This window comes from Melopsittacus undulatus, chromosome 3 (genome assembly GCF_012275295.1).
Source record: "Melopsittacus undulatus isolate bMelUnd1 chromosome 3, bMelUnd1.mat.Z, whole genome shotgun sequence".
Lineage (NCBI taxonomy): Eukaryota > Metazoa > Chordata > Aves > Psittaciformes > Psittaculidae > Melopsittacus > Melopsittacus undulatus.
Window position 1 is genome coordinate 91,141,166 of NC_047529.1, and position 60,948 is coordinate 91,202,113.

Here is a 60,948-nt window from a genome sequence, read left to right on the forward strand (position 1 = left end):
ATCACCATTCAAGTCCATAATTAGTGCTGCTAAACTTGTCATTCAAACCTGTTAACCTCTTGCTTTGGCAACTCATCTAATTGCTGATCCAGATGCCTCTTCCTCTGAGTCATCCAAACTGTCATGATTCTTCCTCAACTTTGATCTTCTCCTGTTGTCTTCAGTACTGATTTCTTGTCCTTTCTTCAAACACTTTCACAGTCTAGCTCTACCCTAGCAAAAGGGTAGATTTTCTACTTCTCTTCTTGCACTTTCACAGTGCCTCCTATATTACCTCTGAAAAACCTTCCTCTTGCAAGTCACTACAGAGGGTTTAGTACAGAGGGTACACTACGCAGAGTTCCTCTTGAAAAGCATGCCCTTCCCTAATGCAGTCTGGTAACTCTAGCAGGATAACAGAGGTAAGCAGTGAGGTCTATGTACTAAATTTTTACCTAACTGTTTATGTTCATTTACCCCAGAATCAGCCTGCTTTTTGGGCTCTCCTACCTAGCACATACCTTGTTTCAGCCTGTAACCCTCCATGGATGGGGCTGCCATTTTTCTGAATGCTTTAGTTTTCTCTCACATGCATATACACATGGGATGGAATTTAAATCAAACCAAATCAGCAAAAGCTCCTCATTGCCTTAAGTCTGATAACCTTTTTATAGGCAGCAAATACTTGCTGACAAAGCATTTTCCCAATCTTTGCTTTAGAGAAGGGTTGTGAAGAGTTCCACTTGTTTAAAAATGCAAGTGAGCTCAGAATTTCCATCATCTGCTCCTCCTTCATCTCTATGAATCTGGCTTTATCCCTCATTTAAGATATCTTAATGAACAGCTCACACACAGGAGTAAAAAGTCTCACAGTGTGGTGTGAGGAACTCGGTGACTTACTGAGTGGGCAACAGAGCTGTAACCCGCTATTGTCACCACCAGTGAAGCAGTAAATATGTTGATACCTACATGGCCTTTCTCCTCATCCATCTCCCCACATTAGACCCAGGCTGTATGTGCCCCAGCTCTGTCAAATGACAATTCTGTAGATGTTCTGATAATAACGGCCTAAAGCTGATCCTAACAGCAAAACCACAAGGTGAGAAGCTATTGTCTCCTCGATTTTAAAGCAAAAAAAGTGAGCAAGCCATAATATCTTTCAGTCATAAAACTGCCAGCAGAAAAGGTTTGAACATAAAGCCTTGTGTTCAAGCTTGGAATACAGGATGTTCTGTGCTCCCTTCTATGCTTGATTTACACAAGAACTAAGACATGTAATATTTCTGAAATCACCAGTTATTTCTTCTCAGGCCTGTTAAAGTTCTGCCATGCACTGCTTGCAATTCTGCAGACTATTTAAGCAGAATGTGCACCCACAGAAGCAAAGCAGAGACATCAGACAGAGCTCTCTGCCAACCCCCAGCAAGTGCTACAAAACTTTAACCAACTCCATGACGCCCTGACCTCTCACTCTAACAGGCACTAGCCACCAAACCTCTCACCTTTCCTGCTCTCTAACAACCTCTGCTCAGTAGCTGCCAAACACTCTTTTAAATGCAGACTGGCTGCTTCTAATCTACAGTGAAGTATGTTACTTCTATTTCACACCTGTGCTTAAAACAAATCCCCCCCAGATGTTTGCTGTAATAAATCACAGTTTCGCACTAATCTGACTTCTTTCAAACACCAGGGATGTCAGCAATTTTATTTCTGTATCAGATCACTCTGTTCATTGAGTTCTTCAGCCACAAGCAGCATCAAAGACAACTTGTTGGAGTTGTACAAAAGCAGTCAGCTGCCAGAGAGACTTTGAAGAGAGCAGGCATCTGGGGCAAGCTTCCTGATGTTAGACTAGGGAGAAAGAGCTGATGGTTGCTGGGTAGGTGAAAACCTGCAGGTGTTGGGGCTGTGTAAGTCTGATGGTGCATTGATGCTCATTTTGTAAGAAGGTAGAAAAGGTAATTCAAAGTGCTGTCAGCAAGTCTGGGTGCAGTGTTGAAGCGGCAGTGTTCCCACAGGGACTAGCTGAGGATAAGCTTTCATGGATGCCTCTTAGGAAGAAAGAAAGAGACTGTGGTATCAGCACTGGGCTGTTTGCTACTTGATGCTTCAGATATTTTATCTAGTGGTAATGGGACTGATTAATAACAGGATCTACGATATCCTATTTGTGTTTCCTATATCAAAGAATGCAGAGTCGATATTGTAAGAGTTTTCTCAGTAAAAATACTCTTGAGCTTGAGGCTTTAAATTTACTCCACTGTTTACATTGATCTCAGCTTTTCATGTGGTTCATTGGACACACTGGATAAAGCAGGACTACATCTACAGGGTTTTCTCATTAGATCTTGCACTGTTAGTGCAAGATCTCTCAATATCTTCTGCTTTTATGTGTACAACCTATGTGTTTTAACACATATACTTCCAGGCAGAAGGTCACTCCTCAAGTTTTCTGTGCACAGCCTAAAGCTCTGGTAAAATATGAGTCTTTTCATAAGAGAGAATGAGACCCAGCTGCAAAGTTTCGAATTTCAGCCCCTCTTCACTTCCTAAAATCCACTTTCCTCTTTGGATGCTGTAAAAACTCAGCTGGTTTGTTCTTGGGAAAAGCTCTGCTTTGTTCTCAGCAGTTCATATTAGATGCCTATTTAAGACCTATGGGCTTCAAAGCAGTGACCTTGTCTTCCACTTAGCTATTGAAGAGTGAATGATTGTCAAAAAATGAAGTGAAAGGAATTGAAATGCGCTGCTAACAGGTGACATCCCTTTGTGTTAGGAGACAGCTCCAGCGAGCAGGATGTAAACTCTGTATCAGCTGCCTGCTCTGGAAAAAAAATATCCATTTTAGAGAAGGGGATGAATTTCAGATTTGCAGTTCTTCAGAGTTTTACTGTCTTTTGATGAATGTTTATTCCCAACTGAGAGGCATGCAGGCTTCAGAAATACCTACCACTGTTCTGAGGTTTAGTACCTCTAACAACATACAACAGCCCTGTATTAATATGGTTGAGATTTGTTCATTATCTTTCAAGTTGGCTTTATTCTGCTAAGAAAAGAATCTGTGCTATCAGCTGAGAGCCTCCACAACTCATCCATCATGCTGTGCTTGCCAACATAAAATCAGTTACTCAACATCCTGTTTGCAGCATACAAGCAAGCAGAACTCAGAAAAAAGTAATACCTTATTTATAAAAAACAACAAAAAAAGGGCAAAACAAGAAAGCCTTAACAAATGTTTGTTTGTAGAAACAACATCCAAACCAAACACTGAATTGTCTTTCACATTTCTTACACTGCATTCTCCAGTTGAATGTGTGAACTTTGACGCAAATATTAGGGAAAACCCATGTTACGAATACCATCAGTACTTTACTTGCAAAGTTGTTCTTCAGCACTGCACTCAAGTAATTAATGCTTTTAAATCAGAGCAGAACCCCCCCTCCTCCCCAAACAACCAACTTGCAACCAAAGAAAAACCCATACATGTCTAGGAACCAACAAGTTTCAAATGCATTACTGAATTCTACACATCAGACTGCTCCTAAACTGACTGATCATACTGGTTGGAAAATAACTTCAAATTATAAATACACTGGTGCTGTTTGCAAACTGGTAATAGATGATTTGACAAAAGCTGACTTTTAATTTCCTGAGTTTATGAATCACTGCTACAAGTAAGTTTTTGGTCTGTGATCACAGAAAGATCTTCAGTGAGAAGACTCAATATATTGCCCACCGTAAGCTTTTGGATAAACCCCAGAGAATGGATCAGCACATGATTGCAATCAGATTATTTCTGATCTTGTGCCACTAGATGGTGTCCAGTTACATGAGCTGTAACCACACCTGCATTAATCAAAACACAGCCTTCTGAATTGCTGAATGCTCACTCTTACAGCTTTTGCTGATATTTTGGGAAAGCTATTTTCCAGGGAGATTTGGCTTTTTAAGTCTTACTTTTGATCTCTGTATAGTCCTTTAAATGGGGAATGATAAAGTCTTTGATGTGGATTCTTGCATAAACAGAAGCAATGAACTACAGAGCACCTAACTGCAACCAAAGAAATGTGAGCCAGAGTTGAAGTAATGCAAAATATTCTCTCTAAAAGTAGGAGGGAGGGTGGAGGGAACAGAAAAGAGAAATGGAAAGGGGGGTCCAGAGAGCAAACACTAATACCACTGTCCGACTGAGCAAGAAAAAGAGATTATAAACGCCAGTCTGAAAACAAACTAAACCCTTCCTGTGTGTTGTGGAGCTTGGTATGTGGTCTTTCACTTCTCATTTGAGAGCTGCCATAAAACCATACTGTAATGAGGCAAACTGCAAGAGAAAGTAAGGCTACGACAACAGTAAAGAAATAGGGGATCCAGATACGAATGTGTACTGGAAGCACATTTTCTCCTTTGCCTTTATTCTGCTTTTACCCCTATAACTAAACACAAGGACAAACAGAAACCTTAGTTACTGCCAATATTTCACTCTGTTCCCAGCTTTTATAATAAATAAGGCACCAGGGGGCCTCAGTAATTCACTAGCAAGAAACCCAGGGCACATTAACTCTTTACTTGCTGAATTAGTACACTTAAGTTTTCATTTAGCAAGACTGAAAACAGCTTCTGCAAGGCAAAAGAGGAAGCAGCAATAGAAAAGGAACATTAAAGCGCATTTATCCAGAGATTTTCAGTGAAATGACTAGAAAATGTGGCTTGAACTCACTTTTACTGTTTGCATAGCAAGTCTCTGAGAGCATGGTTTCATAGTGGAAAAGCAACAAACCCCCTTACCAACATCACAGTGGGGGACATGGTGATTTAAAACTAAGTAAAAAAATTTATTTGAGACATTTTGATCAGCTCTAGTGATTGGCAATGAGAGGCATTTAGAGCTACCTGTGCTGTTTATGGAAAAAGCCAAGCCAGTGACAGAACTAATGAATTCAGGGCTGTTTAGCTGTAATTTAAGAGTTCTCTTTTTCAGCTTTTCCTTGAAGTGATACCTGCACATACAATCAGACTCTTACTCTATAAGAGTGTTAGAAACCAGTGTGTCCACCACAGGCAGACATCACTGGTGTCAGTCAGGTTACATGGAGTCGTTGTAACTCCTAGCTTACTCTAAACCATTTAATTCCCATTTTCTATGGAATTACCTTCATTTTACTTTTTTCCCCCACCCTTTTCCCCTCCCAAAACCCACTACAATTGCAGCCATCTGAGTTGCTGTAAGGGGACTGCACAGCAAAATAATAAGGCTCTGGCTTCCAGACAACTACAAGAAACCTAAAAAAAAGTCTCTGACGCTCAATCTATTTTCCATGTGAAGCAGCTGCAGCTGGATGCATCTTGGAGCACCAGGCAGCACACAGATCCAAGATACAAAGAACAAAAGATCATTCTCTTGCACAACTTTGGGAAACCTCTCATGGAAATAGACAAGTGCCTACCAAAACTATCTGTGAAGCCTCTTCCTTTGGAATTAGTGATTTACCTAACCACCTGAAATGCTGAATTGGAAATTACTGTAACTTAAGTGATACTGAGCAATTTTGTATTACGATAATGATACCTGATCCATATGCAATGCTATGGTTAACTTTAAAATGGTAAACTGTGCAGTTAGGTGGCTAAACATTGGCAGTTAGATGGTTTAAAACACTGTTATGCAACTTATTGGTATACCCTGACATCAAGTATTAAATTCTGTGACTTGCCTGAAAGTATATTGTACAGTATTTGCTGCTGAATATTTTGGTATTTTGTGACTGGATGGACTAACTGTCTTTTAAATATCTCACGAGCTCATGACAGCACTGGCAACTCAGAGTGGGGCAAACGCAGAACCTGAAATACAGACAGATTCAGAAAATAAGAGATCTCATAGCTTTCTGTGACACACAACTAGTTTCACATTCTCCAAGCCCATTACTGTATTTCAGACTGTTATATTAGAACCATTATTTTGTTTGTATTATGCTTTGTTAGTAACTGAAGTAGTAAAATCTTTAATTAAAACATGTTCCAGAAGGCTCCCTTTCCTATGACAGCATCTATCATGACTTCAGTATAATAGAAATGAGTTAAATGAATCCTTCTTGCCCTACTGATCTTTTGAGATAATACTTAGCCTCCTCTCACACTCATACACCTCCTCCCACCCATTTGCAGCACATGTATCTTTGCAGATAAGTCTGAGGGCTGTGCTCCTGAACTGCATGGTTTAAGACTATGGTCTGATAGGCAGGAATCATGTCAGCAGCTCTGCTATGTTAATAATCTTTCTTTTACCCACCTAAAGTTTGGAAATTTTCACATCCCACTAGTGAGTTTGAACCTGTTGGTATCACTTCAGGGCAAATACTTATAAGCAAACAGTAATTTGTCACAGAAAACCCCTTGACACTGGAACACCATCAGTAGCCACCACTGATCAGTGAATCACATGAAAGGAATGAGGAGCAGACCCAGAAGGGATCATACTCATCATCACAGGTGCAGCACTGAGGTCCTCACACCCTCTTCTGCACACTCAGTCACTGTAAGATCAGAACTTTAGCTGGTGCATACCCTGCTCTGTAGCTTGAACCTGCCCAGTGCCTAGGCCCCAGCAGAACTTTAAATGAGACATTTCTTTGCCTCATGCCACCCTTCCCAGTGAAGCTCCCTCCAAGCACTCCTGCCCTTCTATACCCAAAACCCTTTGGGCTGCATTTTGACAGAAGCCTTCTGTGTTTACACCAGTCCTTCTAAAACTGCAGCTTGGTGGATTAACTTCTCTCAGACATGGAGAACATATAAAGCACTCCCATTTTCCAGGACTTCTGTCAGTTCCAGAGGCTTTCAGTGAAGAGGGGCAGTGGCTCAGGCCCTTGTCCTGGTTTCAGGTGGGGTAGATTTAATTGTTTTTCTTAGCAGCTGGTACAATGCTGTGTTTTGATTTTAGTTTTAGTTATTGCCAAGTAGTGCTTCTGAAGTCAAAGACTTTTCAGTTTCCCATACTCTGCCAGTGAGCAGCTTCACAAGGAGCTATGAAGGAGCACAGCCAGGATAGCTGACCCAAAGTAGCCAAAGGGATATTCCATACCATGGAATGTCATGCTCCTTATAGAAATTGGAAGGAGATGGCTGCGAGCCATCAATTGCTGCTCAGGGATTGGCTGGACATGAGCAGCTGGTGAGCAATTCTGTTGTGCTTAGTGTATAGTTTTCTTTGGTTTTATTCCTCCCTCTGTCTCTCTCCTTTTCATTATTATAATTAGTATTGCTAATATATTTTACTTTGTTTTGTTTCAATTCTTAAACCATTCTTATCTCAACCCACAAGTTTTACGTTTTCCCAATTCTCTCCCCCATCCTGGGGGTAGCTGTGGGGTACTTAGTTGCTAGCAGGATTTAAACCATGACATCCCTCCATGTTAGCTCTAAGAAATGAAAACAGAAGCAACAAATGGCTAAATACCTATTCTGTGTGCTGGAATAAGGCTCCTACAAGACAGAAATGCAAAGAGCCATGAAGACTAACCTGCTTTCAGAATGACCAGGGGAAAAGCCTGACATCAATTCTCCCCCCTCAAAGGTAAGCTTAGTGTAAGAAACCAGAGTCTCTACAGACAGTTCTTCTTAAGAACTGCATTTGCTATTGACACCCTAAGCATGAAAGTTGAAGCCCTGGTCAGGTACCAAGACAATTGCATCCATCTACTCTGGACTCACAAGACGATGTCTGGAGTACACACTTGTCATGCCTGCACTCAAGGGCAGGAAAGATATTCACAAACTGGAGAAGGTCCACTGAAGACCACTGGGGTGGTCTGAGTGCTAAACTATGTGACATATGAGGAAAGGATGAAACAACTGATGTCTTTTGTTGCTTAAAGACTTAATGCCAAACCCTCCACAAAGGTATACAGGGAAGGGACAAGAAGCAATGTCCACTAATTGCATCAAAGGGAATTCTCATTGTACTTGAGGACTTCCAATACCAAAATGGTTTAGTACTGAGAGGGAGGTTGCAGCACCTCCATGTTTGGAGTTTTCAAAGGTTGAGCAGACAAGGTCCCGAGCAATCTGCTCTTATGTGGAAGTTGTCCCAGCTTTGAGCAGGGCATTGGGCTTGACACATTCCAGAGGTTCCTTCCAATCTAAATTTCTCTATGAATTTTCTAAGAAGGCAGATAGTTAAGATAGTTAAAATTAATTTGGGAAAAAATAGCATCACGTCATTAGCTTTTTTATTTGCTTTTTTTCAGTCAGGGCTATTTGGGGTCATGCATAAGCGCTGAGGCTCTGGGAGAAAAAACTTTTGATAAGAATCTGTGAACATATTCATAGCATGTATTCCTTAGCTGTTGTACATTTGTTTCTCATTAAAACAATGTCTTATGGAGTTGGGGTTTTTTATATAAGAAAACACTCATCCTCCCTTTGTGATTCTTCATTCAAGTAAAAAGAAATTCAAGTTGAAATTGAAAAATAAAAAAAAAATATTGCATAATCACAGGGACACAAACGTGTCACAGAACTAGAGAACAAAAATGAAACTGCAGTTTCTTGCCCCACTAGTAATCAAACACTGTATCAGAACAAAAGTGTAATTTGCAGAGGTTTTCAGACTTTAATGTCATTTCTCAAAGGGAGCCAATCTAACAGACAAACTAGGAAACAATTAGACAAATACGAGTAGTACCAAGTGGTACTCAAAAAGTCTGGATTCCAGGGAACACCCAGAGAGGACTGAGCTTTCACAGGTAGCACATAAATCTGTGGCAACATATCTCCTGAGAGAAATAATTCCCTCCTCTCTGTCTTAATCAATGGGTAACATAAACATCTTTACTGGTAAAGTCCAGGCACTCAAGCTCATAAAATTAATCAGTAAGACCTACCAGATAAAGGAATACAAGCCACAGACAGGTGGGGTAAAGCACACAAAGCCCACAGCCATCTCACACTGCTGGAAGTTGCTCCTGCCATGACAGAGCACGGACACATCTATCTGAAGATACGTCATGCCTATTTCTTTAGAGTCAGGACATTTTATTTAATTGATACAGAAGCCACATCAGACTTCATACTCTGCCCTACTAGTTGAGTGTAAAAGCACAGGATCTAGCAGACATGTCAGGATTTAGGCTGAAACAAATATAAAGCAAAATTCTATGTTGTGCAAGTCAAGGTCAACAAAAAATGTCAGTGTGGCACATCAGCATGAGTATATTTGAGTTACAAAGCATATAAGCACAAAAGCCAGTTATCACCACATCAGACTTTTACTGTTGTGAAGAGATCAGTGTCAGGGTTGCACTGTCACTCGGGAGCCAAGATCCTAGAAGGTTACTCTGCCTGGAAGAGAATGAAATTAGCTGTGTGGTTTGCCATTTCCCATATGTGTATGTCTGAAAGTACAACAGGCTTCTAAGATAAATTATTAATTGCAGTGTAATCACTTAAAAATACATGAGATACATCTGCTCAAAGGTTAATAACCAGTAAGATACCCTGTAATACAATGCAAGGAGGAAAAAAAAGCTTGTGCTTACAAATGTGTCAACAGGGACCTTTGGATTCAAGCTGCTGAATTAGGTTTAGCAGCTTGTTAGCAGACTAGTTTTTTGTCCTTTTTTATTATTAAAGAGCCCTGTGACACACTTTGAACACCATTAATGTGCACAGCAAGTCATAGCTAGAGTATCTGGTCCTGGAAGAGGTGGTGTAAGTGGGGATTAGAAACTATTTGGGGAGTACCAACGTGGAAGAGCAGCTGCACCATGAAGTGCCAGCAGTGGTTCACCAGAGTATTCTGGGGCAGGGTCAGAAATAAGAGAAGCCATGCTTGGCAGCATGCCCTCCCTCTGGTAGGAAGCTGAATGGACTGTATTTTTACTCTCTTCTGGCTTATCTGCTTGGGTTTCTCATCTGCATAAAGTAGGGAAGAGAGGTAGTAAGAACTTGTGCTCTTGGGTTTTGTCCTTAAACAGGATTGGATCTGGGATTCCACAGTTTATCTCACAATGCCTAAAGGCATTGCTGTCATCAGTGCAATACTATGGTAGTACTGTGAAGAGACTGGAAAGGTTTCCAAAACCCACTGTAGCTTAACAACTCTGCATCTTGGTCTCCTTCACCCCTTCCCTGTATCATACTGCTGAACTAACTGAAGGCCACAAAAGCGCAGTATCACCACCATCATGCTAATTATTTCCTCCACCTCCCAAACTTCACACATATCTGCAACCACTGCATAAGATCTTGCCCTTCAGTTGCCTTCCATCACATTTCCCTTTCTCCATAATACTACACAGCTCCTGGAAAGATTTCCACTGTCATCCCCAGTGCTTCTGTGCAAGTTACTGGGTCAGATCCACAGCTGCCACTTGGCATGCCCCACAAACATCTGTACACCACCCCATTTTCCTCAAATTGAAGGCCCTACACTAAGCAGCTCCTCTATGTGCTTCCTGGGTGTTCCAGACATCCTGCTGGGTAAGAAACACTTCCTGCCCAGAGCAAGCAACACCACCACAAACTGAATGGACTCTGGTGAATATTTCAGACAAAGAAGCTAAAGGCTCAAATATACCATCCTGATTACTTGCAGGAATAGCAAGTAATAGCATCAACTCCAGAATTCTGGAAAAAGAAGGACATTAAGTTACTGCAGTCCCATCTGCTTTGCCACAAAGCAGCAGGGAAGCCCACACACTGCATTGAACTGGCAGCTGAGGCTTTTATCAGCAAACCAAAGCTCCGGAGTCAACACCATGGATATCTGTAGGATACAATATACTGACCTGTCACCTATAGTGTTGGCATGCTGTCCTAAGCTTGTCCTATGATACAGGACAGATTTCAAGTGGAGTAGAACTTAAACAAAGGAGGTGATTCAACCACATTATGCCCAGGCTGCTGCCAGATCCCCAGCTAGGGACTCAGATAGGAACTGGACTTTCTGGAGGTAATATTTAGTTCTTGCAGACTGGCCAAGCAGGGGGCTTCTCACAACTGTATTCTGCATAGCCAATGTGTCGGTCACATCCTGCCTTTTTTTTTATTAATCCCCAGCAAGATGTCCAAGCAATACACTATGAAATACTACCCAGAAAGGTTTGCATATAACCATAGGTTCAACTGATGCATTGTGACACTACCATTGAAAGGCCATTATCCTCTAGTATTCATCTGTCATTCTTGATTATATGCCTCCAATTTAAAAATCTAATATGTTGTGACAAAACTGTGCAATTGAAGAACTGCAGAGTAAGCAGTTTTCCAACTTGGAACAACACTGGACGGGATGCTGTGTTTCAGAAAGCCACACTGAATTTCCACCATGAGGAAAGAATTCTTTACAGGTTAAAAAGTGAATAAAGTAGGGGTTTTCAAACACCCTTTGGATGGAAAGGCAGCTGAACACCCCATTAAGTCACCAGGAAGCCAGTGCTACTTTAAGTAATTTCACTGTTTGCAACTTATGACATCATTGTTAAACATCACTAATGGTCTTACTGTCAAATATTTCCATGTGTACTGGATGATCTGAATGGAAGCATTTAAGAAAACACTTGGCTTACCTCTGGAATAAATCTAAGATGTCTTTTGTTTAACCATTGAAGCAACTGTTCTCCTTTCCTGGAAAACCTGGAAATCTACTAGTTTTTGTAGGAAAACAAATGAACTGTAGTCACACCGGATCTTTTCTTGAACCAGAGACTGATACAATTACCAGTCCCAGCCTATTATAATACTAAAAAAAAATATGAACAATGAAAGAAAACACAACCCAATTTCCATTACCCTTTTAGCCCAAAATGCAATGTAAGGATATAACTGAAATGTACTTGCTCCCAAACAAAAGGACAACAGTCAGACACTAATAAGCAAGTCAAGAAAACAAGAGGGTAGATGAATTAGACACATCAGCGTGAGAAAACTCTGTATTATAAAAAGATGCCATTAACTCTTTAGGGGTGAAAGAAGGAACCAGAAAATTCACATTTGCAGCATTCAAAACACTTCTAAACATTTAACTGAAAAAATATGATAGGCATAGGACAGATATTCTGGAATGACTGATGCCAAATCTCAGCAAAGGATGAGATTCTTGCCCAAGCTGTGATAAAAATAAGGAACTCAACACCACAGATCATTTTGGAGAACAAAGATTGAGCAAGATTCAATGAGAAAGCAAATTTATATAGGAATAAAGAACTCCAGAGTGTCAAGACCTGGAGCACACTCTGACAACTAGCAGCTTAGTCGACTATACAAGGCCATCAGAAGGTATGAAGAAAACTTGAAGGAACTTCATCAGAGGCTCACACTCAAACAGTTTGTTGGGAGGCCTCAATAAGGGCAACGCTCTTTTGCTTAAAGGCTGCTATAAAGCTAAAGCTCTCACCCTGGCTCTTACCTGAGTTGTGCTATGGCCATGCACCCGATTTTGTCCAGATCCAGTCCATCTTCCCAGCTTTGACTACAGGCCTGTCTCACCACTATAGACTTGTCTGGAAACCACTGATCCTGGTCACTCTGTCCAGACCTGATTGTGATCCTGACTCAATTTCCCAACTTGACTTTGAACCCTCTCACTATAGAACTGCCTGATGTTCTGGCCCCTGGGCTGAACCAACTACCTTCACAGCATTGTCTGCCTCACTTGGGGTACAGTGGGATTAGTTCCTTGCAAGGTGAAGCCACTGCTTTTGTTGGTCTCCTTTCCCTGAAGGAACAGTTTAGCCCTGGCTGTACTCTGACACAGAGCTACAACAGCTAAAGTGCTCAACAAGTATTTGCTGAGAAATAAAACCTGTTGAAGCCTTTAAATAAGTTCCTTATTTTGAGGGACCAGAATGCTGAAGGTTGGTTCCAAGTTGTGTAAACTTCCACATCTACACTGCTGACACAGATCTGCTGAAGTTTCCCCTAATCTAGGTGTTACCTACTGGCAGATGTGATACCAGAATTAAGAGTCACCCAGTTTAAAAACTGAGTTCTCCTTGTCCTATAGACTACATAGGAGCTCACATATTAACGCTAGAAGTTCTGCTGAAGTGTATTTTCTTTGACATCTGTCATTGTTCACTGATAAGCACAGAATTAGCTGACTGGGATTTAGTAAATTAGCAATTGCCATAATGCACAAAGAGAAGTATTGTGTTGGTCCATATACAAAGCAGGCAATCGTCAATTTGGAAGAATCAAAATAAATAAAAAAATAAATAAAAAAATCAAAGCACAGAGTGAATAATAAGACTAAAGACCCAACTTCCTCCAATATCATGTGTAGTCCCCACTATGGATCAACACCAATCTCCTCCTGTAATTCCGCACACCACCCTTAAGATCTCAATAGCTCTCTTTCCTGACTCACTGTCCACCGTTCCAACAGCTCACTTGGCAGGCATGCTCCAGCTATGTATCTACACAGTACTACAGAGCCTTTTTCCACCCTCCCTGACACACTGACAGGCTGTAGCCATAAAAGTTGAGTTTCAATCTCAGCATCACCACCTCCAGCAAACCACACTTCAGTAAGCTTGCAACCAGTACACACACTTAATCTAGTCCTTGCCCTATATTTCCACTAACATGTAAGTCTGAAGTATGATGCAACTGAATTATGCTTATTTGAAAGTTCAACAACCATTAACAGTCAGTGTCCTATGTCAGAGCAGGGGGAACTGTCTGTTTAAGCACTCTCACATACTCGTTTTGAATAGAAGTATCCTATGGGTTTCAACATACAAAATCCCCAACAGCAGTTTTTCCCCTATAGAGTCGCATCTTACAAGAGAAATATCATCAGTAGATAAAAGAGTTAGCTAAAGCCCAGAACTCAACAGGAAAAGAGAGCTGAAACACCACATATCACTTCCTTCTGCAGACATAATTTTCTTTTTTACAGAAAATAAAACCCAAACATTTTTATTGACTGTACTGTAGATACCTGTACAGAGTGTAAACTTTAATGTTTCACCAGATACGCAAATAATTCTGGAGAGTTATAAAGCACCTTCATTTCAACACATTTTTGATATTTACAGTAAAACATACCTGATTAAGTGTATGAATAAAATGAATTAAAAGTTATAAAAAGTTATCAAAAAATCTTTAAAATGTTTATATGCTTTGTTATTTTATGATAAATATACAATTAAAGAGGAAGTCGACACAGTTAAGACTCACTTGGCTCTATTTAAAACTGTTACTGCTGTATCTGAAGAGGGAGTGAGGAAATGGGGATGTTAGCTTACTACTCTGATCATGACATTGTGAAATGTGCTCTGGCAGAAGCTTCACAAGCCCCATTGTTCTGCTGCAGGCTGGCTTGTGGGTAAGCTTCCTTCCCAACACACAGTGTGGAAGCCAAACTTCACTCCCAGATTTGTACTGTTAATTCGACATAAGAATATGCATTTTGATTTTCCCTACCTGCTCCAAACTCAATGATTACATCAACTTTGCTTTGATTTTCAGCACACTTTTTGCTGTTACTAAACACTAGCACACAAATATGGGATTACTATCTTTTTTTCTTTTAAGCACCAAGACACAGGTGACCTTTCTGGAAATCAGATTTTTAACTGCCATGGTTTCTCATGGTCTACAAAAAGGCATAGCACCGCTTGCTAAAGGAGGAAGACTTCTAGGCTAGAATTTAAAGACCACTTTCAGGCTAATAGAATCAAGCACAGAAATGTTATTTTAAAAGCTCTCAGGAAACAAATGTGACTGTGTGTTGCTAAAACCAAATGAATCAACATCTATTCTTTGATGAACTCTCAGCAACTGAGATCTATATCTGAAGTTTGTTTAGTGGATTTTAGGAAACTGCTCAGGAATTCACCTCAAGAAAAATAAACCCTTAAAATCTAACAAAACTTCAAATACACCCACTAAGCAGTGTTGATCACCTATAAAGAATCACTTGTGTGAAAGGATCACATGAGCTACTCTCTCGATATTTACCTTTAAAAGCAAGTAGATAATATTACAAGGAACAAGATACAGTTGGACCAAACCTGGGCAGCTCTGTCTTTCTCAACTGCTACAAAACAGTTATTGCCTGTGTGTGTGCTTGCATATGTGCATCATGGCTTGCTCTCAGCAGCAGGGAGCACTCATCTTTGGGGCCTGATTGGGTTGATAGGAGTGAATTGTTTACAGCACATTTCCAAAAAGTGTCTGCTGCTCTAATATATTTTAATGCTCAGTTTCTTTCTATACAATCCACTCCCACTGTGTTGTCAGGGCAGCGGCAAGAACGGCCTCCTGGGGTAGCCAAGCAGAGGTGAGTACAGCCACCATTATTCACTGTACAGTAGTTATGTCCTGGAAAAGAACAGAGATATAAAATGTTAAAGAAAAAAAAACAGCAAAACTCAATAAAACCAATCCACTTAAAGAAAATAAGTGCAGATTGCATGACTACACTAGGAAAACAGGCCATAGTAAGATTGAGAGTGAAATGAAAATATGCTTTAGGGAGAGGAGAATCATCATACCCCTGTGTCAGCTTCTGATATTCACCCCAAAGAAAGACCATAATATAAGGACAGAGCAGGAGAGGCAACATGAAGAAAATGGGCTGTTCCTGAAATGCCTTTCATGAATTGGCAAAGTGGCCACAGACATGAGAATGAAGACACAGTGAGTGAGGAAATAAAAGTGCAACACATGGGGACAAAATCCAAAATACTACATGACATCACCCCTGGATACCACCCACTACAAAAACATGGAGGGGTGACCCACAAAACCAAAAAACATTAAGGGGGGGGAGCAGGAGCACATTAATGTTGAAGGGTAAAATGAAAGAGAAGCCAGTGCCAGAAGTAAAGGATCTGAGGGGTAAAGCATCTGTTCCAGAAAAACACTTGAAATGCATATATGATGAGAAAGAAATAATACCAAGGTTCTGAATATTATAAACATAAGCATTTACTCAGAGCACAGTGTTGTTTTGTCTGACACTGCCTAACAAAATGGAACAGCGAATTAACTAGTAAAAACAATGTAACTGATTTCTTAATTATGACATTTATGTGTGGCTTTTAAGCTGTGAACAAAGCTTTAAAGTAAGTTTTTCACTATATATATTGAATCATTTGAAGAGAAATTATCTTAGTTGGTTTTACTCCTAAAGTAGAAACACCACAACTCCTGTATTTCCAGCCATGTTGTAATAATAAAAAAAGTGAACTCTTCTGTGATTTCCTAAGAACAACATAACTGAACAGTGACTGCTTCCCAAGGACAAATTGTTATTCCAAGGGTATCAACTTCCTCTTCCCAAGTTTCACAAGGGGCTTTTCAATAAAGTATATGAAAAATTTAACATTCAACAGAGCAGAAAGACCAGAGCTGCCACTCTACCACTTGCTGTGTTCTCAACGTTCCCTTTTTAAAAACACTGGATCTCATTAAGACCATCTGGAAGACCATGATATTTCTGTAGTTTAAAGTTAAAAATCATAGAATCACAGAAACCCTTCCAATGGGTTGGAAGGGACCTTAAAGATCATCTAATTCCAACCCCCCTAGCACAGACAGGGACACCTTCCACCAGATCTGGTTGCTCAAAGTCCTGTCCAACCTGGCTTTGAGCACTGCCAGGATGTGGCATAATAATAAATAAGTAAATAAGGCCCTAACCATGAAAACAGCATTCAATTTAGACAACGACCTGATAGCAGCTTTTGCCATGACAAATCCTTCTATTGATCATACATTTGCTATTTCAAAAAGGACAGACCAGGTCCCTTCTTCCCTTTCTGTTCTAGTTTCATATGGAAACCATAACTACTGCTTTTATGGGGAAAAAAAATAGGGAAAAAATAGGAAAAAAATTAGGTGGCTTTTAATTTCTGAGTAAACAGAAATCTAAGCACTGATCAGCTCTTCACTAGCTACCTAGATCAGTTGGCTGCTAGTCAATGGGAGCTACTACTACATACATTTATCTGCCAAGGTGCTGCATAGCTGTAAAAACTTGAGAATCATCTGGATTACCTCCTGGGCACTGAGCAAAGGCAGTAGTGATTCCATACAGACGGGAGCGCTTGTGAGGCTGGAAGTTATCATTTTCTGTTGAAATTGTGCGATCCACTGCTACAACAGCATCTCTGCCATATACAGAACAGAACATACAGAAGTGAGCTGAAGGTGGAAGTACAGGGGAGAACAACACAAAATAAACAAAAAGAAAGGAAGACTTTTGAAGCTACTTGTTTTTTTACAATTAGAAAGCGATGCCAGAGGCAAAATCTTCTAAGACATCATATTTCCTTAACAACTCAAATAAGTCATAACCTTATTCTAGGCAGCTAAGAAATTTTAGACAGCCACCTTACTAAGTTTGAAGGTAATTCCAACACTGGACAGTGTCCCTTTACAGGAATGCATTCAACACATTCTCTGTTTTCTGCCTCTCTGAAGTTTTCTGTGGTAGAACAGACATTGCAGCTATTATACATAATGATCATGGACAATGTTGTATTTCAGGTGGTGCTTTATATCTGGAAGGAATACAGCTGGTCATAAAAAAATCTTCCTGAAAATAAAAGGGCAGTCTACTGACAGACCTCTAACACAGTTTCCCATTTCACAAGCCTATTTTAGAATAGCATTTCCCAGCTGTTAGGTTCTAGCTTGGAAATCCTTACGCATATTAATAGCTCTTCCTGGTGCAATTGATGAAGTCATTTGTGTAAGAGTTGGCAGATAGAGCCCACACAACCATTTACATCAGGGAGAAATAAATATTTTCTTTTTTTCTGTAAGATACAGTAAACTCTAAAGTCGTGATCATCTGTCAATGGTTTACAGAATGTGCCACAAAAATGTCAGCAAAACAGCAAAAAAGTTTTCTTTTTTTTCTTATTGCTGGTTGAACATTCAGATAATATAGGTCATAGGAAGCCATGAGTGACACATTTCCACCCTCTATGACACAGCAAGCACAGCCATAAGGGAAACATGTTAGCTCCCACTCCTTTCCCAAAAAACATTCACTGTTAAAAGTATTTTCTTAGGGGACAAATCACTATTGTGAAAATGAAAACTCAGTTAACTGGCAACATCAATAGGTCAGCTTTACAGATCCACCCCACTCTGAATCATCTTTCACTAGGAAAGCAACAAAACAGGAACAGGTGAGAAGTCAGACACGAGAAATGTAGTATCTACTTCAGTTTCTATCAGGCAGAAGAACAGATTAAAGCAATCCATAATTTCTTTAGCAGATAACATACCTTCTCCAGTCTGTGTAGTATAAATTCTTCCCGTAGCTTGTAACACTAAAAGGATACTGAATTCCTTCAACAATCTTTCGTCGACCAAGCTGATTAGGGTTCATGCATTCCAGCCTTTTGGTACCTGGGTGTAGTGAAACAATTAAGCCTTTGAACCAGAGCAAGAGAGCTCTCATGAGGTATTGAGGATATGCGTAAGCATGCAAGCATGAACTGAGTAAAGTCTCCTGGAAGTCCTTCAGCATGCTGCTTAGTCAAAGCATTCCCCCATGCCACATCTCTGCATGTGCCAAAGACTGGATGGTAAAGCACTTTGGTGCTAATGCTAATCAGCACACCATTTGACTTACAGGAATCCTGATGTCCAGTAAAACCATGGCCATCGTTCACAAGCTGAAATTCCTGCTACAGATATCAGTATCCTCAGGCTGAAGTGGAAGCTGACTCTATTCAGGAGGGATACTTCAGCCACTAAACAGTTCTACCTCCTCTGGAAGGCATTTTTGCAAAGTTAGTTTGGTGAGAGTGTTCCCAAAATGCTTGCTGGTTTAGGCCATAAAGGAAAAACTGCAGAAAGGACATCTAACTTGTAGATGTGAATAGGGTGTAAAAAGGTCTACCTGCAAGGCTACTACACACACTGAGAACACTGCTAGTGAATATAAACACCTGTAAGTTTCTCTTTAGTTTCAAACTCGGGGGAAAGAAAAAAAGAAAAAAGAAAGAAAATATGAGAATGAGAGGAAGAGAGAAAAAGAAAAGAAAATAGCACCAGGAGATACATTTAAAGGTGGGAGAAAATGAAAAAGAGAACTTGATCTTTTTAGTTTATCAAAAACTTGAAAGGTGACTTGATGTGTAAAAGCACCTCCACAAGAAGAGGTCTCTGGCAGAGTCTGCAGAGTGAAAGACAGCAAGATAAAAAAAGAAAAAAGTTTAAATGAGAATTAAAGCACTTTGTTGTTGTTTTTGACTGGCAGGACACTGGCACACAACTAATAATGGGTTGGTGGCAGAACCTTTGTCTCTTGATCTTTAAATCTAGTGTGACCTGCTTTTTCAATACTTGATTCAGTCAATTATAAACTGACTTTTGCCTAAGGTTACAGGTCTTGCAACAGTGCCTCTATGACATTCTGTAGGGCCAGATTAAATGAATCACTGTGTTTTCCTGGTCTTAAGATCACAACTTTTTTTACAAAGGCCTAAGCACTACCTAAAGACATAGTGACACACAACACACATATACAAACCTGTTGCATTTCTTGAAAGTTTTGTGATCAGAATTGGAATCTTTCAGCTTTCACACAGTCTGATGTAAATACTACAGTGGCAGTAACAATTAATAAATTGAGAGAATATTAAAGCCAAAAAGAAAGGCATGAAGTCTGAGATACAGCCCAAAGAGCTATTAATTGGCTGTGGATAATTTAGGATTGGATATACTTATTCTATTACAGTTATGAAGAAAGACTTTAGCAGCTCTTCACCTGCATCAACCCAGCACAGCATTGAGGAATAAGGATCAAATGTCAGCCCATTTGGTAACCCAAGATCATCTTTAACAAGAATTCTTCTGTTTGTGCCATCCATGTATGAGGTTTCAATTTTAGGAGCTTCTCTGTTCCAGTCAGTCCAGTACAAGTTTCTTAAGAGGAAAAAAAAAGGTAAGAATTAAGACAGACACTGATCTCAGAATATTGTTGTAATTAAGAAAAAAGATAAGGACATAAAAGTAACATGTTCACACCTTAAATCATTTAAATAAATAAGGATGACATTGTACACAAAGAAGGATTGTCATGATGGAAATGAAAATATTGATATTTAAATCTAGTATTTAAACCAGCACCCTTGGAAAAGAATATTCTTTTAGGTAAGGGCAACACTTGTCATCCTGCAAACAATGTACCTACACTGAGGTACAAATAAGTATTTGACAAACCACCCAACAAGATGTCACGGTATTACCTAGCAGGTGTTTTACAAGTTTTACTTCCAGAGTACCACTCAGACAGAGGACACACGTACCATTTCTGTTTGTTAGTTATTTAGGAAAAGCCAATGCTATTATTGTCTACAGACAGTGTAAAAACATATGCCATAATTAAACAAATAAAAATCAAACTCTGCACACTTCTCTTGACAACATATCCATACCCTCTCATAGGATCCACAACAATTGCTCTGGGGTTCACCAGGCCAGTGTCAAAAAGGATGCGACGCTGGCGCCCATCCAGCCTGGCCACTTCTATTCTATCCAGTTGAGAGTCAGTCCAGAAGATGTTGCGACCCAGATGGTCTACAGCTATCCCTTCAGGGCTTCCCAAGTCTGCAGGAAAACAGATTAAGACATGCCTATTTATCCCTAATACATAATGTCAGTCTCGTAAGTGTACCTGTTAACTAGAGATAGATTTTCTTCTGCTTTCTGGCTGTGGTCCAACAAAAGCTACTTCATGTCAGTTGGAAGACAAATATGCAATTTGCCTTATGAAGTTTAAATGCACAAAATTTTCATAAGTACATAGTATAGCATATTCTATGAGGAAGCAGCTGATCGTGGACGTGAGCTTTCCTTGGGGGTGGGCACAGAAAAAAGTTGATAGTAGAGAAATAAATAGAGATTATCAGAATCTTTTTCTATTCTCCTTAGCAGGCCAAGATCTATAATGGATGTTATAATCCTTAATGTTTCCTTAATGTACTGTCATATGCGCTCTCTGAAAACTGGATTTATGCTAAATTTAGCCAATGCAATCCTTCAAGATAATCAAGCTCCAAAACACTAGGGATAATGATATTAGTATTTAGCTCCAGTTCTTTGTTTTTGCAGAGCAATTATTTTCTGGAACATATTTTCGTACTGTATGTGCACAGTTTTTCTTGGGCAGTTAGTTGTTCCAAAAGCAACAGGAAATAGCAGATAATGACATTACTAATGTTAAAGCAGTAAGTTCTAGCACAGATGAAGGATGCAGGGTAAATATGTAGCTGTAAGGTTTAATTTAGCCACTATGAAAAACAAGATTAAGACATTCACTGAAAAAGAGCAGGCAGGCTGTGTGGGTTATAGTGAAGTCAAAGAAAGGTACAAAGCAAATTCTGTCTGATTTCTGTTCCAAAAGAGCATTGTACGGAATAACTCCCAAAGGAAGGTGAAGTGACACTTCATACCAGCCAGCTGTTGAAAAGAGCCACCTTTCAAATGCAGATCCACACATCATATAACTATCCAAGAATGACACAATGTGACCCCGTAGCATGCTATTGATTTTCAAGTTTGTTTACTGACAGTCATTAAACAGTATGTGACACAAACAACCTTTATGGAGAAAAGGCACGTGGTCCCAAACACTGGGCAGAGCTGGCTAAAACTTGCTACTGTGACTTCACTGTGAATAATAGTTCCAACAATAGCTTCAAAATCAACAGAGAGAACCTCTGTTCTCTCTCACCGGTAGGTTACACTTACCACACTTAACCTGGATACCTGACATTTTGGATGTATATTCATTGCTGAAGAGGCAGAAAAGGACAAATAAGATATATCTCACTGCTTCTGACTCACAACTCATACGGACTGGGTGCCCAAGAAAGTGAATCAGTTATGTCTCTAGTCCTCCAAAGGGCACTTGGCATCCTTTAACTTAGTTACTTACTTCACATTATTACTTGCACTTCTCCAACTGCCCCTGTGGAGCTAAACCTGTCATTGCAAGAAACCACCCTCACCATATATTTCAGACCCTCAAATGTTCCTACTTTTTTCCTGCTTGTGGCAGTGGGCTCCTTTAAGGTGCCGTTGGTGATAATCCCCAGTCTCTGAGACCACCGACTGGTGGCAGTGGAGCTCCCAGCCTCTTTTAGGAACAGAAGAAAGCAGCAGGCAAATATCTGCCTGGTTTCCTAGCTTCATTTTTCTTGTTTCAGCTACATGCCAGGAGATTTAAAGAAGTCTAACATAAATATATTTGCTGTCCACCTGACAATGAGCCAGAAAAAACTATCCCCCACAGAGGGATAAATGAATACACAGGCTTCATGTATTACCAGTCTTTCCTGAGGCACAAATATGTTCCTGCTATACTGTCATCAGGCCTGATAGTCACAGGCTGTGTCCCTGGGGACATGCTTGTATAGTCATGTATGGCTGATAAGACTTAAGCTACTAGTACAAAGAGGAAAGCTCTCCTTCCCAACCTGCCTCCACAGCTGCAAAGCTCAGAAAGCCTCCACAGGCTATACAGCTGCAGTGATGGCTGAGAACTGGATGGGGCTCCACAATAGAACATGTTCTTGCAAAGTAACACAACTTGGATCACAAGAGGTTTCACACACATAAAAAAAGGAGTGCATTCCACAAAAATACATGAGAACTGAAGAAAGCAGCTGCAGCTCACAGGAGGAGGATGCAAAGGTCAAAACAAGTGATTCTCATGAGTTTTCTAAGAGGTAGGCATTCTCTTATTTCCTGACATTTTAAAGATTCAGTTTTGGGCAGCATTAAGACATCCATTCAAATACTGAATATTCAACCTTCTTTTATTCTGATTCCTTACCGAAGAGCCCGTTAACATATAGAAATTAAAGTGCCACAGTGTTTAACATCTCTTCAGGAATGGCATTCACTTTGTATGCAGACAACAGAACAGAAATCATAAGATGTCTGTGTACGTACAATGTTATTTGTAGCAGATAAAACCTGTGACACTTCCATGTGGCATTGAAGCACCTTGAATTACCTAAACCGATCAAATTTAGTTGAAAGCCTTCACAAATATTCTAAAAATATTTTATACATTGCAAGATTATTAACATGTGCTCACATTCATTCGACTAATTCATATCCACATCCAATTTTTAGCAATAGTAATATCCCTCCCTTTTTAAAGTGCAGAATCTGAGAAAATAATAGTGGTAAATCAGAAATCCCTTACCCACAGAAATTGAGAATTTGTGAATGCACAGGCACAGGCTTACACTACAGGTTAGAGTCCCTTTCAGATTAAATATGTTGGGATGAAAAAGACATCTTTCAAATATTTCAAGCTGAACAGAAATATGAAGCTCTGTAATTGCTGGAATGGTTAGGGATGGCCTTAAGCTCTCCATTTGCAGGACAATAGTAGGATCCAAGCTGCTCCCGTTTTCCACTGCCCCTAAGAGCCTGAACGGAGTCCCAGCAAGCTGGCTATTTTGAAGTACAAACTCCCCGCAGAGATACTCAACCCATCCAAAGAAAATGAAAGCAAGTTTGTTGTACAGGTTTAAAACTGGTTGGTCATTTTTTCTAAAATAATTTCCTAAGTTTTTGTGACAAAGGATGTGCCAAGGATCAAAGCACAGGCAACTTCCTTAGGGGAAGGAGTGTAAGAATAGGACATAAACCATAAAAACACTAACTTCACAATAGCCTCTAGTCCAATTCCCAAATCCTTGAGCAACTCCAAGGGCAAAAACTGGACAAGGTGGCTTTACTCACTTTTATTTTACAGCTTGACTGGGAGGCATGGAACGTCACAGCTGAAACAGTTTCTAACCACCTCTACAACTGTTTGACCCCAAGCCCAGGAACAGAGAGCAGGGGTTCTTCTCTTCAACCTCTGCTCAACAGTCATTTTTCAGCAGAGCAGACAGCTGATGGGCAGAGAACAGGAGAGAAACTGACAGCCAAATCTCAGCTAGCCAGCATCTGCCTTGCTTGCCAGATGAAAAAAAGAAGTGACACCCACAGGTGATATTCCACAGAACATGCAAATGCAACTCTACTCAGCCTGAGTTTTGACTGCATTTAATACCCATTCAACAGCAAACGGACAATCTGTCATCCCCCTTTCAGATCATAAGTACACTGAACAATGATGGGTCTGCTCCAGTACATGACCTAGGTTTTAATAACCTTCCTTCTTCACATAGTTACGTCTTGTAGCCATTGCATGTAAGCAAGAATAATGTCTGTCTACAGCAGTATGAGTTTAGCCTACCTATGCATTCCATTCTTCATGGCCAGAAGCATGGAACCTTTCCAGCATGGTTGACAAGACATGACTACAAAAGAGGTGGGCTACACAAAGACTTCCATGATGAGCACAACATAGCACAGGCACTCCTCAACGTGGGAAAGTGAGGCCTTCGGTTGCATTAAAAATCCAGGATGTCATGACTTGGGGATTTGCGCTGAGAGTACTAGCTGTGCTGCCCCACTTTAGTGGGGGCCCTTAAATCCCACCACATGTAGAGAGAAGTAAAGGCTTCAAAAGCCTACCTCAGAATTCCTCCCTAGAAATGACAAAGCATCCAAAGGAGGAAGAGTTTAGGTTTTGCTTTATTTGTTTGATTTTTGTTGTTTTTTCTTTTAACTTTCCTAAACACAGCAAGAACATAAGCAATACCTAAGACTGTAATTAGGTACAGATATCCTCTAACCATTCCTGTGAGGAGCTGAGACACTGTCCAAGGCCCAGACTATGAGGCTCTGAACCCTGCACACGAGTGCCTTGAGATATGCTTTAAAACCACCAGAGCAGCTTGATTCATCTTTCAAAACTCTCAGCCTTTTATTAAAACATTACCAGTGATGTTCATAAGGTACTCACCGGTTTGACAGATACAGTATTCTGTGACTGCAGATAAAGACAGAAACATCTCACTGACATGCTGCTCCACTTCCAGCCTTAAAATTAGTTTATTTAAAGAGAGCTGTCTTCTTGCCTTTCTTAGCAGTAGAAAGGCAATGAAGGGCTATTGCACAGGGAGATCTTTTTTCAGTTTATGTTATCCAGGCTTTTTGGCTATTGTTTATCCAAATAACACCAACATGTAATGCTATACCTCAGGCAATAGCTGAGAAGTACCTATTACAAAATTCATGTCTAATGCCATTCTTAGGGAGCAGCAAGAGGAAGAATTTTGTGTTGTTACCTGTTTTGATGATGGTTGTTGGCTCCCCACCATTCAGGCTAGCCCTGCTGATTGAAGGGCCACTGATGTCTGTCCAATAAACCATCTTGTCTGTGCAATCATAAGCAACTCCAATAACAACTTTGTCCTGTTGGTCAACAAACAAGTTACATCACCTTATGCTAACTACTTATTTTCCCAGCAGCACTAGCTTATGGATCTAAGTCTCAAGCCTGAAAAAAACCCAATAGATTCTTGAGAAAAGGTGGGAGATGGGGAAGACAGGTAGTGAAGAAGATTGGGTGACAGTCATTGTACTTTCTATTACAAGTCCCTTGTAACTAGCAGATACCATTTACAATTATTTCATTTCAAAGAAGCATTGCAGGTATCACTACTGAACAGCTGGTCTGACTTCTACAACTTCACCTGCATATCAATTTAAAGAAAGTTCATGTTGCTATTTTACTGTTATTCCTCATGTAGTTTTTTTCTCTCATCCTTTCCCTTCAACAAAGAATAAGGACTTTTATAAAATCTGACTTGGGATATTCATCAACACATGCATTATGGCTACATTTCAATAGTGCTACACACATAGCATCATTTGGCTCAAAAAAGTTCCAGCAAAGTTAGTTATAAAAATAAAAAATAACTTAAATACTCCATAAATCATTCTGCTGAAAAGAATATGCTAAGGGACAAGCAGCATATAGATATGTATGTATCTGCAATTTTCCAGGCAGAAGATAGAGTTTGAGTTTACAGTTAAAACTCTTTCCTCCAGGCAAATGAAAGGGACTTTCAGGGTAAAACAATAATTTCACATGGATTCTCAGGTCTGTCACCTTTGCTGCTTTTGTAACTCACAACTTCTTAGAAAGATGATCAAAAAGCATTAAACCAAATGCTCTTACTCAGTGAACATTAATGCCATAGGTTACAAAATCTAAACACCTCTATGGTGCAAAACACTGTCACTTTGCAAATACACAATGCTGAGACAACACAGAGACAACACTGTTAGAGACGGAAAGTTTCATTTTAATTGAAAATTCTAAGGAAGATTTAGTTGCACCTTATCTCTTGAAAGCCCTTTCCTGAAGATACTTCAGCTAGATCAAGCAAATAATGAGACTATCTGATAGGATTCAGAATCATGTCTCTATGATGTGCCTAACTCACACATTTTGCACTCTATTTTACTTCATTTTTATATTACTGCAACAGCACTTTAGTCAAGAGACAAAAGCTTGATTTTATCTTTACATCACAGCACAGTTTGTGGTGCCATTTACTGAACTAAATCTGTGTAATTTAGTTAGTATTAGGATTATTAAATATTCACAAGCAATGTCAAAAGCAGCCAGCATAGTACCTGGTATTGCTATCTATTAGAAATACAGTACCACTGGAACAAAAACAGAAATCCCAGACTTTCGGCAAAACAAATTAATGCGATGAAACTGGAAGCGAGAAGAGTTGGCTTGTGTCACAGGTGATGGGAAAGATAGGTTCTCAGAAGAAGGGATTTATTCTCAAGGAAAAGGATTCTTAGGACAGTAGTAAGAAGTGTGGGAAAAAGATTTGCCACCCACTGGGCCTGCACATGGAGAAGAAAGCAAAAACCAAACAATAATAATCTATATATATAACTGTAGCCAAGAAGTGCAGAGAACTGACTGAAAACCACGAAGAGATCAAGACTTAGGAAGAAAGCTGGAACAACTGAGAAAGAAAGATAGGGCCTCTCCACATACTGGTATTATAAGTATCCTAGACTTTGATATCAGAGTCAGAAAGCAAATGGAAGTGAGAGTTTATGTGATGAACTGTTGGAAGCACAAATATTAGATTTTTGTCTTATGAGCTATTCTTTAAAGGCAAAGCATTTTTCTATAGCTCTGTTTTAGGCTTTTGGCTATTCAGGTCAGGAATTTTCACTGGCAAAGTGATGGGATACTGAAATTTTTATCAAAGGTAAAAATTAAATTTGGAACTTAAATTATTAAGTTATATAGATAAAACACTCATCTTTGTCACACATCTTAAAATACATAGATTTAGTATAGTAGGTTACATACTGGAATATGCAGGAGTGCTTTTGCACCATTTTTCTTCATATTGTTCCCCTCTAGTGGAACATGTTCGATTTTACCACTTTGTGCAAAAAGCAAGTGTGTTCCTGGCGGCAGAGGTACTGTATCTGGTCGAACAGAGGGCCCAATAACAACAGGAGGGGCAGCTGTGCTCAGACCTTGTCAATAGAGAAGGAAACAGATAGGGATAAAATTAGCTTGTACAGCATAAAAAACGTTGTTATTTGCAGAGACACAATTACAGTCAGACTTCATAGAAGGAAACAATCCTATAAACAGACACTAATAGCTATAATTAGATGCAGAAAGCTTCTGATTTTTTCCCCTTGGCTGACAGAGAAGGACCAATTGACATAATAGGTCTTTTCATGTTCAGCTCTGTAGTTGCTCTTTCCTTCAACTCTTTAGAAGGACCTATCTTGTTTCACAGGAGGATACATTTCACAGCTGAAGTGAGGAAGATGTAGGAAGGAGCATTCTTCATTTCCTGAGGCAAGTCTGTTACCACTCATTCAGATTTGCCACATCTCCCAGAGGGCAGAAACTACAGGACCCCTCACAGTTTCAAGGCAAAAAAGAAGTTAGAAAACCAAATTTTTATCCAGAGGCTCACCACAGTGGTTCAGGTGCCCCAGTAGAAGGAACACCATGTGCTGGAGTTACGGAATGGCTGCAGCATGAGCCATATTATTACTGGGACAGCAAAGATCTGCACTGTTCCAAGCCAGTGCTCTATTTCACAGGGGCATGACTAAGACACATTTGGGGGACAGTACACCTGGGTCAAAAAGACACCTACAAGGAACAAGTGCTTCAGCCACTTACATGGTGGTCGAACTCCCGGGCCACTTCTGGTGCCATCAATCTCATTTCCGTCCCTATCCACACACCAGCAATATCCACTGCTAGAGTGGCACTGGGTGGGGAGGTAATTCCCATGCTCATCACACTGGGGAATGAAGTGACGAATTCCCATCTCCCTTGGGAAGAATGCGCCTCCACTTCCAAGAGCTACTTCTCGCTCGTGTTGGCATTTGGTCTTTTCCACTTCTGTGAGGAAGGAAAAACCGAAACAGAAAAAGATCAGTGACTATTTCCATTATCACTATCTTCCATAAACAGTTAATGTATACTGATCACTTATGATGCAACTGTTCTTACTGCTGGAGGAGCATGGCGGTGTTACAAACCTTGAAGGCATACGCCTTCAGTGCACCATCAGGAAGTCTGCCCTGTGTAAATATGACTCATTTGCCCTAAACTTACGTCACTTTATTTTTTGCTGTCTAGTTTAAAACAGAACAAACAGCCCCCCTGTAGCTTCCTACACTGAAGGGTCATAAACAGAAGCTGGAAAACCCAGTCTTTCTCCCTGAGGCACGTTAGCAAGAACATTCTGTCCGGCTTGTGAACCCTACATCTACTCACTTGACGATTATCCATGGGCCTCAAAATATAACTAATCAGCCAGGCATACAGTGGATAAAGGATTTTTTTGTAATGCTAAAAGTCAAGTTTCCCTTCAGAGCCAAACCGCAAATGAGACAGATGCTGAGTCCTCTACAGAACCTAGGAAGTTAAACTCCTCATTGCTTTGATGTATATTAGAGTTTTTAGAGCTCAATTATCAAGTTTGAGCATTCATTTGATACTTTCGAACTTCAGAAGGAACTGCAAAGGACAGATTACTCATAAGAGCATAACTAAGGCTATGTAGAAAAAAGGAATACTACTGTGTATGCAGAGAAACAGATGCAAACCAGCTACACCACATGCATATGTATTGTTGTAGAGATTACAGAGGAAGGACTAACTTCCCAGATTATGAGGAGATTCAGGGATTCAGTTATTTTCGTTTCAATTTTACAAAACAGTCTGGACTGAAAGATACATATTGTATTATCTGTTATGCGACAGGGAATGCCATCTGGATCAATATACCCTTCTAGATACAAAACAACATAAAGAAATTAAAAGAATACAATAAAAATGACATATTTCCTTCTCTGTCAAAGAAACCTGGCTTAGTTTTACCTTACACTTGAGACTTTGAAGAGTTCCATGCACTGGGAGAGAAAGAACTCTAATTATTTTCTTTTTCTTGTCAACGATTTCTGCAGACAGAAATACTTACCACAAACTGCCTGCTGAAGAGGCTTTAACGTTACACTTTCATTTATTCCTTCCTTGTTTTTACATAGCTAATGCTGTCCACCAGGCACTGTGTGGTTCAGACTAGACCCAGCCCAGCTGAGCAAAGATAATCCCCCACACCCACAGGCTGTTGTTGTGTAAAGCACACAAATAATAGAAAACTATCCTTCTATTTTGTATTAAGCTAGTTATGCAAGAAAAAGCTTTGGACAAGTTTCATGCACCTGGACACAATTAGTGAAATATAAATGTCTGGAGAACAGCTCACTCTAAACAACTGAAATATTTGGCACCAGCTTTAATGTGGGTGGTGGAGAGCATTGAATCAACCTACCAAAGCCAGAGGCTGAAGGAAAGCCTCTATCTCAAATTTTCTTTTAATGTATCCAATGCACTGTGCATATACAGGTAAAAAATGTTGATTCTAGCAACCAGATATTTTTGTGATAGGTTTTGGGTTGGTTTTTTGTTGTTGATTTTTAAGCTCTAATTCTATGCATTTCTCACAAGAGAAAGCAGGAGGAATATAGAATATTGATAAACTGACCCACCCTGTGTTTATTTATTGTAGAACAAAATCTTGACTGTATTCATGTCATCTTTGAGAGGCACTATTAGCTCCATCTCAGTGGGATATAAAAACAAATGTAGAAGCTGGTTGGTTTTCCTTCCCATATGAAACTCCTAGGATTAGGGAATACCCAACAGCTTGCGATTTTTTAATTGACAGACTAAATCAACCTTACAAAAATGAGTTAGCAAATCTGAATTACACAAAGGAGTGTGTATAGACCCAGACAAGACCCAGGTATAATATGTAACTTGAAATACCAGTGTGCATTCCAATTTCAAGACAATATTCATATTTATATTATTCTCATTTATATCTGCAGATTTTATACAGGAATACTGACAGAATTTTTGAAGAGTACTGATCTCGTAATGATGAAGATGAAGCTCACAACTGGCCTGCTTGTGCAATTAGCCCCACTGAAATCAAGAGACCAGTCAAGCAAAATGATTTTCAAAATTAGTACTCAGCTTCTAGAAGGCAGAAATAGGATTTGTTCTTTCTAAAAAAAAAAAAAAAAATCTCATCAACACTGATTTTTCAGTTGCATAAAGAGACATCAAATACCCTATTGCCTCTCACTTTTAGGGATAATTTCTGTGTTTTACTGCTTCTGTGCTCCTGAAAGTGTCTTATATTTGCTATAACTTTAACAGTATAAAGTGTGATAAATAATCCATGCTAAAGAAATATTCTGGAAATGAACATGGTAGTACTGCTATTATTTATCTGTGTCAACGCCATCATTTTAACCTGTCTTTCAACATTAAACTCCTTTCAAATAACATGAATTTAGCCAATATTAAAATATATAAATCAACTCCCAAAACTAGTTATAACAGTCCAAACCAGGCACTTGGAATCTACCCTGTGTATTTTTTCTCTCCTAATCTCTGAATCATGAGCAGAATTACTGTGCTTACAGTTTAGAGACACCTAAAGAAAAGCAAGCTGAACCCCAGTCCAGTGTTGTAGCCTATGCAGCAATAAAGGCGCAATAATCTGAGATACCAGTGACATCCAGTTGGGATAAATAGTCTGCTTATACAGTTAATACATTTTACTTGGTGTGCTTAAGAGAAGATGCTCCAGTTCTGTAAGTTTTAAATTCCATTGATTAACTGTCTGAGATGAGGCTAGCTATGACAGAGATGGAAAGATGAGATTGACACAGTAAATAAAGCACATTCCCTGCCTTGATGAGCTAACAAACACAAGTTAAAATAGCTAACAAGAACTGGCACTTATTTAGGTAGTACAAGGGCAAGGCTACTTTGTAAGCCAGCTTCCTAGACACAACCTTTTTAGTAACTTTCCTTTCCTTCAATACAGTAGCCTAAATGAGATTTCTTGGTGCTCTTCCTTTAATATAAATACAGTAATATTTCATCTAGTCAAGACTTCAAAGATACAGAACAATTAATATTAGAGAAGTTCTCTGATCCCTTGATCGGCATAAAAAAAATAATTTCCATCAACAACAGCAGGTAGAGCTAAAACCAAATTGCACTTACTGGGTGTAATGGTGCTGTTAGATCTGCTACTTTACCTGATTGTAACAAATGGAAACCAAGTAATGCCTATTTCAAGACTCCTTATCTATGGGTTACCAGCCCTGATTTTCAGAGGTTGTCTTGAAACCCACATTGGAAAGTCAAGCCAAATGATCATGTCAATAATAAGAAAAATGATATACACTAGGGTTAGTTCATACTGCCAGAGATGAAACAAAAAGAGCAAGACCTGGGTTGTCTTCAGTAATGCAGTAAGGTAGTGTTGGCAACAGCCTTTTACAAACAGCAGGACCAAGTTTCAATATTTTTCAGTATCTATGTTTCAATATTACTGATTAGCAGTTGTTAAAAAAGTGAGTAAAAAATCAATTCTCACTTTCTTTCAATGCAGTTGATGCTTGGCTGATGAGGGTAACACGCTGATCCAATAGCCTGCGTTTTCCTATGGCACTCTACTTACACCCACAGGACAGTATCATTTTCAAGACAAAGCGTCATGGTGCGTGCTACCTTAATTTGATACGCAATTAAAAACTGACAAATCACCTAAGACAGTGGAGAGATGTCATGAAGTAGTGATATTATTAGTAAGATTCCATATTACCTTAGCCTTGGTTTTAAATTTCCTTATCAAGAAATTTGATACTCTCATCAGGACTGCATGATTTCTGGAAGACAAACAGGCCATAAACATGACAGCAGGACCTCATTACTAGGTAAATTGAGCTTATGAAAATCAACCAGTAGATTCACACAGCCTAATGGAAAGTTACACTTCTTAGAATACTTGTGTAGTCCACCCTCTAAAGACAGACTCCTCTTGGAAACCACAACCAAAAAGAGCTATCAGCAGATAAATGCAAACAGATAAGCTGTCAACACCCAGGTCAGTGCTATAGGCATTGTGAGGGGATATAAATGAGAACTCAGCATATACACAGGTATAGAAAAGCAATGTGGGATTTGGGAGATGATTCTCTGGTACCCACAGTTCAAAAAGACAATGAAAAACTGAACCAGTGTACAGAAAAGAGCTCTTAAGAGAGAAACTAGAGCATGGAACAGAGATTAAAGGCTTGAGGAAGAATTTATGTTCTATAGGTACCACAGTACACACAAGTCAGATTAGAGATGTAGGACGGTGCATACACTTGCTTCATAAGCTACTAGTAGCAATCTGAAATTTAAGAGTCATGGAAATATATCATGGAGCTTGAAAAAAAATGAAATGGAAATAGAACAGATATGCAAAGCAAGATGAAAACCAAACATTTACACACTTCTCAGGTAAGTAAAGAAACAGAATGGGGAAAAAGAACCCAACCTAAAGCCTGTAAAAGTACTCAAAAATCTTAAAGGAAAGCTCTTGCAACAGCACTGCAGAAAATGATTTATGGACTTTGCAGAAAATTATTTATGGACTTTTCCAAAAACAAGGGAGGCTAAGGAAACAGGATGAGAACAGAGATATATGGGGCGCCTTCCATTTCACAGGGGATTTTAGTCTGAAAGCCTAAACCAAATGAAATTAAATTCTGCAATGGCATCTAGAAATTTTAAAGATCTGACATAGATACTCAAACAGGTTTTCATCCATTCACAAGCTAAAGACAGAAGTCATTTAAAACCGTGTCCAGAATCAGTATGTAGCCAGAGAGTACTTTTTAATTTCCTATGTGGATTACTTTATTCCCCACATATCACAATGAGTTATATTGGACATATTTAATTACTGTTCCCAGACTTTGTGTCATCCTTCCCCCCCCATCCCACCCTCCCCAAAAAAAGGAAGAGAGGAGTATAAAACTCAAAATCAACAGACTTGCTTTTGTCCCTTCATTTTTCCTTTGTAATCTTTCACTTACAGCATTGCCTTGGTAAGTGCATTTCTCATGTGAAGTGGATTGTATACAGAAGACCAGCAAAAGACACGAAACAATCAGACCCCTAGTTCCAAGAATCTAGATTTGTTTCTGTTTACTAAACAGTGTCTGGGGTCTGCAGGGGTAGAAACGCTCAGACATCTGGTTTTTTGAAATGGAAAAATGAAGCGTGAGGAAATAATGAAGTACAGACTTTCTTAATAGCTGTGAGCAGTGGGACATTCCAGTGTCATTAACTCTTTTCTTAACTTACTGGCTCACTCCTACAGGCTTCTCTTGTGCATGATTTAAATCCGTTTTACTTGTTAATCTATTTGTTTCAAGAGTTACTGTTCAGCAGTGGTATGATACAATAGTAGATTTTGTATAATAATAAAGACACCAAATAAGCAAGGAATTGTGCGCATGGATTGGAAAAGGGTACTGCAGAAAGAGCTGAGTATTTAGATGAATGAAACTTTCCATGCCATTAACAACCAGGAAAGACTTAAATGACTTGACTGAGGCTAATTAGATCAAAGCTTTAGTAGCTAAAAAGAGGAAGAAAGGGTCTCTAATTACAGCTGAATACAGTACAGCCTCATCTGAAGTCTCCATTCTGAAGCAACTTACTTTACAAATTGGGTGCTAAAGTAAACTAAGATGCTTTTTGCTAGGCTTCAGAAAGTGTATTTTGATTCTGTCTCCTGGCAATGATTAACTGTTGGATATATCCATTTAAGTACTAAAGCTTTAGCAACAGATGACATCCCAAGGGCAGCTATTGTTCTATTAACTCTCTAAGAAGGGAGCAGTAGCTAAGTTTGTTGTAAGCACTGCCATTGCTGCAGACTAGCAGAGCAATACAGCTACTCTCAACTTCAGTCAGGATTCAGCAAAAGTACAACTTTTTAATTGACACAGATTTTTTTTCTGCTCAATGCCTTTCATGAGGAGAACCAAATTATACAAGTGATTCTAAAGCATGTCTTCTACTAGTGATACAAGAGTGCTAAAAAATTAAAGTAATCAGAGAGGCATACATGAACACTACCAAAACCTAGTGGATCCCACCCACTAAAACAGTAGATACAACAAACCTCTCCAACGTATTTTAGTACTACCATTAAAGCTGTGTCATGAAAAAAAAAAACCAAAACCAAACAAACATCCCCCCCAAAACCCCAAAAACATTTGAGATACAATTGCTTTGCTTTGCTTGTAGAATATGATAAAGCATACAGAATAAGGACAAAAAAAATAACACAAAGCTACTACAAAATAGTACACTGTGCTTAGCAGCTTAGTAGACACAATAACCACTGCATATGAAAAGGTGGTGTTCTTAACAACAAAACCAAACAAAAACCCCCACTAAAGTATGCTATCACATACACTCAGAAAAAATTGTGTGCTGGTAATAAAGTAAATCAGTTGAATTCAAGTATCAACCCATCAAACCACCTGTTTCAGCTACAAAGGGGATGTACCAGCCATGAAGGCACTATTTCTGCCTCTACAATTCCAGAAGAACTGGAAGCTTTAAGGTTTGATATTGCTTCAAGTTATTCACATCAAGTTTCTCCTCTAGGAGAAATAATCCTGCTTTTATCAGCTGGTTAGTTAGCTAAATATTTTGACACAGGTCAGAAATACTAGGTAGTTCTTCATTCATCTGGCATTAAAATGAAAATACACATGGACATTCATGCATGAAAAGCTAGTTAAACATAATACTGAAGGACTGACAAAGTGGAAAAAGCTAGAGCTTCAGAATTAAATACTGCAAAGCAGCAATGCAAGCATTTGACATTCTGCAAAACCTGAGTGCTGTCCCATGGGTTTGCCATGCTTTCTAATTAAAGCAACCTGAATGATGCTACTTTGTGCTTTGATATTCCTTGCTTTCTTTTTTTAAGCATACCTTCAAGATCAGAAGTTTTATACTTCAAGGCCCAAAGTACAACACAAAAACAGAAGTGTGGGAGGGTGAAGAACTTTCTGCTAAATACGGAACAAGCTGGGTAAATAGAAAAACAGCTAAGTATCATTATTTTTGGACTCTGGCTGGCTATGCATGGCATGGTGGCATCTCGATCCCACTGCAGACAACAGTAGTTTGATCTCATCCTTTACTTCTGAAATTGTTGCTTTTCATTTACAGTGCCAGTAATTCCAGATATTTTATGATAAGTAACTACTGGGTATGCAAACCAAATCAACCTGTGATCAAACTTTTACTCAAGGCAACTTCAAAAGACATTATCAGCTTAGGGCTGAGAACTGCTGAGCGTAGAACAAACACATGAAATGGCACACTGAACAGGGTATAATGGAAAAGCGATAATAGTCAAGATACAGATTTTGACACAAGCTTGGTGAAGTTCAAAAACTGAAACACTTGAGAATGAATAAAGACCTCAATAAGACAATACACAACTTGTTCCATAGAAGAACAAATTAACATAGATCTTTCAATTCCCAAATTGTATTTCCCATCCAGCTTTCAAGAACTGTAAAATTTTACCTCCTAACACACACCGGAAACCATCCCCACGATAACCTGCCTTACACTGGCAGCTGAAGGACCCAGGAGTGTTGTAGCAGAAAGCATCTGGATGACAGCGGCCTTGTTGACATTCGTCTATGTCTGTAAAAGAAAAGAGCAATCTTAGGTAACTGTTCCTTACGATGGACAAATGAGAGCCACAAACTAAAATGCAATCCTGCCATATTATTTTCAGGCTTCTATTTTAGGATATCTAGTTAAGAGACAGTTCTGTGAAAGAAAGTCTATACAGAAATGCAAAGGAGGAAGAGAAAAAAAAAAGCAGGCATGCATTTTAGGTTCTGCCTCTCAGCAAATCTGTGCACTCTGCTGTTCTGAAGAATAACTAGCATTAACTGACATAGTACTTTAGAAATACATGCCCATGTTCCTCAAGGAAAAGAACACAGCAAGATAAGTGGAATTTGGCCAGCAACATTTCCAACACATAGTTAGGTAAAGCTGCTCCTCTACTGCACTCCAATTGACATGAAACAGAATATATTTTTACATAGCTTGAGCATCATGTGTCACTGCCTCATTCATATACACCAATATAGTGCAAAGGGTTGCACCAAGTGAATAACTAGTTTGCTAACTGCAATAGTACAATGTCTACATTTAACTCATTTTGGACCTTCTTTAGCTGAAATACTGAAGTGTGAACTCAAAAGTGAGGGGAGGAAAGGACAAAAGCTTAATGCAGTGCCTACCTGAAAGATTCAAACTACAAAATGTCTTACTTTAAGTCCCAGGTAACAATAGGGCACTGCAATAACCAGCCAAGCTGTGAAATAACCGTATCCTGGGCTGCATCAAAAGGAGCTTGACCTGCTAGTCACAGGAGGTGATCCTGCCACTCTACTCTGCTCTTGTGAGACCTCACTTGGAGTATTGTGTGCAGTTCTGGTGTCCTCAACATAAAAAGGACATGGAACTGTTAGAACAAGTCCAGAGGAGGGCCATGAGGATGATCAGGGGACTGGAGCACCTCCCATATGAAGACAGGATGAGAAAGTTGGGGCTGTTCAGCCTGGAGAAGAGAAGGCTGCATGGAGACCTCATAGCAGCCTTCCAGTATCTGAAGGGGGCCTACAGGGATGCTGGAGAGGGACTCTTCATTAGGGACTGTAGTGATAGGACAAGGGGTAATGGTTTAAAACTTAAACAGGGGAAGTTTAGATTGGATATAAGGAAGAAATTCTTTACTGTTAGGGTGGTGAGGTATTGGAATGGGTTGCCCAGGGAGGTTATGAATGCTCCATCCCTGGCAGTGTTCAAGGCCAGGTTGGACAAAGCCTTGTGTGGCATGGTTTAGTGTGAGGTGTCCCTGCCCATGGCAGGGGGGCTGGAACTAGATGATCTTAAGGTGCTTTCCAACCCTAACTATTCTATGATTCTAAAGAGTATAACCCCCCCCAACAAATGGTGCTACCCACCCTCACAGGCTCGTCCATCTCCAGAGAAGCCAGGGAGGCATGTGCAGACGTAGGCAGACCCTCCGGTGTACACACACTGGGCACGCTGAGGAATGTCACAGTTGTGTGTGCCTGTCTGGCAGTGGTTTATGGCATACTCAACAGCTGCAGGTTAGATATAAAGAGAGGAGATGAAAATTTGAATTTCCCTCCATGAAGTCTAAAGGGAGAGAAGACTAGCTGTGAAAGCATACAGAAAATAAAGGAAACATGGGAAAATAAGTGGGCTGGTTTGGGGATCAGGATTTTTTTTTTCTTTTTTTTTTGGTCAAGATCTCCCTTTTCACTGGTGTTAAATCCTCTTATGAATGTTTTACAAGGAACCTAATGTCCTCAGCATCTCCTAGATTTTTTTTAATATTGAACAGTGCAGAAAGGCTACCACAATGACAGATCCTAATATCCATGACAGTTTTGTTTAGAATAAGGGGTCCTGAATAAAGATATGTAAGGCATCTCACAGACATACCTCACATGTCAGCTAGAGTGGCCAGTTCCCTTCACTGTGAATTACTAGATATCCCACTATGCTCATCTAGCACTGACCAAGGGCTGTCATCACTTGGCAACAGATAGGACTGTGACTCACTCAATAGCAGATAAACACATTTGTCAACTGCTGGGGAGATTTTTGACCAACAGTGGAAGCTGGGACCAGTCCTGCAGCTTTTCAGAACTTTCTCACTGTTGACAGCAGTAACTTTGAAGGTATTGCACTGCTTTACACACAAATTATTTCAGGTGGTCACTGGAGCCCTATCCATGCTTACCTGTTATGTCAAAGAAGAGGAAAGGAAACCGTAGTATTTAAAACAGGAGGAGGCAAAATACTATGAAAAGTTGGGCCCAGAAATAGGTGAGTTTGTAATGTTTACATTTAGGAGCAGACTTCCAGGTGCTGTGACAGAGAATCCACTAAGGCTTTCTTTACACATTTCTTACAAGGGATCCAAGACAAGACTCTACAATGCTCCTTTCATCACAGTACGCATATGTGGACTAATACACTATCAGCAGGGAAATAACAAAAATCTGCCAGAGCCAGATCTGAAAACAGCCGTGTTTTCCATTTCTCTGGAGGAGATTACATCATTGCTAGAATCATTTATATCTCTGTTTGAAAAAGCTTTATATTACAAAATAACTTATTCAGAACTGCACAATAAATGCATAAGACTGAGAGCTGGAGTTCAAAGGGAGGACCCAAATCTTCCTGTTCCTCATCCTACAAAAAGGACAACAGGATTTATTTACAACTCTCTTCTAAAGATATCCAGCAAGTCTCACAGCTGGTATGAAAAAGCTGCAGTACCAGAAAAGCTGAATCAGAATTGGTGTCCCACTGCAACCTGCAAAAGCACAAAGATGTTAACTGTTGCCCCTTCTGGGGTTCAAGTTGTCTGTGGGTTATAAAATCCTCCCCTGAGGAAAGGGGAAAAAGATTACCATGGTATTTATTTTCAGTCCATTGGGAAACTAGAGCTCATCTTGGTTCTCTTCAGTCTTACAGATGCAAAATTTGGTTTTGATTGAAGGAAGGGATCAAACTGAAGTCCTTCAAGCTGGGCAAGCAATTACTTAGTACTTGTCAGGAATGTAGCACATTAACTTCACAAAAAAGTGGTAGAGTGAAGCCAGCATGGTCATGGCTGGAGGGAGGAATGCTCCCTTTCAGGTCCAAGTGATAGAAGTGCAGTGGTGGACATAATGGAAAGAACATCAAGTTGCCTTTACACTTCTCACCCTATCCCTTTCAACACTGTGGCAGAAGAAGTTGCTCTTTCCAACTGTTCTGCAACAAGGGGGAAACTTGGGTGCACTGTGAACAGATGTGAATGGTAATTGTTACTGAAGTAGAGAATTGGGGCTTGTGATGGAATGCAATATATGGCATGTAAAGCCACGCTTTCAGGGAAGCAATGCAACTTTCTGCTGAAAGATGAAGGCTTCTCAGTCTTAACTGAAGAACATTCATGGCTATGAGGAAAGACCTGAACACATTAGCTTATCAGAGAGTAACTAAACTTCTACCACAAAGCAGTCACAACAGAAGCAAATGTAATCCTCAGCTATCATCAGTTATTTCCAAATAAAACAGGAACTGGTCCAGTGGTACTGGAAGAGTGTGTATAGGTTTTGTCAGTACAGAATTACTGTCAGGTTGCAAATAGACAAGAATTCCAACAAGAAAAAAAACTAATCTATATCCTATCCTGACAGTTGCAACTCTAGTGGGAGAGTCATTACCCCTCTTCTGGCTGCCATTTGTAGATCATTTTTTATTTAGCTTTTGATGTTTGCAATATAAATGACACCAGAAAGAATCAGATTAATATTCCAGGGTGTAAAGTTTATGGGTTTTCTTTCTGTATGGAGAATTCACTTTCAATATACACCACACACAATTGTCTTGCAATTCTGCCAGATACCAAATGGAATTTCTACAACTTCAGTGAAAAACAGAGCAAACAGGAAAAAAAATCCCTTGCTAGGACAGCCTTAGTCCAGCAAGTACTGATTAACTCAGGCTCCCTCCAGAAAATAATGGTTTTTAATCAAATAACTAATTCAGTGACAACTACTGCAGTTTTAATGGCTCATCAGCAGACCAGCCAGCTTTCCTCCAAATCACAAAATTTTTAACAGTGAAATGATCTGTAGTTGTTCTTTCTTTCCAGCATGATTAACTATCACTTCAGAATAAGCCTGCAATAGCCAAGACACACTCACACTCATTTAGACCTGTGTATTGCCATGTCAAGGGTTGAATCTGTAACTAAAACCTAATCTGTTACATCTAATTTTGGATTAGATAAGGAAAACCAAAATGAAATGAAACAAAAAAAAAACCCCCAAAACAAATAATAAACACCCACCCCCCAAAAAAAAACCACACAAAAAAACCTACCCTCCCAAAACCAAACAAAAAACCCCACAAAGCCTGCAAAAGCCAAAGTGCAGCACTGCAGAAAATGCAGAAAAAGCCCTACATCATCCTAAATGTGAGATGCAAAGTAGTAACTGCTCATTTAAATTTTCTAGCTTTTACAAATTTGGATTTTACTTCCATGTGAAACCTATAGCTAATGGTACAGAAAGGACAGAAGAATTCAATAATTTCCACTTTCTATTTGGAAACATTCAGAATGGGGAATTTTTATAAGATGAAACCAAAGTACTTCAGGAAGCTTCTTCAGTTACTGTTACCTGATGGATTGTACCACTCACTACCTGCAGCATGAGCTCCTGAGTTCAACTTATGTTAGAAGTCACTACAGATCCCTAAAGTTGTTTTCTGTCCCTGTGAGGTGAAGGACAGCTCAAAAGCCTAGTGGGCAGTGCTTTGAAGAAACGTGAAACTTACCAACACAAGTCCGCCCATCGGCTGCAAACTGGTATCCTTCAACACACTCACAGCGGTAGGTTCCTGGCTGGTTGTTGCAGACCGCATTGCTGCCACATAGAGCTGGTTGCTCTGAACATTCATCAACATCTAGAATAAGAAATCCAGTTATTACAAGGATACATTTAATGATACCAGAAAAACAGAAACTGTGCAACTGTTAAATAATAGCAGACCTGCATATTTAAACCACATCTTTGATAGACCATACCTCTTAAGAGGTATTAGTAAGCTGAAAATAAGTTTTCAGAAAACTGCCTTCAGCTAATCTGCACAAAAAAAAACCCAAACAAACCCAAGAGGAGCCATGCAACAAAACCACAAAACTGAAGCAAAACCACAGAAGAGGTCAGGAAATCAGACAGGAAGAAGGAACCACTGAGAAAAAAAAAATTATAAATGCAGCCTACAAGGTGATCAGAAACCGTGATGATTACTGTGGGAACATGAACTTCAGGAAATACTTCCCATTTCATTATCCATATACACTTCTAATCCACTGCTGCTCAGCTCACAGCACCAGAGGACTGAGAGGGACAATGTGGTGCTGGCATTTTCATTTGCAAGTTGTTTTAAGGATTGTGTTTTGGGTTTTTTTTTTTTTTAAAAACAAACACAAAACAGCCTAAAACAACTCAGTTAATAAAATATGCATCATTCCTATTGGTTAATAATTAATACACGGTTTCACCTCTTGAAAACAAGTATTTGTGCTGTGACTTGATTATAAAACAAGCCCCAAATACATTAAAAATACAGAGCTGGGAAATAAGTCTCCTTCAACAAAAAGGATTTTCAAAGCAGATCTTGAAATAGGTGATTTCAATTGGTTCTGCGTGTCTGTGTGTATGCCATTCTTCATCTCCCTCAAGAGCTCGTAACCTAGTTGACTCATTTTAACAAGAACTTGTAGTAAATGTCTCACAACTTAGTTCCTACAGATTTTTGAAAAAGACAAGGTGGGTAGGAAAGACATTTTGCAAGCTAGAAAAACCTACCCAAGCTTGACCCTTCAAGAGAGTCAAATGCCTACTTTGATTGTTGAATTATGCCAGCTACCCCAGCATCCCTCTAACCTATGTTAGAATCATAGAATCAAGTAGGTTGAAAAAGATCAGCAAGTCCAACCTTGACCCCAGACTGCCAACTCCACCATTAACCATGTCACTTTCCCCAAAACAGCCTCTCTGGACATTTCACTTTCCTGGAATGCCTAGTCAATACACCCAAGTAAAATAAATTCTACATTAGATGTCATTTTGTAATGAAAATTTTCTGATACCGTAACAAACACTTCCATCTCCACGGAAGCCAATTGAACATTCACAGAAGAAACGATTTCCAGTTCCTGGACGACAGATTGCATTGGTGTCACAGTTATGGGTACCAGTGTAGCAAGGATTCCGGTTAATGTCAGCAGAGCCATCTGAGAAGAGAGACCATATTTAACCATGACAACTCTACCCAGGTCATAGCACTCAGCTAAAGCCCAAGAGGAGGTTGCTTGTAGAGCACATGAAACACGGAAAGAGAAAAATTTTTGCACCAGGAAGAAGAGGACTTGCAGGTGATACACAGGACATGAATGTTAGACGTGGCAATTGCACCCTGTATTCCTTGTTACTTGTGCAAAGGACTGCAGAGTTAAAAAAATAGAGAAGCCACACAAAACTCTAAAGACTGACAAAGATAATGCATCTCCCAGTCACTGCCATTAGACTCAAAATGCGATTCTTAACAGCTTGGTTTATTAATTTTAATTAGTAGAAGTGTATTTTGTAAATAAGAAAAGTGTCTTTTCTTGTACTCAACCACTGTTCATTTTCAAATTGCTTTTTTTTTTATTTTTGGGCAGACAAACTTGAATAGCTCAAACAAAAATACACTTCATAGGCTGCCTACTTTCCATGTTTCAAGATCACTTTTAGAAATGAGCTGTTTCAATGGCAAATTTTATTTCACTCTTTTGCCCTTTGCTCTGACAACACAAAAAAAATCATTAATAGAGGAACTATAAATTAGGTAAATGATACACTCCACGTGTTTGGGCAGCAACAGAATTAATGTGGCACACTGAGATTATTTCAAACAATCAGACACAAACTCCACTGAATTGCAAGAGGATATAATCCCTTAAATATTCTTCTCCAAGTAAAAATACAAACTTTCAGAGGTCCCATTTTTCATCTGAATTGATGGACCTGGACTTCTACTGACTAATACAACAAATTAATTCAACTCACTAATACCCAACTAATGCACTCTAAAATAATATAGAAGCCTGCTCTTAATTACTCAAAAAAGAGAAAGAGATTTCCAATTCATACATACCACTGATTGGGCCAATGGAATTACTCATAGCATATCGCAGAATCTGCTCATCTCTGTTATACAAGACAAATACACCATCCACTGAGAGCTGCTGAGTAGCAGAAGTAGCATGGTGAGAGTCATCATGTATGCATTCATCAAATGAGATTGTCTGTCGCCACTGATAAGCGCCTGTGTACGTGGAAGCAACCCCATCCCTTTCTGGCTCTGTCACTGTGTACTCCCTCGTGGATGATGAAGTGATCACTGCAACACGGCAACAAAAACACTGAGCAGAACAGGAAACAAAAATACTATGCCAAATGCTATCTGTAGAGTTAAGATACAGGCTGAGCAGTATAAATCGAAATCTCAAAGTCAAGGAGCTATGAAAGTGGATGCATTTCTGTGCAAAGGAATAGGCACTTGACTAGGCTTACCCTGTTCTTAGGTATCACAGCTTTGACAAATGAGTCACATTATTTATCTTAACATTTCAAAAATTTAACTTTACTTTATGATTTGCCAGGTAAAGGAAGGAAAATTCTACTCAGGAAACTCAGATGTTTCTTTAGAAGAATTTAATACTGGATCTGTAAGTGAAGGACAAAAGCCATGTCACCAGCACTATACTACACCTACTTTTAGTTCATTGTAGGATACTGGCTTTGGATTTCAACACAGTTGTGAAGAAGATACATGTCTGAGAGCTCCTGAATGCTTCACTAGTTTTCTACATTGTGAAAAATTGTGACCAAAATTCTTCAAAGCAAATTTGGGCTTGTGGATTCCTCCACCAACAGAAAAGCTCCTCAATACTCCGCTGTTCCTGAGCTTTCCACAGACTGCTTTCTCTTTATTGCTCTTTGCTGCTGCTCGGCCAGCCTAACTGTCAACACCTCAACCTCACTTTGGTTTTCGTGTGTTGAAATACCCACAATTTTATCCAGGAAGAGGAAAGCAAAAGAAGGGAGATTTCCCTGTAAATGGTGAAACAAAGAATGGCTCTCTTACCAAATCTCAGAGTCTGGGGTAAGTAAAAGAGAGAGAGGAGGAAAGCACTGAAGAGACAACAGATGAAACTGATGAGGGAATAAAGAGGTTCCTAATTATCTGGTCATTGTTCAAATTGAGCTCAAATAATACTGACACATGCATATCATTACCACAAGGCACAGTTACTGCAATGCAGTTTATGTGACACATACTGGAAAATAACTGGTGTGCACGCTTTCAGACAAGACCAAAGCTCACTTAATGACATTACCACAAAAAGGTAAACACCAGCACACCTCCTACTGAATTGCTGTGGACCCTACAAAAAGCTTTGCAACTTGTACGACTGCCATCAGCAATGTAAAGATAAAGCCAACAAAAAGGGAAATTGTGAGTATTTTGAAACCACCCGTTCATAGACAGTTAATTTTTTTCAATAAAAAGTTTTAGAAATATTTGCATTGCCCCACACAAAGTCTACCTTCTTTTGGGACCTGATCCTAAGAAGCAAAAATCAACCTTCTGTAAATCAAAGGCTTTTAAGTACACTTGCTAAGAAGGGAATAAAGTGTTTTTCAAATTGTCTTACTGTAGGATTGTTTACTTTCTTATCATTTCATTCTTAAGGAACCTTACCAGAACTGGAAGTGTGATAGAGTTCAGTGTATGGTTCTATATGGACTGATGCACCAGATGGGATCTCAGGTATTCTGCCCTCCATTTCTGTGCTGATCGTAAGGTGACCATGCTCATCAATTCCACTGAATTTCTGCTTGATAACAAGCTTCTCATTGTTGCCAAGAAAAGTTACTTCAGTTTGCCGTGTAAACTCACCACCTAAAGAAATTATATTAGTTAAACCACCTGATATCATATTTTGAAGCATATGCCAAAACAAAATTATACTTTCTATTCAAAGTATTGCTTCTAGTAGATAAAATATAAATAAGTATTTTCTGCAAGCTTTGATGCAGCATAATTGCTAATGTTTTGGGTTTCTACAGAAATAACTTTCAGAGGTATACTAAATATGATTGGATGCTGCATGGAAACTTTTCTTAAGCACTGAACACACTAAATTGCAAGTAAGCCTGAAGAAGCAGGGTCTGTGGTTTTTTAAATTTAAAACAAACAAAAAAGTTCCCACAAAACTATTAGCAGTAGGTCTTATCCTACCCGTGAAATGTCAAAGGAATTATACACTTTAGAGAAAAAGCTCCATTAGGAACACAGAGTTAAAATAAAAATAAAAAAAATCTGGTACAACAGTTTCCAAATCAAAACCAGGTGAAATGTATGTTGTAAATTCCAGAACAAACTTAAACCAGACCAAATCCAAGAACCTCTCCCAAAACAAATGGTTATGCGCAACTAAATTCATAGTAGAGGGCTGTACAGGATAAAATTTTGTAAAGAAACACATGTTCTTGTAGAGCAGATGGGATCTACAGCTTGAATTCATGTGTAAAACCAACCAGATCTGGCCTCAAACTGTTATGAAAAGATGCAATTGTGAACTGGGGTTTCCCTCCAAAAAGTTAACTGAATCATTTGCACCTTAAAGCAATTGCTTCTGTTCAGAATTTCAGACCTTCAGGAGGTCAGATATTAATTTCTCTTTTGCTCTATCAGTACAATCAGGTAATTAACATGTCAGACCTCTTGCCCTCTTGCAGATACAGGGACAGCTTTCTTCGGTAGCTCTGTAAGCTCTAGTATCAAAAATCAGGTCCTTTTTAATAATTACTTTCTTGCAAAGGAACTGGAAAAAACATTCTTCTTTCAAAGACTTGTGTGCTTGTGCATCAATAGTAAATTAAAAAGCCCAATATCTGTACACTCTAAACAAACAAAAATGGTGAGGCTTGTTATGAAAGATCTATTTTCAGCTCAGAATAAACATGTTTTCATCCTATATTGCTTCTTAATACATACTTCTCTCAAGACAGAAGAAAGCAGAGCAGTTTTTTGAACATTATTTTAACTCAGAAATTACCAGTAATACTGAATCCATTTTTATATCCTTGCTGTTCCACAGCAAACATCCATCCTATGATACCTCCAATAGAGGCAAGAGGCAACAAAGAATACCCCAAAGTCTCTGGGATTGTGCTGATAGCAGTGTAGGCACGCCCTTGGTTCATTACAACATAGGAGTGGAGATCAGTGTTCTCAAATATAATTGGAACAGGGTTACTTCCTACAAAGATTCTTCCTTTGACCTTCCCGTTGACTCTCTGAGGGGAACCTGGCAAATCAATACAATCCATCAGAACAAAATGACAGTTCTCACATACTTTCTAAGGAACATGTTCAGAGTGTTCGCTATGTTAAAAGATATTAGTGTTGAAACAAAAGGCAAACACAGAATTCAAACAGGAAACTGTCCACAAGCAGTGTGTTAATTTGCTTATGCATGTAGATATGTGCCTGTATGTGTGTTGTCATTACACAGATGATGTGTGGCCAAAACTGCAAGAAGAGATGCCCTCATGAAGAGTTTTAATTGTTAATTAGCAGATAATCCTCATTAACAGTTTTGTCTGCAAGGATAATTCCATAATTTTGGTACAGTATCTCTGACAGTAAATGGCGTACAGAAACTTCCTTTGAAGATCACACTTCATATTAATAGCTAATGAATATAAATTTGTTCATTCCCTATTAGAAGGCTAACACAATTAGATATTAGAATAATTGACCTGTTATTCTAATCTATTTTTTGACTGAGTGGTCAAAACTATTGACCATTTTAAAGACTGTTTTACACAGGTAGCTACTCTGTATTGCTATTTTTCTTCTGTATATAATTTTCTACATGCAAATTCAAATTCCAGAATCACCAGATCCTTCTCTTTCTCTGGAAAGTTCAGCTTCATGAACTGAAAGCTAAGTAGAAGCTTTTGCTTTCCTGTCTTATAAAGCACAAAGCCTGCAGTCAGCTATTTTGGTTGTTGAAACATATCTATACTGCTGGTCATGTCACTGAGGATTACAAGTGTATACATAAGGAATTTGTTTATGGATTTTACACAGGAACAAAGTTTAAATGGGTATCTAACAAAAATCTGGCAGATTAGCCCATTAGTGAAGAAGTTTAAGAGTCAGACAAAGAGGAGCCATGCTCTTTAGTTTAACAATCAAAGTAAATTTGTTCATCCACTTTGAACTGTTCATTTCTAGAGTGAGGACCATATCAGATTATAACACATTCAACTTTCATGACTAATTCTAGCAAAATAAAATTAAAAAAAAAAACCCAAACCAACAAAGCCCCCAAAACATTGGATGTTACGCTATTAAATCATGCCAGTTACAGAAGAGTTTATTTTAGGCAATCAATTACATGCATCAGGCATTTTAACATTACTTTCTAGAAATAATAATCTGCTTCATTCAAAAAACCACACCATTTTAGAAAGCATAGCTCACCTCCCAAGATATCTTTCAATACATCTCAGTGACAAGTCCTTCAAAATGTATGTAACCACATCTTTTCTTGTGCTGAGCAGGTCCCCTCATTCAAGAATGCCATGTGTAATTGCTACATATGTACCTCATTTTCAAAAACATTACCTTCTGCTATGCACTGTCTGCCATTTCCTTTGTAACCAGCAATACAACTGCAACAAAATCCATTGGGATAATCTTTGCAGATGGCATGAACAGAGCACTGGTGGCGGTTGTTAGCACAGGTCTGTTGGACATCTGTGTTGTAGCGAAACACTGTAGAAAGAAAGACTAGACACTTACACTTCATGTAATTACTATAGTGTTCACATACCACTGCTTTAGTTTAAAATCTCTCTAATTTGATTATGGTTTCTTTTCATTTTCTCTCAAAGGAAAACAAACAATTGCAATTGATTTCTGCTACCCTTGCAATATGCAAGTAACATTCTACTATTTTGGAGAAAACATCAGGGCTTCCAGGTGTTAGAAAGCCATTTAATTCTATTGACTTCTGCCAATATGTTGAACTGTCTTAGTGAAATTAAGACACACAATTTTAACCTGTCCTTGTTTCCAAAACAAGGCAAAAAGATTTTCCAACCTCAAAATAAAACACAACAGTACAGTACCCAGGACCGTGCACTGGCTGATGCACCCTGTAATCCTGATTGCTTTACCCTTTCATTTCACGGAGAAAGCAATTCTCACATCTGCTTCAAGAAACAAGTAACATCTTTACAGTCACACAGTTTTGAATTTTCTATAGAAAGCTGCTCAGAAGTTAGAATTGCTAATCCCACCCTGTAAGACTTGAGGCCATGAAACCCTACCCAACATTTTTTACAAGATTTACTATTCCTAACCTTTATTAAATTACCTGTATTCAGTAGCTCATCTGTGAAAGGAGAAAAAAAGCTAGATTTCAGTAGAACTGATCAACTAATTCTTACCAGGAGCAGCCACTTAATGCAGCTGTTAAAGTTAAGATCATATGTTTAACAGGAATCCTGGGCAAAAGAGATTGGGAAGTCAGTTCTCACCAAGAATGTGTCATCTTCAGGAATACGATATCTCTGTAGGAGGAATCTTTCTTTCAGAGGGATTCAGATTCCACAGACACACTGTAAATGTGCTGTCCTGTGAGCCTGACAGGGAAACTAGTTTACCAGACTGGCAACATTTGAGTCTAAGATGACATCCAAGTTAAGTAGCTCAATGAATAACACAAACTTATTAAACATGTCTAGATTTTCAGACACAGAGGCAGTGAGAAGGAAGCAGATTATTTCTTTAGTACTTCATTTTTTTTGCATGCCTCTGTGTTTTCACAGCCTATACATCTCAGAAGGACCCAAGTGGTACAAAAGACCTTACCTATACCAGTTTCATCAAATTCTTCCACATCTATGACTTGGGGTTGCTGTGGGGGAAACTGCTGGACCTGGAACTGACGAGGTGGGGCTTTTGCTGTTGGGAAATCTTGATGACTGTAAAAAGACTCAGTTGAAGGTGTTTCAGTTATGTCCTGGTATGAAGTCAGAAAGTCTTCTTCAGCCAGCTGAGGAACACTATACGTCACGTAATGCTGATCCTCCTCTGTGCTATCCGTACTACTGGTGACATACTGCTGTCGTATTTCAGTGGAGCCATAATCAGACATAAATGGTTTTGAAGTCATGTCCTGGTCTTGTTCACTGGATTCTAGGTTCTCCAAAATGTTACTTATCTTGGCAGGCACAATACTGTCAGATGAGCTACTAATCTCGAACACCCAGATACCTTGCTTCCCAGCATTGCTGCTTCTATCAAAGATAAGCACACACCAAATGAAAATAATCAAGTACAAGTTGTGTGGTATTTCTAGCCTACACAAAATGCTACCCTTCACTGACAAGTATCAGGACAAAACTGTTGAATTATTTTATTCACATATTTATCTACAGGTACAGTTTATTCAGCTATGAAAGTCCCTGACAGTTTGGATGGCATTTTTTTCTCCACACCCAGAGCTCTCTTCCTTAGAATTTCTAGCCTTCTTGTCTCCAAAGTGATGGGAATAAAGGGAGACAGCTGGGCCACAGAGATCTTGCTAACACTAGAACTTCCTAACTCATTCCCTTTCCTTCTTGTTCACACTTCCTTTCAAAAGAGAAGACTGTCCAGGATAGACTATGAAAAGTTAAAATCTAAGTGGTCTTATTTTTAAAAGGAATAACTAAATGGCAGCTCCTGCCACTAACAATGGAACCATGAACTTTCAACAAATTAGACCAAAGTACTCACATTTCCCATGAGGGTGAATATTTATCAATGACAGCCTTTGCAATTTCTAATGCAATGACTAATGGGATTTTACTATTTCTCATTGGCTCATACTACAATTAAGAAAAACATGGAACTCCTCGATGTTTTCTTGAGGAGTTTAAACAAACAACAAAAAGCATACTTGTGCAGGTTTCTAATGCTGTCTTCATCATTAGCAATGATATTGTAGGATCCTGGCTTTTCCCAGAAGTAGTAGTTTGTAGAGGCTTGACTAAAGCCAACCGTAGCGGGAATCTTTTCATCATCTTTCTTGGAATATGTGCTATAGAACTGCAAACTATCTTCTGGATAAAGGAAAATAGCATAGGAACTGGAGTCAGAAGAGGCTAAAACAGCTTGGAATGTGTTTCTCTGTGGGGGTGAAAAAAAATTAAAAAAAAATAAGAAAAAGGGAAAGAAAAAGCATCATTTACTTATGAAAAAATAGTCATGATTGACAATGGAATAGCTTATTTTTAAATATTAAGTCAAAATCAGAATTTCCATCACACATAATGCATCATGTTCTTCCTAGGAGAAATAAGTATTACACATGCTTATGTTTTGCTAAGGCAATTTTAGCTTTAGTATGCATAGACATTAAAAGGAAAGCCTTATCAAAGGTAAGTTAAATATGTTAGAACATAGCCAGAGAGGCTGCCTAAAATGCAACAATTCTAAGTTCTATAACTTGCATAGGATTCTATATCACCTCAAAATAAAGGGAGTGATGTGCTCGACTAAAGAGAAAAATTCTGTAAACAGAATATTTAAAGAAAAGCTCAAATTTCATGCTGCAAGTATCTTGTCTTAGAACCATCAAGACAGCACCTCAGACAGCAGTTATTTGTTGCTACCTGAGTGCAGAGCCATTACTATAAACACAAGGGTTGTGCGTAACTTGACACAAGAAATTAATCTTTGACAAGTTGTGGTAATGTTCTCAACTTTAAACACTGTGAGCAGAGTCATCAGATAGGATAATCATGGTGCATAAAGTGAGACGTTTTTTGCAGGATAGTACCTAACATGGTTTTAAAAAGGAAAACTGTTTTCAAGTAATAAAAAAAAAAACAAAGCAAAACAAAACAACCTCAAACTGCTTCTTCATTCAGTACTAGCTACAAAGCATTTCTGTAAATGCAATGTCACCTGTCCAAAAGAGTGCCACAGTTTCAAGTTCCTATTAGTCCACATAGTTAGAGTTTGTTGTCAAAAAGACTTAAGAGTCTATTAAAAAATGCAAACTGACTGTATTAAATTGCACAGATGGAAGGCAGGATATCCTTTGATTCAGTTATTACCACAACAAACTTAACATTGAGAGTAAGAGTTGTCAGAGAATAGAAAGAAATCAGCTATGTAGATTCAAGGATTTTCTTTTGATTTAATACAATACTGTAAATTAAAAATTACGTAAAAATTCTAGAAACTCCTATTTTGCTATAGTTTTTTCAACAATAAAATACATTCTGACTGTACAAGATTCTTTTAAACACAAAGGAATTCAAGCTGTCAAGACAACAGCTTATGTTGTTCCGCTGACCATGTGTCCAACATGTCTTAAAACTCACCTTTTCTTCCAAAGCATGGCCTTCTCTCAATGCCTGGTAGGGAGCCACAAGCTTCCAGGTAACAATGACAACACTGCTGGGATCAAAAGTAGTCTCAGGAAAACCTCTTTTGATATAGTCTGATGCAAGTTGCAAGACATCTGAGGATGAATCTTCTCGGTAATACACATTTCCACGTTCATCTGTTGTGTCCAGGTCAGCCATAAAAGGAGCAATAGCCCCAAAACTGATTGGGAATTGACCGAGATATTTTTCTTCACTTGAAGGTTCATTCACTGCAATAATCCCATTAGTGGTAATCTAATAAAAAGGTGGAAATTATAAGATAGATACTGTTCATATGGCTGTCTCCCACACCTATGTGCTTTGAATCACAATATTTTGATTGCATTTCCAAAAGAAATTGAGTCAAAAGTCAGTCTTGTACTCAAAAGTTTTTTTCAAGGGTTTTTTCTATCCTGTTTTGTCAGGAGTCCTAGGATTTCACTTGTCCAAAACCAGATGTCTACTTTACAGGTAGACCAAACTTTTTTCCTTAGATAAAGATTTTAGCTATTTATATGTCAGACACTTATTGCGTCTCCTAACAAAGATTTACAACACCACCACATTTCACAAGTTTCCAAATCTTTCTCAGGCTGAGACTCAGCACAACCCCTCTGTGAGTCTGTCAAGAATTGTTTGCAGATGAGTGTCGGCATCACTGGGCATGGAAAGGACAAAGCAAGTATTTGCAACAGCTACTTTTTTGGTTAAGCAGCTAGCTAGATTCTTACATGGTGTAAAGCAGTGTAGACTACAGAGATGCTCTATCAGAGCAATAGCATACTCTCTGGGAATCTGGATCTCTACCATGAAGGCAGAGGAGGACACTCAATCTGGACAGTTTAGAAAGCTGTCCATTTCTAAGAAAGTCTGATATCCATAAAAACAAACCACAAATGGGCAGGGGGGTGAGAAACCGAAGAGCTTTGTCTTGTCCCACAGAACAAGCCATCATCCCCATGAAAACCTGGTGAGGAAGTCAGGATGCAAGTGGATCAGCTGAGCTTTCCTTGCTACTACCGCACTGCCTCAGAAGCTGATAGAACTTCTGAGCAAAGAACTAATTTATACATAGATGCCTACCCAAAAAAACTGTTCGACACTGAAGTACTATAGCAGTTTAGGTGAAAGTCTGGGAAGATGTAGAGATTTCCCTTTGTCTGGCCAGGACTGCTTTAATCTTCATTTCAACCATCCTTCTAGGAACTGTTCTGCTACTGTGCAAGGTTGACTGCAACAAGCTGCTGCTCACTCTTAAGACATACTGTGAGCTCAGCTCCTATACCAGAGACTATAGAAGCTAGGACACAGGCTTTCTACAGCAGATACAGGCTACCCTGTAAATTCCCTTATAGCTGAGTACCCTGAAACTCTCCCATGGGAAACTGGCTCTATTGCTTGGGGAAGGAAAAGGAGGGGAAAGACAACACATGGGACAGACAATGTACAACAGCACATTAACATATATAAGTGAAATCTTGGCATGAAAATGCATATATACTGGCCCAGTGAGATTTAGTTGGTCTGTGAGATGATGACTTACAGCCAACCACCTTACTAAAAATAACACACATACAGGTAGATCCTGGGACCTGTCCAAGCATGACAGCTGAAATCCCTTGGCAAACCAGAGCTCACTCTCATATCCACAGAAGCAGCAAGCAGGACTAGAGGTGTCAGGCCTTGAGGCAGCACACAAACTGCTCACACACAAGTAGTGTGCCATTCTTCCAAACATGGAACTTTTATGGTATGGACCAGGCACTTAGAAATGTATTCCCAAGTGTCTGACTACCTAATAACAGGGCACATATGACTACCTGCAGGCAGCCAGGCACCATTCTAAAGCTGCTGCCACACACACAGATGACTCAGAAAGGGATGGAGGTCCCAAAACTAGCACCATAAGCAGTGAAACTAAACTGCAATTTCCCACAGATTTATCTGACTCACGGGGATTCTTGTGAGTCCAAGAAGAACAAACTGCTGCTGGATCTTCTCACACGGTCAAGACGTTTACAATATTATACAATATTTATTAGTGCCTGGAAAAGGGTCAGAATGGCCACTGTGAATCGGGCTGCAAGACCTTCTAGCACAGTAGCCTGTCCCCAGATCTATCTGATACTTACAGATGCAGTAGAACAAGAGAGGGATATGTGTTCGCAGCCCAGAAAGCCAACCGTATCCTGGGCTGCATCAAAAGGAACGTGACCAGCAGGTCAAAGGAGGTGATCCTGCCCCTCTACTCTGCTTTCGTGAGATCTCACTTGCAGTATTGTGTGCAGTTCTGGTGTCCTCAACATAAAAAGGACATGGAACTGTTGGAACAAGTCCTGAGGAGGGCCACGAGGATGATCAGGGGACTGGAGCACCTCCCATATGAAGACATGCTGAGAAAGTTGGGGCTGTTCAGCCTGGAGAAGAGAAGGCTGCGTGGAGACCTCATAGCAGCCTTCCAGTATCTGAAGGGGACCTACAGGTATGCTGGGGAGGGACTCTTCATTAGGGACTGTAGTGACAGGACAAGGGGTAATGGGTTAAAACTTAAACAGGGGAAGTTTAGATTGGATATAAGGAAGAAATTCTTTACTGTTAGGGTAGTGAGACACTGTAATGGGTTGCCAGGGAGGTTGTGAATGCTCCATCCCTGGCAGTGTTCAAGGACAGGTTGGATGAAGCCTGGTTATGGTATGTTTATATGATACGGTTTAGTGTGAGGTGTCCCTGCCCATGGCAGGGGGGCTGGAACTAGATGATTTTAAGGTCCTTTCCAACCCTAACTATTCTATGATTCTATGCACACACTCCCCCAACCAGCCTCCAACAACATTCAGCTCAATGTATTCTCTGTGGTTTGACTGGTCATCCACAGTGGATCTCCATCACATACTTGTTAACTCTTCTCATAATCTTCATCTTTTTCTTTCTCTTTTCAACTATATATATTTGGAAAGAAGGAGGCCAGTACTACATATATTCTTCAAGACACAGTAAAACTGTGGGCTGCGCAAACATGTCAGGGATGTTGTCCACATGTGTCTTGGCAATAGCCTTTAAAATTTGGATGACCCTCACTACTACTACATATAGCAAATTAAAAAAGGTCTAGTACAGAAACTCATACTACAGATCACCACTTCATATGCAACACACACCTATACCTTGGAACACTCACCCTTTGGCTACCCATGGGATTAGAGAATGCTCCCTGCCACAGGCAAGGGGTCAAACAGCTTCGTGCATAACTGGATAATGGTTAGCATGAACCATTACAGAATCACAGAATCCCAAGGGTTGGAAGGGACCTCGAAAGATCATCTAGTCCAACCCCCCTGCAAGAGCAGGGTAACCTAGAGGACATCACACAGGAACTTGTCCAGGCGGGCCTTGAATATCTCCAACATAGGAGACTCCACAACCCCCCTGGGCAACCTGTTCCAGTGCTCTGTCACTCTTACAGTAAAGAAGTTCTTCCTGATGTTAACGTAGAACCTCCTATGCTCCAGTTTACACCCATTGCCCCTTGTCCTATCACTGGATATCACTGAAAAAAGCCTAGCTCCGTCATCCTGACACCCACCCTTTACATATTTGTAAACACTGATGAGGTCACCCCTCAGTCTCCTCTTCTCCAAGCTAAAGAGACCCAGCTCCCTCAGCCTCTCCTCATAAGGGAGGTGTTCCACTCCCTTCATCATCTTCGTGGCTCTGCGCTGGACTTTCTCAAGCAATTCCCTGTCCTTCTTGAACTGAGGGGCCCAGAACTGGATGCAATATTCCAGATGTGGCCTCACCAAGGCAGAGTAGAGGGGGAGGAGAACCTCTCTTGCCCTACTAACCACACCCTTTCTAATGCACCCTAGGATGCCATTTGCCTTCTTGGCCACAAGGGCACATTGCTGGCTCATGGTCATCCTCCTGTCCACCAGGACCCCCAGGTCCTTTTCCCCTCCACTACTTTCCAGCAGCTCAACCCCCAACCTGTACTGGTACATGGGGTTGTTCTTCCCCATATGCAAGACTCTACATTTGCCCTTGTTGAATTTCATCAAGTTTCTCCCTGCCCAACTCTCCAGCCTGTCCAGGTCTCGCTGAATGGCAACACAGCCTTCTGGTGTGTCAGCCACTCCTCCCAGTTTAGTGTCATCAGCGAACTTGCTGAGGGTACACTTGGTTCCCTCATCCAGGCCGTTGATGAAAATATTAAACAGCACTGGTCCCAGCACCGACCCCTGAGGGACTCCACTGGTCACAGACCTCCAGCTAGATTCTGTGCCATTGACCACAACTCTCTGCCTTCTTCCTTTCAACCAGTTCTTGATCCACCTCACTACCTGATCGTCAAGCCCACACTTCCTTAGCTTATCTATGAGGATGCTGTGGGAGACAGTATCAAATGTGTTACTGAAATCAAGAAAAACCACATCTACCACTCTACCATTATCTCTCCACCTAGTTACTTCCTCATAGAAGGCTGTAAGGTTGGTCAAACATGACTTCCCCCTGGTAAAAGCATGTTGGCTGCTCTGAATGACCCCCTCATCCTTGATATGTCTAGAGATGGTGTCAAGAATAAGTTGTTCCATCCTTTCCAGGGATGGAGGTAAGGCTGACCGGTCTATAGTTACCCGGGTCCTCCTTCTTGCCCTTCTCATAGAGTAGCGTGACATTTGCAAATAGTTCACATGGTATGACAAACTACTTTAAAAATGGCTTGACATATGATGACTGCATTGTCTGCAGATGTATCATTTCATTACCTGCTACAGTGAAAAATGCTAAAACCATTAAGATCATGTGAAAAAAGGAAGTTGGCTTTATGCATGAACAGCATATCTAAGATATATAAGCAGTACATAATCTGCATCAGCATGATGGGAACACAGATCATGTTAGAAAGTGAGAGCAGCAGCTGAATATTGCAATTGGTTTTCCTCTAATCATTTGTGACTAAATAGTAGCCACAGATCCTAAGGTGAACTGTGAATTTCTGGAATTCAGAACTAAAAAGACTGGGTTTCCCCAGTCTAGACCTGCAACTGCAGGCAGATATGCACCAGAGATCTAGTCCAGATAAGTTCCCAAAACTCTTATGGCACGTTAGAAAATGTCTCAAAACCTTGTAAAGCAAAGCTGAAACCCTACTATATTATTATACTAAACCACTGGAAAGCAGTAGAGAAAATTGGGGGGGGGGGGGGGGGGGGGGGGGGGGAGGGGAGGGAGGTGAGAGCTTATCAGTCTACTTGCCAAGACCTTTTAGCAAGGAGATGCACTCCACCTTTAAAGTAATACATTTACGAGTAAATTAGAAGTTCTTTCCTTCCTTCTCCTTGCTCACACTTTTTATACACAAGCACCCCTACTCCCACTCTAACTCCTCTTGTGAGAGATGACTGATGTTTAAAGTATTTTAAACAAATTCCATGCTCTCCATCAGATTTGGTGTGTGCAGACTTTGTGGCTGCATGATCCCCCATTTATGGCAGAGATTAAAATAACATTAAGAGAAAACACAATCAGTACTAGTTAATACTAAAGAACAAAGTAGAGAGCCAAAGAAATGACCCACCATTTGGCACTTCTCTTTTCACCTATCAGGGACATGCTTCTGCATATTCATTCCCTATCTTGCTAAAAACTTAAATGCAACAAGCAATTTCATTAAGGAGATGTGAAAATGTCAGCCTCATTTTCATTTGTTTGTGATTCATAAATGAGGCAGTTCAGTTTTAAATGTGAAGGGAATGCTTGGTTGCAAGTACTCAATCACCCAGAAAACGTCTGCAAGCCATTAAATGAAAATACACACACAAACTGCTCACTTTGCAAAGGGATTTTTAGTGTAGAGAAAAAACATCCATTATTACTGAAAAAAAAAAGTGCTTTTAGTTTTCAGATTTAACAATACATTTATCTTGAAGAGATGGTGAACAGTATGATTTAACTTTACCATGTTCCTTTTAAGGACACACAGATAAGTTAAAGTGTGAAGCCCTAAATAAAGATAAGTAACTCAGGGTAAGAAACCGGTTTCATTAAAGTATCATTCCTGACAAAAGAGAAGAGGAAGGGGGCGTTGTCTAAAGACCAGCTGTAGGGTACATCTTTCCTTTTAGGGTATTATACTATGTAACTTGACAAGAACTAACACAGATATATTTTTAGCATGTTAAACTTCTGGATTACACACATAGTTAACATACATTCGTGGTTTGTAGCAGAACAAATCACATACTATGACAGGTCAACCTTGAAAAAAAAAGTGAGAAGCAAGTACAAAGTAACAAAGTACTTCAATTGAAAGAAAAAGAGTATCTGTGTGTGTATAATAGTAACTAAAGTTTCAAACAAATGAGGCACTTTCCCTGTTCAACAACTGGGCATTTTGAGGACTTGAGTATTCTGAGGAAGAGAGTTTAGAAAAAAATGTCATTGATTTGTATAATGAAGTGCCAGTTGACTTAAAGCAGAAAAAGTTCCTAATGCAAACATGACCAACTCTTAATTTAGGAAGTTAGTAAAAGTACTGATCAAAAAATTGGTCCAGGCTTGGCTTAAAGGACTCTGATTCTTCTCTAAAAGGAAGTTATCCCCGATCTTTTAACTTTTCCACACCAGTGAGCCCTAGTGTAAACTGCTAAAAGCTTAATAAAAGCACCCTATTAAAATAAACAGATCAACAGGGGTTAGTGATACGATTCAGGGGTACAACTCTTGCCTAGGAAAGCACCATGTCAAAGATCATAGTATGTCAAAGTCTGTTTCCACTTATATTAAATAAATTTTCTTGCCAAGAATTTTATGACAAGTTGACATTAAACAATAATTCCTTGGAATTCCTTGCATTTTTATTCATGTGTAGAGCTAATTCAAACAACTCAGACTCTCAAATGCTGGAAAAAAAAATAGAGAACCCACACAGATTTGCAACTGACTGAAGGCAAAACTTGCAAAAATCAAGCACTGGAAAATGAAGATGAGCTTATCACATTATCCTGATGAACTACACAGAAAGATGTATTACAACTCAAAATCTGATTCAGGAACTCCTTTATATATTATAATGTGTCTCTACCGACAGCATACATCAATGGTATCAGCTTACTAATATTTACTATCAACTAGCAATACTGTGGTAAATTCTGCTTACCGAATAACCTCAGAGAGCTTAATAAGTACTCACTGCCAATATACAATAAAGCTGTGTGCTGCAAAGGAGCAGCTAAGACTGCTCAATACATTTCCTTAACAGGTATGCTGAGACCCAGCACCTCCTTTTCCTATTCCCATATAGTTTGTACTGTTCTGTTTTGCTCTACTTGTGACAGATGAAATGCAAGATAAAAAGACTATGTGTACTATGTAGACTAATACTAAAATACCTTTCATTATCAGATTTTGTATTAAAAAATCACCCTTACTTAGTACTGAGTAATCATGCTGAAGAGAGCCCTAAAAGTGATTCTGGAACACAGCCTCTATATGGGTATTCCTCCAGACAAACACTAACTAGAACTGTTCCTGTTTTATGGCACAGGCAAGTAACAAGATCATTAAACTAAAGAAACCTAGTGTGGTCAACCAATTTACTGCTCTTTGAAATCACTGTCCTCTTTCTGTCACTTATCTGACACATTACTGGTTATCTTTGCTTCTCAGTGACAGGACACAGAGCCTGCTATCTTTCAAGAATATGCCTGTGCTTCAAAAGTGTGTTTTTTACTTGGGTTGGCTAATCAGTGACCAAACTTAGAGTATGGAAGACAATGAACTAAGGGTCACACCAAAGTCTGAACTCCACTTAATACTTGTGAATTACTTGGTCTTCACTGCCAGCTAGGGAAGACATCCATTTTCCACACAGGCATAACTTGAATCTCTCAAAATTCTGGATTTTAGGTGTAATGCCAGGATTTAGATAGGAACAGGCAGGGTGGAAAATGAAAGAATATAACTTAAGTGGCAGCAGTAATGCAAGCATGTTAAACCTTTGGTGAATGCCCATAAAACTGACCCAAGTACCTGGGAACTACATTACATTTTGAATAACTGTGGCCACATGAAGGTCTAGTTTTCCAAGTGTTTCCATGTAGATAAGTCCTCAGAGCTGCATCTTAGACCCACGATGCTAAAGCATGTTGGTTTTTCCAGACAGCAAGATGGGTTTTAGCTTGATCAGATAAACACACACTGGGCCTTCCTTACTAAGATCAGTCAGTGCTCTTGCAGTGTTTTGAAAACGTGCTGCCATTATAAATATTTGGTTTTGGTTTTTTTCCCCCTAGCTACTTTTGAGCAGCTTTGTTCCAGACAATCTGTTTTTAATCCCACCTTCATATATTAAATGTATTACATTAGCTATAAACATGCACACACACCTCTGGGATGCAGATCCTGCTAAGAGGCACGCACACATAGCTGAGCTCTGCCTGCAGCTCAAAGCCTGCAATTGCTCTGGGTGTGGATTTCCCCACCCCAAAGACCATTGAGCAATGAGCATCCGAGAGAGCCCAAGGCATTAACGGGCAGAAAGCACTCAGTGCTCAGAGGTGCAAGTTTTGGATATGTCAGGCTGCTGGTTAGAAATTCATGGTTTCAATTTGTGACTCTGGCATGGTGAAACACACACAAAAAACCATAGACCACGAGGAGGATGATCCTTAACTGGCCGTACACCCTATGAGGGAGCACAAAAAACGCCTGGGGATGGTGCTCACTCTGGACAACCGGTTACATTCTCTTTATCCTCTTACTGTCTGTTCTATCTCCTCCCAGTACAGGCTGCTATGCACTGCAAAGAATCAGCAACAGCCACACTGCGAGAACTAACACGGCTCTGATACTTAACTGAACACAGATGGAACAATGAAGCTGTTTGAATAGACCTTTGATCAAGGAGCTCACACAACCGACGTGAAACCCAACAAGTACCATCAACCCCAAACCAGGCAACATCACGGCAAGAAGGGACAAGCCCCCCGGAGAGACCCCAATTGCCTTCGCACCCCTCCGGCAGCCGGAGAGGGGCTCCGCGCCCTCTCGGTCCCACACTCACGTAGAGGGAGCGGACGGTTTCACCGTAGAACCGCAGGGGCATGCTCAGCTCCAGTGCCGTCGAGCGCACATCATCCCCGTACGCCAGCGCGGCATCGCCGCGCTCCTCGCCGTGGGGCAGCAGCACCAGGCACTCGGCGGGCAACGACAGCTGCAACGCCAGGGCCAGCAGCGCCCAGCGCGGGCAGATCCGCACGGCGCACATCCCGCCGGGTCCGGGAGCGGCGGCCCCGTCCCGCCGATATAAGCGCGAGAGGCCGGGCCCGGTCGGCTCCGCGGCCAATGGCTGCGCTGGGGACGAGGGGCGGGCAGGACTCATCCACCACCCAGGAGCCACCCAGACCTAGCTTCGCCAGCTACCGCTACCCCGGGGTCTGCTCCCCCAGCCGGGGCGGGGACACCGCGAGGGACTGAGTGGCGTTAGCTCCGGCACGGAGGGGTGGTCTC

General features: G+C 39.9%; 1 protein-coding gene across 1 annotated transcript; it reads right to left on the reverse strand.

Annotated features, from left to right (window-relative positions):
* Positions 1-13,882: 13,882 nt before the first annotated feature.
* On the reverse strand, positions 13,883-60,706 carry NID1 (nidogen 1). Its single transcript, XM_005146045.3, has 20 exons — positions 60,503-60,706; positions 51,397-51,696; positions 49,965-50,194; positions 48,893-49,320; positions 47,642-47,791; positions 46,062-46,313; positions 44,702-44,902; positions 43,091-43,336; positions 42,042-42,185; positions 40,721-40,849; positions 37,318-37,461; positions 35,858-35,980; positions 28,055-28,279; positions 27,215-27,387; positions 25,152-25,278; positions 20,388-20,559; positions 19,718-19,875; positions 18,228-18,351; positions 16,987-17,099; positions 13,883-15,306 (listed from the first exon to the last, which is right to left on the reverse strand). The coding sequence occupies exons 1-20, from the start codon at positions 60,704-60,706 to the stop codon at positions 15,185-15,187; spliced, it is 3,765 nt and encodes a 1,254-aa protein (XP_005146102.2). The 3' UTR covers positions 13,883-15,184.
* Positions 60,707-60,948: the final 242 nt, after the last annotated feature.

Excerpts from the sequence above, each read along its gene's own strand:
- NID1 (XM_005146045.3), bottom strand. The coding sequence starts at position 60,706 with ATGTGCGCCGTGCGGATCTGCCCGCGCTGGGCGCTGCTGGCCCTGGCG. Across the intron at positions 46,314-47,641 it reads CAGACAGTGCATAGCAGAAG|GTTCCCCTCAGAGAGTCAAC; the intron begins GTAATGTTTTTG and ends TTGATTTGCCAG. Across the intron at positions 25,279-27,214 it reads AAGCACTCCTGCATATTCCA|GACAAAGTTGTTATTGGAGT; the intron begins GTATGTAACCTA and ends GTTGACCAACAG.